At 36.5% G+C, this 61964-nt stretch overlaps 1 protein-coding gene across 1 annotated transcript; it reads right to left on the bottom strand.

Moving 5' to 3' along the window:
* Nucleotides 1-17064: 17064 nt before the first annotated feature.
* LOC112638034 (dynein heavy chain 12, axonemal-like) lies at nt 17065-34915 on the bottom strand. Its single transcript, XM_025408868.1, has 2 exons — nt 34623-34915; nt 17065-17170 (listed from the first exon to the last, which is right to left on the bottom strand). The coding sequence occupies exons 1-2, from the start codon at nt 34913-34915 to the stop codon at nt 17065-17067; spliced, it is 399 nt and encodes a 132-aa protein (XP_025264653.1).
* Nucleotides 34916-61964: the final 27049 nt, after the last annotated feature.

Below are 61964 nucleotides of genomic sequence, written 5' to 3'. Positions count from 1 at the left end.
GTATCTTGCTTGCCGCACGCCACGTCATCGAAGACAAAAATCGAGTTTGGACGTGCCTCGCACGGTGGAATGACGTCACTGTTATTCGAGAACGTAAAATAGCCGATTTCGTCGATCGGCGTCAATAAATTCTCCAGATATCGATATTTCGGCTGTTGCAGCGACTTGAGTACACGTACACGTTCTCGAAACGTACACCGTGTGGACTTTCCAGTAGACTTATCAAAACGTTGGTTTTACCACAATTCGAGGGACCGCAAACGATCGCGCGTATAGTAGTCGGTAACATCGTACCGTGTCTGCGCATCTCCGCGTTGTCCCCCATCGAGCGTAATCTGTCGTCGCAATTCATCACGCGTATCGTCAAAGGCTGTCGTACGAACCGCATGTTTTCTGTTTTGAACCACTTTTGCGAATGATCGCGAGGGGAGGCCTATTTATAGAGGTGTCGCGACTCGAAACCGCTCAGTATCAAAAATGTTTCTCCTTCTGTCGGACGAGAGAGACATTCTCGGACTTACCACCAAACAATTGCAGTATATTCCGAAGATTCTTTTACTGGAAAATTTCGGTGATTACGTGGAACGATTGTGGGACAAGCTTCTTGAATATATAAAGGCTGATCCGGAGGTTCGACAATATCGTTCGTGCATGCGACATTACAACCAGCCGTGGCAGCGAACGCACATTGACGGTCCGCCTCCGTTGATAAAAGATTGCTACGTATGTCAGCGAGAATCGTAAGAGGCAGCGGTCTCTTAAATCGTGCGATAAACGCGCTTCCGATCGAATTCCATATTCCCGGCTATCAGTTTTGCGGCCCAGGCACGCGGTTGCGGAAGCGATTAGCCAGAGGCGATCGAGGTATAAATTTATTGGACGCGGCGTGTCGCGAGCACGATATAGCGTACTCTCGGAGCAACGATCTCACCGAGAGACACGCGGCGGATAAGATCGCCGAGAAAGCGCGAAATCGTATCGGTGCGAGAGATTCGACTCTCGCTGAGAGAGTCGCCGCCACAGATGTCTGGGCGGCGATGAAAGCCAAGACGAAGCTCGGTATGGGCCTGAAGAGGACGAAGACGAAGAAGAAAACTGCGAAGAAACGGATACTTCCGGTAGCGAAATGTGGCGGCGTATTGCCAATTCTACCAATGCTGGGTGCGCTCGGATCCCTGATCGGCGGAGCGGCGGGTGTAGCGAAGGTGGTGAACGACGGAAAAGCCGCGCAACGTCAGATGCAAGAGATGCTATGTCACAAGCGCGCCATGGAAGGTCGCGGATTATACCTCGCTCCTTACAAACACGGACGAGGAGTCTCAACGAGAAGAAGAAAAAAAAAACGTCAAAGAGACGTTAAAAATGCTACAGGGCGCAACTACCAACGTACAATTGCTACAACTGGTGAAACGTATGCGCATTCCATATTTTAGAGGCGTTTTCATGCGCGACTCTTTACCGATCGGTGGTATTTATCAAAACGAGAACGGCATCGTAAATTTAGATAGCGTCGAAGGACCGGGTACTCATTGGGTAGCGTACGCAAAGAGGGATGATCGCGTCGTATATTTCGACAGTTTCGGCAATCTTCGACCTCCCAAGGAACTTGTGCGATATTTCGGACGAAACGTAACGAAGATACAGTACAATCACACGCCTGTTCAAACTTACGATCAGAGCATCTGCGGACAATTGTGCTTGCAATTTCTTCGAACGGTCGATGCGTGCGAATTTAAAGACGGATATCGCGCTATTTAACTCAGTATTCGTTCAACAGTTTTGTCGACATGTCTATGACATTCACGTTGACTGGGAAGAGTAGCGTTCTCGCGGCAAATTTCTTTCCCACTGTAGACTTGAGCGACGATGAATACGAACTCGGTCTAACGGATTTTGAGACTTATCACACGATACCGAACGTGAATTCCTCGAATAATAAATTTTACTTTGGCAAAGACGACGCGGAAATTACGATTCCCGAAAGATCGTACGAGTTGCGAGATATACATGAATTTTTGAAACGTGCAATTTTACGGAAACATCGCGATAAGAAACACATTGACGGCGATGACTACGAAGATGGCGAATATCCGATAGTGCTCCGCGCTAATTACAATACAATGAGAAGCGAAATCAAATGCGCATACAGATTAAACTTTAGCAAACCCGACAACATTGGATCGCTGCTAGGATTCTCGAATCGTATTCTCGAGCCGGGAAAATGGTACGAATCGAACATGCCGATTAACATTATCAACGTTAATATTATCCGCGTAGAATGTAACGTGACCGCGGGCGCGTACAACAACGGAAAACTCGTTCATACGATACACGAATTTTCACCGAGGGTACCGCCGGGATATAAGATATCGGAAACGCCGGCGCAGATCATTTACCTTCCGATCATCGCGCGGAGCATTACGGATTTAACGTTACGCGTTGTTGACCAGAACGGACGATTGCTCGATTTTCGAGGAGAAGAGATCACCGTAAGATTGCACGTACGACGGCTGCAGCGATAACGTACGTACGTATGCGACGTATGAGATGCTCGTGTTGAACGGATCGAAAGACGCGAGAGATAACGCAATCTTTACGAAATCAGCGACACCAACAACATCAACGTCGACGTTCGCTAATATCCAATCATCCGAGAAAAAGAAACTCAGCGCATCGAACGTTGCGTTTTTGCAATCTTTGGGATTCGCGGTGCGAAACAGCTGAACGATGACTGACATTCTCAACATCGGTGACGAACCTATCTTTGACGATCGTATCGTCAAGGTCGAGACTCACACGTACAACCCGTTCGCCAATACAACGTTCGGACACAATGACGAGATAAGAATACCTATACAACAACAGGATCTGTATACGCTGCCGCACGAGAGTTTCCTATACATCGAGGAACGACTAACGAAACACAAACCAGCAGCTGAAGGAGAAAGTGAATTGGTACTGGGAAATAATTGCGTCGCATTCATGTTCGACGAGATTCGATACGAACTCGACGGCGTTGAGATTGATCGCAATAGAAACGTACGAATAACTACTACGCTCAAAAACTATGTAACGGTATCATCCGATAGAAGCGTGATTATGAAAAACGCCGGCTGGGAGCCGTCGACCAACGCGAATGGATATTTCAATTTTTGCGTACCGCTCTACATGTTGCTGGGATTTTGCGAGGATTACAGACGCGTGGTGATTAACGCTCGTCACGAATTGATCTTGATACGATCGCGCAACGACGACAATTGTCTGCATGGAAATTCGGCGCAGGAGCCTGAGCTCGACATATTCAAGATACAATGGCGAATGCCTCACGTGCTGTTGAGCGAAATCAAAAAGTTGTCGATGCTCCGTGCTCTGGAAAGCGATATCTCAGCATGGCTTTTCGCTCGTGGGATGTACGAGTATCCGCTATTGCAGCTTACAACCAAGCATTCGTGGGCCATTAAGACCGCGACTCAGCTGGAGAAACCACGATACGTCGTTTTCGCTTTGCAGGCAGGTCGGAAGAATGTCATGTCTAAGGATGTGAGTGAATTCGACCACTGCAAATTGGTCAACGTTAAACTTTATCTGAATTCGGAATATTATCCGTACGATGATATGAATCTGGATTTCGATAAAAACAGATATTCCATTCTGTACGACACGTATATGCGCTTCTGCAAAAATTATTACGGATACGAGTATCTCGAGCCGAGTCTCTCCGTCGGGATGTTTCAACTTTACGGTCCGTTCGTGATTATCGATTGTTCTCGACAAAACGAATCGGTCAAGAGCGCGACCGTGGATGTGAGATTGGAATTCGAGTGTAAGGAGAACGTGCCGTCGAATACCACTGCGTACTGTCTCATCATACACGATCGCGTGATCCAGTACAATCCGTTGACCAACGTTGTACGCAAAATTACCTAAGTGTTTGCGATAACATCGACGCAAGAGAGAGGGGGAAGAGGAGCATGATATAAATCAAAGTCTTGCGAGATGGTTTTAGAGTTTTACCGTTCCTCTCGACTGGCGTATCGAAGAGAGAGAGATCTCGTCATGTCCGTACCAACGTTTGTGGATCTGCAAGGATTTATCGTTGGGAAAAATTTTGTCGTGAAGGAAGCGGCAATCTTGAGAAAGGGATACGTTCTATCGCATTACTTTTTCGCAAGTCCCGTACCGTGGCACACGCTTACAAAATCTGAGCGATGTCAAGTCTCATGGTTGATTAGAAATCATCACGGATTACAATGGGAAGACGGAAACGTTCCGTATGGCTTGGCTCAGCGTGCGATTACAACAGCTGTCGTTGGTACGATACACGAAGAAGAAGAAGAAGAAGAATCGTCCGTCGTGTACGTCAAAGGACTTGAAAAGCGAAAATGGTTGGCCGATATACTAGACGATGCGGGGAACGGCTGTATTATTGAAACCTTGGATGCGGATTACGAAGATATCGATGCTCTAAATAAATTAGACGATACGAATAGTATGCGATGTGGAAAACATGTTAAGAATTGGTTTACAAAATGTATTCAAAATATTTAACTGGTGGTCGCGACGCCAGAAAGAATTGCGATAAAAATAAAATATGTAAACATTCATATGCGTTATCTCTTATTTACCCCACCCTAATCTTTTGCATGCGTTTCTAAGAATTCTTTTGTTCGAGCACCGCCTCCCCCTTCTCCTAAATTCCAATGCATTAGAAACATTGATCCCCCACCACTACATTATATTTTTAATAAATGAGCGTCGGATATAACCGATTAATTCCTGTACGATCAGTGTCGCGTTAACCGCTCGTGGATTCACTTTTCATAACCTCCCAGAGAAATGTACTACGTTGAAAGAAGCAGCAGCGGTAGCAGCAGTGGCGGTATCGGAAGACACATGAATAATTACGTGCCGAGTCGTGATAAAACTCCATCGTTTGAGAACAAATACGACGAGTAAGTTTCGTTTAACATTTTTCTATTTTTTACAAATTGTATTATTAGTATTACTTAATTTTAATTTTTCCCGTAGCATTTCGTCGGAGCGTCGTGCGGTTCGTATACTAGGCAGACGATACGCATTGACAGCTACGGAATTCAAATTCCTCGAAATCTGTATCAACGTGGGTCCGCCGAGTTACGTGGAGATTATCATAGGAGATCATCGGGGAAAGGGACTGATATTATCTCTCGAAACATGGAAGGGACTCTGCGAGCAACGTCGCGATATTCTAAATCTCCTTCGGAACGACTCTCACGACATGTATAATTTTATAAGCGTTGGACCGCTAAAAGTGCGAGTTCGTACGATTAACGACGCTAAACTCATAAGTCTCGAATCTTCGAACGTATGCATGATGATGGTAGAATTGACGTTACATCGTATGTTCGATCTCGATCAATGCATAGATGTAACTTTTGATCGATTAGATAAAATCCAAACAATCTATGTCAAATTTACGCAATTCTCCAATATCGCGTCCGCTGTAACGGATCCTAAAGAAGTATCGAATGTAATACGCGCGAGTGACGCTTTCAACAAGCATCAACTCGTCGATTGCGAGCTGGCGGCTTTAGCTTTTAGTCCATATAATACGTAAGACAAAAAATATGTAAAAACATGAATAAAGAGTTTTAAGTTTACTATATCGTGGTGTACTTTTTTTTGCGTTTGCTTGCGTTTATAAAACGGTTGAACATCGGCGCTGATAGGTTAAAAATTCTTCCGAGAAAAAATTACGGAGGACGATTCTAGGAGGTGCCATTTGTTTATATTGTTTATAAATTCGCATGATGTATAATTCAATGAGAGAGAGATAAGGATATGTCGAACGAAAAAAAATCTAGAATTACTTATATCGGGGATGAGGGGTGTACCACGAAAGCAAGGGTGCAAAGCAGCCGAACATCGGCGCTCATACGCGTTGCATTCCTTCCGAGAAAAAATTACGGAGGACGATTCTGGGAGGTGTCATTTGTTTATATTGTTTACAAATTCTCATGCTGCGTAATTCAGTGAGAGAGATAAGCATACGTCGAACGGGAAAAAATCTAGAATTACTTATATCAAGGGTGAGGGATGTACCGCGAAAACGCAAAGCAGCCGAACATCGGCGCTGATATACCAGCGGTGGAAGCAAGGATACAAAGCAGCCGAACATCTGCGCTGATATGCATTGCATTCCTTCCGAGAAAAAATTGCGGAAGACGATTCAGGGAGGTACCATTTGTTTATATTGTTTATAAATGTGCATGCTGCGTAATTCAATGAGAGAGAGACAAGGATACGTCGAACGGAAAAAAATCTAGAGTTACTTATATCAAGGGCGAGGGAGTGGGGGGTGGGGGTGGGTACCTATATTGTAGGCGAGGGGGTGGGGTGGGGGTGGGGTGTACCGCGAGAGCCATTTTGTTTTGCAAAAACATGTTCCAACGCGTTAAGATATATAATACAATATTGCTTAAGGAATACCGCTGTTTATATTGTTTATAAATATTTTATCAATCGGGCATGTAATACAATATTGCGATAAAACATCTAACACGCGCCGCTGCCGAAATCCCCTCCGTCCCGCGTGACGTCATTCCCCCGCGCCACCGTAATCCCCCGCGCGCCTAACCCCCCCTAAGAGGACCTGGGTTAGAACTCCCCCTATATACCTACTCACTTGACCACCAAGTTCATTATAATCATTCTTCTCCTCATCACAATAACAAAATCACTATTGACATTGAGCCTTCTTTATTTTCCGATTTTAAATATGACGTATCTAATAGCAAGATAAGTGGTTTATCAACATGTCATCAACCCAAGTTCCTGATAATGTCAAAAGTTTTCTTCAACTGGATGGAAATTTTAGTTTACCTGTAACTAATAAGACTCAATTAACAACTGATTTCATCATCAATTTTGAAAATAACCTTAGAAAACTTTCACCTGAGAAACGCATTGCATTCCGGAACAAGTCTACTGGTATTATTAATTCTATAACATCTTACCAGTATCCACTTACTAAAACTCATTATTTGCTACTACATCTCTACAAGATTACAAAAAATTTTCTCAATGATAACCAGAATCTCATCATTACACGAGCAGACCAAGGCAATATCACGGTTTCACTGGATAAAGATAAATATATCCAGAAAATTGAAGAACTACTTAGTGATGATGAAACTTATATCGTCGTCGATAGAAATCCTATCAACAAATTAATTTCTAATTTACGAGCATTACTTACGAGATGGAAGAATAATAGTTATATCACACTAGCTACATACCGCGCATTACCATATAGTGAAGGTTCCCTTCCGCGAGCCTACGGCTTACCGAAAGTAGCATAAACCTGAATGCCCGCTTAGACTTACTGTTTCATCGGTTGATAGCCCTCTTTATCAATTGGCTACTTTCTTACATAAAATTATGATAAAGGGTTTCCCTACAGCGCACAGCTCTATAGATAATAGTTTTGAGTTATTAAAAAAACTGAATAACGTACAATTAGATAGTGATTTCAAACTTATCTCCCTTGACGTGGTTTCACTCTTCACTAATATTCCCATTGACTTCGCTATTGATAGCGTTTCAAACAGATGGAAATATATTAAAGACGACACTGATCTTCCAAAATCGGAATTTTTAATAGGAGTGAAAATGGTATTGAATTTCACATTTTTTGTTTTTCACAACACTTTTTATCGACAACTATATGGCACTCCAATGGGTTCACCTCTTTCACCAATTATAGCTGATATCGTAATGCAAGATATTGAGAACAGGGCTCTAAATACAATTAATTTCATACTCCATTTTATTTTAGATATGTGGATGATATAATTACCGCGTGTTCTTCCAATCTTACTGACTATACACTAACTATTTTTAACTCGTTCAGTTCTCGATTACAATTTACAATGGAAGTTGAAAAGAATAAATCACTTAATTTTCTGGAGGTTACTATTATATCAGGTCATAGTAAACTACATTTTGATTGGTACCATAAACCAACCTATTCAAGTAGATATTTGAATTTCCTATCACAACATCCGTACTGCCAAAAAAGAGGCACAATAATTAGCCTTATTGATAGAGCCTTTATGTTGTCGCATCCGATATATCATTGAAAGAACATTATGCTCATTATTGAGATCCTACTTAACAATGGTTACCCACTAAAATTTATATTCGACACGATCAATCATAGAATTCACTTTCTGACACGTACATCTACATTTGATTCCATGATCAAAAAAGAAGCTTCTTCTTATTTCACGGTTCCATTTCTACCTTCATTAACGGACAATTTAAGATACATCCTGAAAGACACGAATACAACGTTGTCATATTACAGCCTTAATAAACTTAACACGATTATTAAGGCTTATACATCCTGAAAGACACGAATACAACGTTGTCATATTACAGCCTTAATAAACTTAACACGATTATTAAGGCTTATAAAGACGTAATCCCGAAAGATTCGAACAAGAATGTTGTTTACAAAATTGAATGCGGGAATTGCGATGCATCCTATGTCGGACAGACAAGCAGAAGGTTAATCACAAGAATAAACGAACATAGGAAACATATGAATAGAGTTGCAACTAATAAGTCTGTCATTACCGAACATAGGTTGAATTTTGATCATGAATTCAAGTGGGACGAGATCAAGATACTAGATAAAGAATCCTTTTATAATAAAAGGCTGATTTCCGAAATGATATGCATTAAAAGACAACAAAACGATTTAAATTTACAAACGGACACAGAGTGTTTTCCTGACATTTACAACGATTTAATAAATAAACTTCCGAATATCTAAGGGTCATACACAGAAATCTACACGACCATATGTACGTTATTTTTCGTCATTTATATTCCTACCTTCGTATAAGAAAGTGCTACAGAGGTTTTTACAAGGAAATGTTAACATACTTGTTCACTTGATGATTCTTTTAACGTTTAATCATGTTCAACTTTGTTCCGCATAGCAATGTAAGTTATTTCTATCTTTCTTATCTTATTGATTTTTATGGCCTGATAAATTGTTAAATTCCGCTCATGTTTTATTATATAAAAATTATTTTTTATTATTTTTTATTATCATTTTCTTACTTTAATCATCTAATATTATTGAACCGCATATATATTTTTTCGTTTTTTTTCGATTTTTGTGCTAATGACTAACATTGTTTTATACTTGTGTCTTACTTGGTTCTTATTCTTTATTTATTTATTTCCCAGCTAGGTTTTTTTTGTTTTCTTTTTAAATCAATTATTATTTTTTAATAGTTTTTTGACTCTCTATTAATACTTACATTGCTAAATAATTTTCCTATTGTTTATTTACTTTTATTTTTATTTTGACACGGTCTTACAGATTCTCTGATGAACCATACTCAACTTTGGGTCAATTAACCCAAATGAGAGTTGTTTCACTCATTGAAAATATTTGGAAGCCGTTCAAAACAAACCATGAACTACCGTTGCGTCTGGAGTTGCATTTCCTCTAAGATTTGTAAGCTGTCTACGATTTATTATGCACAACCGTTGGCATTCGGAGTTGATCTTCTTTCTGATTAATGTTTGTTTATATATATTTTTTCTACTTTTAATTTCCGTTTTCTACCTCTGCGAACCGTTTTATAGATGCTCTAACTTCTTTTCAATATTTGCGCTGAAGATGACTTAAAAGTAAGTCGAAACGTCCGCACTCAACTTCAATTTTCTTATAATTTTGTTATATATATTACATCGATTTTGATTTTGATATTGTATTTTAAATTATGAATATATATTTTGACTAATTAACCTACACCATTATTTTGATCTCTAGCTCTCTACGCCTAATTGACCACTTTTATAATAAAATTGTATTTAAACAGTTTATATTAAAAACGGCAGCACCTGATAACATTTGTTGTTTAACAGACGGAACTATTAAAATTGTTCAAAATTTTATTTCAACTAATGAAAGTACTTCTGTAATTGGCAATAAATATCACTCACTTACTGATTTTTACTCGGAACCATGTGAATCATCAAAGTTAGGAATTTATGTCGTCGATCGTATCCGAGATTTGCAGAAGTGGGATATAAAACAAATCGCATATAAATGCCTGAAATTAAAATTTAAAAACCAAAGTATCGTTTTCCCTCTTTTGCATTCAAAATAGTTAACATTAAATTGTATGCTATATTTGTGATACAAATTAAAAATTTGCTAAATTAACAAAACTTGCGTTTTCACGCTTTTATACAATAAAATATAGACATAGGGTTTTAATTTTACAATTTGTTGATAAAAAATGTTTCCAATTTTGTTGTTGATGCAAATTTTCGTTTCAAACTTGACTATATCTGTATCAAGCTACTTTGTGTTATGCCTTGTGCAGAAGTTTTCTTTAAAAAATGTACATAAAAATTATTATGGAAGTATATATAAGTGCGATATATATATATATATATATATATATATATATATATATATAGTGCGATATATATATATATATGTATATATATAGTGCGATATATATATATATATATATATATATATATAAATATAGAAATTTAGTAAATGGTTCGTTTTTGTGAGGTCAAAAGTGAAGGCTGCGTTTTATTATTTATATTGCAGCAGTAGGAATGTCAGATCAGTCATGGACTGTCGTCAGATTTATTGACGAAGATACAGTCGAGGCAGTACCATCTAGTTGGATTGTACAAGACCGATGTTACTGGCCGCCGTTTAAAAATGAGAAAATTAGGACTATTATTCGCAAAAATAAACTGCCGAATACATGTTGGCCTTCCTACGAAATCAGTATATTTCGAAACAGCACTTTTGGTAAGCATATGAAGCGTTTGTTTTTATATATCTGTGGTAATCTGTGCATAAGTCACAAATAAAGTCAGACTAAATATTTCATTTAAAAACCGCATGTGTTAACATTATAACATTTAAGAAATTATTAAAATTTCTTCGTTTGATTATTATTTAAGCATAAGTAAATTTCTTCTATACAGTAAATTAATTTTTAAGTGTTTTAGTTTATATTGCGTTTTTATAGCTACGAAGCGTGTCGCGCGTAATTCTTGGGCTAGGTTCTGATATAATCTGAATATCTATTTTCATATTTCTAGCTGATTACAAAACTGCCAGGGAAAAGTACAAAAAGTCAGAGTGCACCTCCGACTTGAATTCTGAAGTAGATGATGTACGGCGAACACGATCCAATAAGCCGCTATTATCTTCTTCTGAAGACGAGGATAATAGGACCCTGCCAACGCTTCCGCTTTTGAAACGTTTGTTTAAAAATTTGTTTAAATATATTCTAACTATATGTACTATGGCAAAGTATATATTCTATATAATACAATTTTAGAAGTAACGGACGCTCAAAACAAAAATAAGAATAAATATCGGCTCCCCTTTTCGGCAAGTAAAAGTGATGATGAGTCTGCAGAAGACACTTTATGTATACAAGGTTCGTTTAAATACAATATTTTATTTAAAATATATTCTTGAACCAAATTATTATATAATGGTCAATTTTTCAATTAATTATAAATTTTAAACGCAGGCCATATTGGCGTTTAATTCAGGAAATATTATTATATTAAAAAAAATTTTTTTAAATGGTTTAGGTAATACGGAAAAACATTTCAATAACTTGCAAAGATGAGCAAGCATAATACATATTAATACACGAGAGTAATAAAAACATACATTTTATTTTATAGCAATGCCGAAAATTTCAAGTAAAGAACTTCCGAAAACAAAAGAATTTTATCCGGAATTGTTCAGTACGTTACATGACCAAAATGATGAGCCATAAAACATTTTGGGAAACGGGATTTCCAACGGTGCATTCAATAATTCGATTTGCACTTGCAAACGCTGTCCAATCCACAAAAATTTGCAAAATAATAACAGTTTGTATATATTGGTGTTGCAGATATTAATAAATATTTTTGGTGTATACTTTAAATTTCACATAGTCATTTATTCAGCTAATTAAATAATTAAATAATTGTGTATTCAATATAATTTATTATTAGTTTCGTTAATCGTATTATTTAGTTCAAAAGTTTTAGTAGATGCTGATAAATAAAACGTTATGCTACATTCCAATACATGTATACTATTAAATATACAAGAAAATGTAATCAATGTCACCACCAGTTACTGAAATCAAGAACAAGACTTATAATCCGTAGTAATACTTGGCTGATATCAAATTCAGTATTTGAAAATATAAAATACTTTAATAATTTATGTTTCAGATTATGTGACATATTTTAAAGAAATTATACGGCAATAGCATCTCTTTAAAGCGGAGATTTGGCAACAAAGTGATAACATAAGAGTCATTAAAAATGCATTAGAGAATCTGCGAATCGTGATACAAATGGTAATAATACAGTAGGCAATATCAGACAGCAATCCATTTTTTATTCCTGCAATATTCCTATACAAAATGAAAGGCAGTTGGAGAAGCAGGTGGAGGACTTCTTGAAAATTGATGAAAATTTTGATACATCGGTAAATAATATATATAGCTATCACATTTATTTCATAATTCCGTAATTCCATACTGCTGTTTTATAATGACGAAAATTTTTCAGGTTTTAGAAGCTTCAAAAATTAGAGGAAAGAGTGCTTACGAATTCGTGAAACGTAACTTGAGCCAAATTCTCACCAATGAACTAGCTGCTAAATATAGTTGGCTGGGAAAAAAGAATAAATGTGTATTTCGGACATTAAAGCTATCACAGTTATTACTCGGTACGTTTTTATAATCCTTGTATACTTCTTTTTTAAAACTGTGCTGTTTTAAATGGATATTAAGTGGGTAAATATATACCTTTCTAATATAGCTGCAGGCGAAAAGGTCAACGCTACCTTCACAAAAAAGGATATCGAAGAGGCAATACAAAAATGGCTGAAAAGGGCGAAAGAGAGGTGTGATGCGGAACAAAAAAGATTGAATGTTCGAAGGCAACCGGAAGATCTATGAGATTTTTTACGCCTCTGTTTTATGTTATGTTTTATTTTATGTTATATTATGTTCCAGTTCCTATTTGGTTTAGTTTGTTTGTGATTCGACTTTTCAATTAGTTAATAAATAAATAAATATATATATATATATATATATATATATATTAATTAATAAATATATATTAAATTTTATGAATTAACTTACGTCTTTAAATATTTTTAATAAACACCAAGCATATTAAAACCTATAATTAATTCAAATTTCAAACACGGGACATGTTTCGGACATTTCTGTGGACGGTCGTTTGTGGAAATTTGAACGTCCGATGGACGTCCAATTAAGGTCCATCGAACGTTCATTGGATGTCCAGCATGGACATTCTGTGGACGTCGTGCGGAGTTGCAAACGTACCTCGAATAGATGTCCATCGAAAATCCGGCGGACTTTAATCGGACGTCCATCGGACGTTCCAATGTCCACAAACGGACGTTCGATGGACGTTCAGTGGACGTCCATGTGCTATCTGGGTTTCAATTCAAGGAAAAATTGATAGGGAAAGCACTCGCTCGCGTTAGTATTGAAGGAAGATCCATTACTAGATATTTCAATCAAATATGGAACCGTCCAAAAGGACTGGAAAGGAAAATTCAATATGGTTAATGAAGATTTACTACCCTCAGGAAAAGAATTAGCACGGATTCAATATTTGGCACTTTGCTAAGAGAAAGAGAGGAGACAGAATCTCAATAACAGGGCTACACAACCCCTCGAATTCATCTCCTCGTTGTTCTAAACGTCTTTCACATTGAACTTACATATATCGAACTGGACTTGATTACAAGGCGCTAGGAGGAACTTGCTCTTAATGAAAATAGCATTCTTAAGAAGAAGAGGAATGTTGAATAAATTGCGCTTTTGACAGGCGCTAAGCATTACGCTATTGACGAACTGCATAACTAAGAGCGACCATTTGCTCGACAACGCGTAAAGACGTGACAGTGATGTAGCGCGAATACGCGATAGTGCACAGTGACACAGTATATATAGTAGCGCAACTCTCTGTCGGCATCTTTGATGTTAGCGTGAAAAAATAAACTGCATATGCGCGGATTTGGTAGGTAACCAATCACGGCAGTGATCTTCTGTTTCACTTGCTCTCTCCTTTTCTTTCGTTCTAACCTATTATACACACTATACAGGGCGAGACATCTGACATCGAAACATAGACTATACTTGTTCAACTTTTTAATAAACAATAAGTAACGAAGAATCACTCATGGGGGAGAGGGAGGGTAAAACTTTTTAGGAGTCAGTTATAATGTTATATATGTTAAGGTCAAAGTCATTGGTGGAGGATAAATTAACACATTCGCGGATATTTGGAAGGGTTTGCAAAAACGAACCAAATTTTTTTGTAAGCACATTGGTATAAGTGATATACGAATAAGCATTATTAGCTGACGGAGTATCATGCCCTGCGTTTACAAAAGCACTAGAACTTAGACGGCAGATGCCGCTTTGACCTTAGACCTAGAGCGGCATATGCCGTCCTATCCGCGAACGTGTTAAATATTTATTACATCTTCTTCCCCGCTTATGTATTTACTTAAAAAAAATTGAAGATTTTGTGAAAAAAATAGATGGTTTGAAAAAATTATGAGGAATCAAAGTGAAGAAGAATAGAAGAGAAAATGGCGACGCAGAAACAGAAAGGAACGAGAAAGACATAGAAGAGATATGATTTATAAGGAAAGGAATGGAGAGATAACGGTATATACAAGGCTTACGATAAAGAATGCAGATGGAAAGAATTGGTGGCAGCACAAGAGGAGCAAGTAATTGGTGAGAGGAGTTGCATTCATGGTTGAGGAGAATCAAAAAGGAAAATGTAAAGTTGTCTAAATTCTAAATAAAAGAGGCGAGTGATAAAGATAGGTGTGAGATAAAAGAACAAGAAGAGGAACAGTGTAAGAGAATTAAAATAGTAAAGGGCAAAAACAACAAGAAAGAGAGCTGAAGGATATAGGTTGAAAATTAAAATAGAAGAAAGACTACAATTAGCAACCGCGGGCGAAGGAAATATAGAGGACAGAAAGAAAATTACTGAAAGAAATTAAGAGGGAATTGAGAGTGCTGAAGATGAAATTAAAATTGCTAAGAAAGAAAGGAATTGATAAGAGTTAAGGAAAATGGGATAAAGATAAAGGAAGAGGATGTAGAGAGCGGAGAAAAGACAGAAACAGAGGTAGGGCGTGAAGAGGACATCGACGAAAGGAATGAGTTATGTGGAAAAGAGAAGAGGAAAAAAGGAATATAGTAGATGGGGATTAGAGACAGGGAGAAGGTTGTAGAAGAAGTGTAATTAAATGGAAAAGTGGGAAGAAAAAAAATGGTTGGAAAGGATGTATAGGAAGGAGAGAAAAAGGAAGAGATGAGAAATGGAAGAAATATGGAAAAAAGAAGGGAGGCGGAAAGGGAGTTGGAAGAGAATGAAAAAAAGCAAGGAAAAAGAAAGGAGGAAAAGAAAAAAAAGAGAAAAAGGGAAGAGAGAAAAGGAAAAGAGGAAGAAAAACGAAAAAGAGGGATAAAAGGAAAAGGAATTTGGAGAGAAGTGAAAGGAAGGGAGAAGATTAGAGGAGATTATGGAGGATGCGTTAGAGAGAAAGATAGAGATGTTAGGAGTATGGGAAGAATGACAGAGAAAGGAGAAAAGGTGTTGTGTTAATAGAGCTGAGGGATGAGAAGAACAAGGAGGAGATATTTGAAAAGAGGAGAAAGTTAAAGAGGACGGGTGTAAGAGTGGAATGTAAGAGGGATGTAAGAGTGAAAGATTTAACGATGGAAGAGAAAAGAAATACATGGAGGACGTGAAAAGAGAGCGAGAATAGAAAGGGAGACGAATTCTCTTTAATTCAACTTTAATTCAACAAGAAGTTTATAGACGAACATTACTAATATGCCAATAAAAAGCATTATGTAGTGTAACAGAGTGTTTGTTAGCTATTCGGAAAGTCCTAGGATTGAGCCTGTATGGACATTTATCTTATTTATTTTTTTCCTGTGTTCGTATAAAGCTCTCAAATTTTTTAAAATTTTCAGATTTTTAACTCCAAGAAGAAAGCGTACGAGGCAATACGGATCAATATCATTTTGTACATTACACCATTGCATTTTTATAGTATCGTTCATTGAGCTTTTAAGAATACAGACAAATCGACACGTCCAACGCCAAGATATATTTAACCAAAATATGCCTTACACTTTTAAAAATATACGAAATTACCTTTATTCTCATTACGTTTGGAATCATAGAAAATATCGTTTCACACGACAGTTACTCGCAAGAATCGCATGAACTTGTTTTTTCTACGCCGCGAAAGAGAATATTGCACTCGCAGCTCTAAACAGCTTGCTGTATGAGTATTTACCTTTTCTCACGATTATATCTGTTATCCAGGAGTGATTTAAAACTATTACACGTAAAAGTTTTTCATAATAGTAATGCCATAAACAAATCGACCAATCATAGTCAAACATTTGTACTAGCTTGTGAGAATGCATGACTATAATTTGTTTACGACTTTACAGTTATGATAAAAATTTCTGTATGTGCAATAGCTTTTAGCATGTGAAATAGTGCAAGAAAGGGATGTAATATATCTCTTTTGCAATGTATTCTTTAAGAGATTTCAGTATATTAATGATGCATATATAATACACAAATAGGCAAATCTAATTGTATTCTGTGATTGAAAACTTACATTCCTTGATTTCAAAAATTATTATTTAAGATAAAGAAATCACAAATATCTTTATTTCTTAACTTTATGAGAACTCTACGATAATATTTTAATTTGTGAATTTTGTATATATAAAAATTATATAATTATATAAAATCTAAATTAACTTTTTTAATATATAGGACATAGATTAAAATTAAAAATGTAACTTACTTTAAAGTTGGATACATATTTTGAAAATGTTAAAAAACTTATTTTGTAAAAATTTTAAATTTTATTTTCAAATATAATAAAAACATTTTTGCACTATTTTAATATTAGGAGCAAAATTAGAAGATTACCTTAAACCATTTCACATCTTCTGCCAGTTGATGGCATAATTTTAAAGGTACTGGTTGTTGGTATGGATCTGAATCATCTACTAATCCTGTAAAGCTAATAAGAAATGCTAGATTAATGCATTTATCATTTTTTTAAATTATCATAAGAGGAAAGATCAGTTAAAACTTAATAAGTGCATCAGAAAGGAGTTTAGGATAATTATACATAAAGTGCGTAACTTCATTTTATCTTAATATGTCATTAAGATTATCATCTTAAGTTACTATAATTCAAAATTGCAATCTTTCTTAAGAGGATGCTGGACTTTATTGTTTCATCGATCTTAATCGATCCGACTAACAAGGAGAGGTCGCGGTTAACTTTTCACCGATTTTGATCTCCTTTGGTATGGTGAATCTACATAGAAAAAAAGTTGATCCGTGTTCGAGCTTTTTGTTCAATGCGCCTTGTAAAAAAAATTTTTTTTCCCGAAGTTTAGAGAAATTGCCAGGTAAAACAAAAAGTGCATTGCAAATTACACATTTTTTATTATAAACAATCATACGTTTTCTTTGCACCAATAGTTTTGTCTCATTATCCTGTGCATAAAAGTATTAGGGTAAGACTACCGAAAACTAAATATTTTACGAGATATTTTGCATTTTATATCGAAGTACTGCAAACTTTGAAGCCTTATAACTCAAAAAGTACTTAATGAAAAAACATTTGTCTGTAGTGTTTTGGAAAGCTCTTGAGATAAGCTACAAGAATATGTAATGAAAAATAGTGGGTTCAATTTAAGAAATTGAAGGTGACTTTTATGTGACCTTCAAATGACTTTCCAAAGTCAAACCAATGCTACCATCTTATGTCCCCCTTCACACCCTACAATTTTTGTTTGAAACATTTCTTTCTGAAGAGTGCTGTTTTCGAGATATTCGAGTGTATTGATTAAAATGACTCATCCTGTATATATATATATATATATATATATATATATATTGCGACGTTTATTTCAATTAGATTCAAAATGAATCGCGACACTCTTCGAGATGTTGGATGGGAGCGTGCGCGGGGGAGCGAAAACGCCGTCAAAAAAACAATAACGAAATTATTATACTCGCGTTCTGAGGAACAGGGATGGAGGACGTTCTCGCGCGAGCCGCGGCGGAGCGGAGACCGTATCGATATATCGAAAAGCTGGGCGCCAGATGCGGTCTTTCACGCATCAGTTTTCGCGAAAAGCTGAAAGACGTTAAAAGAAAACGATAGCCTGCTTCGCCACGGGCCGACTAGCTCGCCTAACGGTAGAGGGGAGGGGTTATTAGAGAAAATTAATTGATTATGCGAGTCTTCGCGGAATTAACGGACGACAGACAAAACGACAGTCGACAACCAAGCGAGACGAACACTTGAATAAATTACGCGATTTGAACAAAAAAAAGATAACAAGTTTATTACTAGAAAAATAAAGTAACACTACGAGTGAATAATTAACAAATCAATAATAAGAATTGGATCGGTTTCGAACAATGACTCAGTAAACAATAATAAGCGATAATTGAACTGAGATTAACAATTCCTTACAAAGATATTAGTTCGCTATTAATTCCCCGAAACGCGAGAACGAATCATACAAATCGAGAAACGACGGTCCACAATAAATTCGAACGAAATACGAAAGCGAAAAAGACAATATAATTAATCCTGGCACGAAAATTGCGACGGTATTCTGAGCAAGTATCTGCTCGAATCGACAACGAAAATGAGAGCGCTAATACAATCCGGTTAGTTATCCGAGCCCGTTTTTATGACCGGAGTTCGCAGGACTGAGCGAGACTTTACGGAATACTAAGGATTTTCGGTACAAAAATATACGCGGATATTATTCAAACGATAGCATAATTTCGGTAGCCAGATCGATGACTTATTGCAACGGATCTTTCCCCGCAATTTCCTAGTTCGCGAAACAAATCGACAGCTTACTAATTCGACAACATAAGTAACCGAAAATACTGAATACTTTTGCGAAGACGGATCATGTATGCGATAGGCGAACTGTATTCTCAAATTTCGATAGCCGACGGCAGACGGAGAATTTTCTCCGCCGATGTCTCGCCTCTTTCTTCCGCGCAAACCGCTCAAATTTTACTCTCAATATTCGGGCGATTATTTCGCACCGCGACCAACTGGGCAGATACAAATTAACGTTTATCACGCGCTCTTCGACGGCGCAATAAACGTGGCGAAGACGCAGATATTCTATGATCCTTTATTACGCTCGATGCAACGGCGTAATAGACAACGACAATGACGCAAATACTTTCACGCTCACCCTACAATAACATATTAAAAACGCTCATACGCACTCTTGACAATTAACGACGACACACACGCAATTCGACATCAAAAATCGCCCTGAGATACGTCACGGAATATTCTACGTGGCGACAACAGCGGTACGACAACACGGGCGGTATTCGCTTTCGCGATCCTTCGCGCACGCGGCCGATATTCGCTGGTCGATAGCTACGCGTACAGAACACTCGAAACCCGGAGAGAGACGAACGTTGCCTTATTAGTTTAACGCCTACGTTGCGAGGGTCCTTCCTCGGTCGCTTGCCTCCGGTTGCCCGACAAATTCACGAAATATCACCGTCTCGGCAAACGGCTCGAGCGGTCGCGAAACACGAAAAAGATGGCGACGGCGGCAGAACGGCCGGCACGCGGACGAAGTCGCGTACGTGGCTTACACAAAAGATGGGCAACCTCACCGATAACGCGTCCTCCTGCAGGGGATGGTCCTCGGCCTCGTCCTCGATTCGGTCTCTCGGCAGCGGCGACAGACACGGAAAATTCTCACACGATAATGATACTTTGACTATGTGTCACGAGCGTCCGCACCAGAATGATCCTGGGATCTCGCGGCCCGGGGTCGATAGCGGCGTCAATGACCGCTTAGTGGGGTGCGCAGCCCCGCGGTCAATCAGGATACGGCACGCGAGAGATCCTAGCGCCTCGTGAGATCCGCGGCGCTTTAGCGCTTCGCGCGCAATTAATTCGATTTGAATTGTTAAATTGCTGTCGCGGGCCCCGGTACAAGAGCCCGTTGGAGGCTCCGCTGTCGTTGGTCCTCCTCGGAGGGTAGCGTTAATCGGACTTCCGTCCTCCTCCCTGGGACGCGGGCGAATTCCCCTGGTATCGTCCTTTCAAGTGCTATTATCTCCTCCGTTCGCTGTCGTTAAGCGTCTTGCTACCATCTTCCTTGATGTGCTTCCGGTCCTCCGGATCTTCTCCGGCGAGGTGCCCGTTGTCGTTTTTGACAAACAAAAATTCGATACAATTAATAAAAATCTTAACAAACTAACGATAGCGCTCGTCTCTCCGGGGATTTTTGGATAACGCTCTCTCGAGGTTGATTCTGGCGCGGCCGCTCGGCCTGCGCCCCGTAAAATCTCGGGGCGGATGGACGCTCTAAAGGACGGCAACGTCACAATATATATATATATATATATATATATATATATATATATTGCAACGTTTCTTCAATTCAAATTAATCGACACACTCCTCGAGGTGTTCGAGGGGAGCGTGCGCGGGGGAGTAAAAACGCCGTCAAAAAAATAGCGAAATTAATGTACTCGCGCTCTGAGGAACAGGGATGGAGGGCGTTCTTGCACGAGCCGCGGCGGAGCGGAGGCCGTTTCGATAACTCGATAGGTTGAGCGCCAGATGCGATCTTTCACGCATCAGTTTTCCACAAAACGTCAAAGAGCGCGAAAAATAATAGCCTGCTTCGCCACGGGCCGACTAGCTCGCCTAACGGTAGAGGGGAGGGGTTTTGGAAGAAAGTCAATTGATTATGCGAGACTCCACTAATTCGGCGACAGACGCAACGACAGATATCGACAATCACGAGAGACTTACACTTAAATAAATTACGCGATTTTAACAAAGAAATATAACAGATTTATTAGTAGAGAAATAATATAAAAGAAAAATGTAAAAATAAACTTGAATAACAGATCAGTTTGAAAACGGCGGTTCACAATAAATTCAGAAAAAGAAAAATGAGCAAACGAAATATATAATCAAATCAATAATGGCACGGATAATAAGACGTTATTCAGAGCAAATGTTCGCTTGAAATCGACAACCGAAAAGAGAGCGCTAAGACATTCCTGTTGTTTATCCGAACCCGTTTTTATAGCCGGAGTTCGCGGGACTGAACGATACTTTTCAGAATACAAAAGATTTTTGACACGGAAATATTCGCGGATGATATTCACCCAAAATTCATCGTAATTTCGACAACCAAATCGACGACCTATCGCTACGAACTTTTCCTCACGATTTCCCAGTTCGCGATTCTAAACGACAACTTAATAAATCGACAGCCTAATTAACCAGAGATCAAAAATAATTAATAGTTTTGCGAAGACGGGTCTCGCATACGACAGGCGAGCGACATGTTCGAAATTCGATAGCCGACGGCGGCCGGAAATTTTTCTCAGCCAGCGTTTCGCCTCTTTCTTCTGCGCAAGCAGCTCAAATTTCACTCTCGGTCGTACTTTTACAATTATTTCGCACCGCGACACATTCGACAGACACTAATTATTACTTACTACGCTCTATTCGTCGGCGTAATAAGCGCGACAAAGACACAAATACTCTAACGTACACAACGCGATATAATACAATAGATGCTCACACGTACACTTAACAATCGACGACGAGATCCACGCAATCAGACACAAAATCGCCCTGAGATAATTTACGGGAATATTCCACGCGGCAACGACACGACACGACAACACGGGCGGCGTACGCTTTTCGCGATCCTTCGCGCACGCGGTCGATATTCGGCGGTCGATAGCTACGCGTAATGAATACCCCGAGACCCGGAGAGAGACGAACGTTACCTTATCAATTAATGCCTACAATACGATTGTCCGCTCTTCCTCGGTCACTTGCCTCCGATCGCTCGAAAATTCACCAAAATCTCGCTGGCTCGATCCTGAGCCTGAGCGGTCGCGAAACACGAAAATGGCGACGGCGGCAGAACGGCCGGCCGGCGGATCAAATCGCGTATGTGGCTCACAATAAAAAGATGGGCAACCTCACCGATACTACGTTCTCCCTGCAGGGGATGGTCCTCGGCCTCGTCCTCTCGGGATGTCTCAACACGGCGACAAATAAAACTCACAAAACGATAACAACTATAATAAAGCGATTAATTAGGTCGAGCTCCCGCACCAGAATGATCCCTGGATCTTTCCATCCCGGGTCGATAGCGACGTCAATGACCGCGTAGAGGGGTGCGCAGCCCCGCGGCCAATCATATCGCGGCACGCGGGAGATCCTGGCGCCTCGCGAAATGTGAGGTATTTCGACGCCTGGCGCGCAACGGTTTCAAATTAAAATTTCGCTGTCGCGGGCCCATTTTCAATGGCGGTGGAGGCTCAACTGTCGTTCTCGCCTCTGCGGGGGAGGTAGCGCCGATCTGTCTTCCCTCGCTCTGCCTTCTCGAAAAGGGGTAATGTTGCCTCTTTGGCGTCTGGTCACTAGACCTTTCAGGCGCTATTTCGTTCCCCCGCTGGCTGTCGAGAAGCGCCGTGTCGTCAGGCGTGACGTAGGATCCCTCGATGCGCTCCTCGCCCTCCGGATCTTCTTCGGCGGGTTGCCCGCAACTCGCTCGATACAATAAAAGAAATGACAACTATAATTAATAAACGCAACAAAAATAATAATATTGCTCGTCTCTCCGGGAAGCTCGATAGTATTCTCTCGTGGTGGATTCTGGCGCGGCCGCTCGGCCCGCGCCCCGTTAAAATTATCGGGTGCGGATGGACGCGCGACAAGACGGCAACGTCACAATATATATATATATATATATATATATATATATATATATTGTTACGCCCGCGGCGAGGACTTCGATAGGTATCGAAGTCGCGCACGAAGAGATCGGCCGCTCGCGAGTCGCGCGGAATAAATAAACACTCTTTAAGGGAACTAAGAACTTTAATACACAGAACACTGAAGCGTAATCACAGAACGTTTATACATAATATTAGTTATACGGATTGGCTCGATGTAAATACGCGTCCGCACAGCTTGACAGCTGGGATTCGACTCAAATGACAGACGCTGCTGTCAACAACCTCTTAACAACGCGCTTCTTCTCGTTAATCGGCGCCGTCCCGATGAACACAGACATCAAGGCCGTAACAATATATATTATATATTATATTTTATATTAATTATCACCATCGTTACAAAAAAATATTGTAATATATAATTTGATTAGTATGCATGAAATATGTTTCTCTAATGGAACATTGACACGACTTTGAAAATAATGGTTTAAGGCGTGTTTCTTGCGAAAAATGATTTATATTCAACTATAATCATATTCTCTATGCATTTGAATTGGAATTATGGGCGATATGATAATTTCTTCCTAGAATTACACGCCTTATATTTTTTAAAGAACTTTCAAGTTCTCTTGTTTGTTCTATGTCAAAATATTTTTGAAAACGCAGACCTCGGACACTAAAGTTGCATTTCGAATGCCACAAACCGTTAGTCGATCATTTATTGTTATTGTGCTGGGAATGGCACGGCATGTGGGGTACCGGGAAGAACCAATGAAAAGCATGGGGACCGTCATATTTGTTTATTAAAACTTTATTATAAAAAAATAATTAATTTTTTCCATGTAATATTTTATCATATTTTCATATTCCATGGAATATAGCTGTTATTTAATTAGGCAAGTTTCGTGTTTTCTCTTTCAACCTCTTCCTTAATTCCGTTAGATTTTGAGCACTAACAGATTTTTTTTTATTAATTGACGCGCTAAGTAGCAACTAGCTCTAATTTCGCACTATTTATTGATCAATTTTTTTTTTAACGAATGTTCGCCGCGCACTTACGGTGGGCGGTTCTTAACATCTCGTTTTTGAGGGTATTTTGGAGAGGATCGCCTAGCGACATACCATATACGGTTATGGAAGATTCTTCGTGGCGATCAAAAGTCTAAGTGTAAGCGAAGGGAGTTCAAAGTCGAAACTCTTTGTTGGCACTTTTCGCGTTTCCGGCGAACTCGCGCATGGTTCGCAAAAGTGAGATAACGATTTTATGCGGTTCGCAAACGTTCCATCGTGTTAATAATAAAATTTATATTAACGGTAAAATAAAGTTATAATTCTTCAGATTATAACATTATATTCGAAAGCATAAAGAATTTTCTACGTATTATATAAGTATAAATTTATTTAATATAAGAATTTTCTGCGTACTATATAAGTATAAATTTATTTTTCATGAGAAGTACGCTTTAAATTCTTATTTTGAAAATCGCCAATGTTTTATCGGAAAAATATATTTCATGCACAATATTTAAATTATAACAATAAATATTCTTCTTTTTCATAACAATAATAATAATTAATATATTGTATATAATATATAATAATATAGAAGAATATATATAAGAAGAGAGAGTAAGATAAAAAAAAAATTATGAAAAAATTGGACGCGAATCAGCAACTTATAATCTGATGCCTGATTCTCTAGGCAACGCTAAAATTTAAAAAACATTTTATTGCAGTGGTACTAAAAAAGCGCGCTAAAATTCACATGATTTCTCATCAACGATTGAAAGGCATATCGTATCCAAATAACATTCTTTATTTATATACGAATACTACATTTCTGCAAAAATTCGGTAAAATTGGTGACCCAAAGTTTGCACTTTTCTTGTAAGTAGAAATTTCTGATTTTAATAATTTTAGAATATCAAAGTCATCAGCTTAAGTAATGTTGTAAACGAAATAACCGGAATTCGTTATTTATTAAAAAATTATTAATAAAGAAAGTAATATGTAACACTGGTCAACAACAAAAAAATAATTTTAACTTTTTCCTCTTATAATTTTGCAGTTTTGGATTTATTTAAGTGTGCTGATTTCGAGTACGACAGTAGTTTTTTTTAACAGCTCTTATTTTTTAATATTTTTAGACTACCTTTAGACATCACGTGCAGTTTTTTGAGTTTTACTCGACTTAAAATTATTATTTTTTTAACTTTTGATATGTCTTCGACTCGGAGACGTAGTTTACATAATCCAGATAGTTTTTGTTATATTTGTGGCGAATACATCTTTCAAAAATATCGATAATCGATATAATTGTAATATCTTATAAATAAAAAAAGTAGAGCTGATACAACTAAACTAGTATTTTTTTCGTAATCAGTGCCTTAGATATAACCTATAATACATGTTAAATGTCAGGAAAAAATTTGAGTGTTGACTAGTGTAATTTTCTAACTTAATGATTACGTATTATACAATAAAGATTGTATAGTTTTAGAATAATAGATTGTATAGTTTTGAAAACAGACAGCAGTATAAAGTAAACCTCGTTTCATGTACAAAATTGAAAACCCATGCGGGCCCATTGAATTTTGGATAAATCTGCGTAAACTGTACTTTCAGCAAGAGATAAGATGTAGAGTGAACGTTTCTTTATTTTACAAAGTATATACAATGGTCTCTCCTTGATTTAAAATAAATCTGCTTTAAAATAGAAATAAGTTATATTATATCTTCTGGAAATGGAACTCTCCCGTAAGTGGGGAGGCGAAACTCACTATATCCATGCATGTAAAATAAAGAAAAGTTCATTCTACATGTTATCTCTTGCCAGAGTTATGATCTGTACGATAATTATCATATATGTACAATAATTTTAGCTATTGTACGATGTACGATAGCACTTTGGTATCATACGTAAATTTACGATAATTTGAGAAAATTAGAAAATTTTTCAAGCTAACGACACAAATTGAAATAAAACATAGGGCTTCTGCACACAGGATGCGAAAACGCTTACCACGTGACAAGAAGTGATACGGTAGCCAATAAACTTTACAGCTCTTACTAAAAAGCGGTTGATTGCCGCTGTTGCTTCTTGCCGCGCGGCAAGCGTTTCCGCGTCGTGTGCAGAAGCCAATTAGAAGAGATTATAGTTGAGACATGAGTACTTATTATTTCATTTTCCTCTAGATACATGCTAGAATATGTGAGGGAGAACTAAATTATTCCAATCGGAAGTCTTTCTAAATACAATTTCCAAACAATTTCATAATTAAATATCATATGGATAACGACACGTGCAACAGTTCGCTCTGTATATGTTCTGTGTTCTTTCACTATTATTTTGAGGTTAAGAATCATGATATAATCAAAGAATTTGATTAATAGGTGTAATTGATATTAAAGTAAGTACGATTTAAGTTTCTTTTTCACAAATTATTTTCTTCCGTGTATGAAGTATCATAAAATCTTCTTTATTCAACAATTTGTATAATAAAAATAAAATGAATACAGGTACTCGGTCTTTTTATCTAGAATAGAAAATATGGAAGACGACGTTTTTATTGATGAAGACAATATATAGATAGTGATTGTACACCACCTAAAAAAGCAAAACAATCACATCGAATGTAAAAATTTAGAAATATTTGGCTTACACAAGAAGAGTATAAATTGTGGCTTGCAAAAGTTTCTGATGACCCTTACAAAGCAAAATGTAAACTGTATAATACAATATTCACGGCAGAGATGACAGTAATTAAAAATCATTTAAAAGCACAAAGTTACCAACGTAGATCCATTCAGGCCTCACAACTAAAAATAAAAAATTTTCTGACTGATTCAAGTAATACTACTTATCTATCTGTTAAATTGAAGGAAGCGACAAGAAGATTTGAAATAAAATTATGTACATTTATAGCAAAACATAATATTTCATTGAAAGTATTGGATCACTTAATACCTTTAATCCAAAATAGTGTGACTGATTCTGCTATAGTCAAAAATATGCAATTAAAGTCCACCAAAAGCATAGCAATAATAAAAAACGTACTTGATAGTACGGAAAAAAAGTTTACAAATTAAGTTGAAATATAGTTTATTCAGCATTCTGATCGATGAGTGTACCGATATTGCTGCAACGAAATCAATATGTATTGTTGTCAGGTAATTTGGAAACTTTACATAACTTTATAGATATTAGTTATAGATATTAATTATATAATATATCGTATAATTATCTATATGTATAATACATGTAATCGTGGATTGCTTATAGATTTTTCGATGATAAAGAAGGTCGAGTCGTTAGTCGCCTTTGGGATATTTGCCAAATTTTTAACGAAAATACACATGAACCATCCGCAGATCATCTTTTCAATGTTGTCTTTTAACTATGTCTTTTAAGAAATATCAAATTCTATTCAACAATGTCATTGGTTTTGCATCAGATGGATGCAATACTATGATGGGAGACCATAATAGTATCAAGAATGCGTACGGAGTGCCCTGAAATATACATTTTTAAATATATATGTCACTCTTTACATCTTTGTGCTAGCAAAGCTTGTAAAATTTTGCCACAAGTGTGTGAAGATTTAGCGTAATGTACTAGGACTGTGAATTAATTTTGAAGGATTTACAATAGATGGCGTAACTTATGTTATATCACATTGGACACTTCTGTAATTATATTCATGTCAAAGCTCTGTCATTAGGCTTTACTTTTTATTATGTGTCATTTTGCTGAAGTGTAAACAACATATTTTTTCTCAGCTCCGAAGATGTCGAATTACGAGCTAACAAAACACCATTTGCGGGAAGTTTTACTTTTCCTGTTTAATTCAAAGAAAAGTGCTGCTGAAACTCATCGAGTGCTGTTGGAAACTTACGGTGAACATACTCATCGATAAAAATGTGTGAGTATTGGTTTCGACGTTTTAGAAGTGGTGATTTTGATACAGTTGACAAAGAACGCCCTGGTCAATCGAAAAAGTTCGAACATGAGGAATTGGAAGTATTACTCGACCAAGATTCATGTCAAACTAGAGCACTAAATATACAGGTATTCTATACTCCGCCATTTTTAATCCATTCCCCCTCCTTGTTTCTCGTGTCACTCGCCTCGTCGCTAAGCTGAGATTATAGTAGATAGGTTAGTGAGATTATATGGGGTGGGGGGATGGATTAAAAATGGCGGAGTATAGAATACTCATATATTTAGTGCCTTAGTCAAACGTAAGATGAACTTGCTGAATCGTTGAATGTTGATCACACAACAGTTTCCAAACGTTTAAATGCATTCGGTATGATTCAAAAGCAAGGAAATTGAGTGCCATACGAATTGAAGCCGAGAGATGTTGAACGGCGATTTTTCACGTGCGAACAATTGCTTCAACGGCAAAAAAGAAAGGGTTTTTTGCATCGTATCATCGTATCACTGACGATGAAAAATGGATACGCTACGATAATCCTAAGCGTAGAAAATCGTGGGGTTTGCCTGGTCATGCATCAACATCGACGACAAGGCCGAATATTCATGGTTCGAAGCTCATGCTCTGTATTTGGTGGGACCAGCTTGGTGTTGTGCACTATGAGCTGCTTCAACCGAATGAAACCATCACTGGCGAACACAATTGATGCGTTTGATCCGTGCATTGAAGGAAAAACGGCCGCAATTCGAGCAAAGGTACGATAAAGTAATTTTTCAACATGACAACGCTTGACCACATGTTGCTCGTGTAGTCAAAAAATACTTAGAAACGCTGAAATGGGATGTTTTACCCCACCCGCCATATTCACCAGATATTGCTCCATCGGATTACTACTTGTTCCGATCCATGGAACACAGCTTGACTAAGCAGCGCTTCCAATCTTACGAAGATACGAAAAATTGGATCGATTGGTGGATAGTATCAAAAGATGAGTTGTTCTTTCGACGCGGAATCCGTATGCTGCCAGAAAGATGGGAAAAAGTATTGGCTAGTGATGGACAATATTTTGAAAAATAATAATGTACACAATTTTTCACAATAAAGCCTTGAATTTACAAAAAAATCCCTCCAAATTAATTCACAGTCCTAGTATATAATGAATTTAAAAATAGTGCAAAAAGGATACATCAGTTTCCAGAATTTTAGACTTTTCTCGATATTAAAATTCATAAAATTTTACGACCATCACAAACTCGATGGCTATCATTAAATGCTGTTGTTACACGAATGATTGAGTAATGGGAATTGCGTTTATACTTTTGGGATCAAAGATTTACTGCGCGATTATTTGCTGTAGAACAAATTTTACAAGCTCTTGAGAATCCTTTAATTAATCTTTTTTATTTATTTCTAGAATAGATTTTGTCAAAATTTAACAATTTAACAATTTCTTCTCTTTCAACCGGAGACAGTTGTACTCACGACTTTATGATAAAATGGATGTTGTTTATCAAGAACTTTTAGAAATTTACATGGATAAATATGTAAGTAAAAACAAATTAAATGATATTGATCCATGTAAAAAACACCGTTTACCTCTCGAGCAAATTTATCTTGGAATTAAAATTATATTAAGAAATATTTCAATAAGCCTGAAATAAATCGAAACAATAACTTAAAAAATGATTTTTGTTTGGCATGCATCGAGTTTGTGACCGTTGCTTGTAGTCAGATAAAAAAACGATTTGATTTTGGTAATCAAACTCTTCAATATTTATCGTATTTCAATTCACCCAAAGCTGTAACGGAGCACCTTTCCCGACGCCGCGGATCGGCTCGCCCGAGTCAGAGTTCGAGAGATGGGGAGGCTCAGGCTCGCAAAACTACACGTGTCAGGCGTTAAACGGGTTTAGCGTCCCGCGTCATGCGTCGCTTTTGTTGCCTGCTTGGTAAGAGGAGAGACAGAAAACTGTATTCTGTCCTCTTCTTTTATCCGAAGCTCGCCGAAACGCCGAGCTCACACGTACGCTTACGCTCACATTTCCGTTACCCTCTCCACTACGCGTGGCATGTTGCTTGCGGAGACAATCTTGCATTCATGACAGGAATAGGTACCGATCTGCCGGAGCATTCGCCTTTTATACCCGGCTGGTTTCCCCCACGCGATACCTCCACACGGTCGTGCGTTGCGGTAGGCCGCGATTCTCATTCCGCGACTCGGTCGAGGTGCTCAATCGACGGCGCTTAGCGCCAAATTGGCGCAAGCGAGTGTTTGCAAATCTTCTAAGTAACGGCCTTGCCGTTACAAAGCTATGCTTCGAAACAATAGAAATGCCAAGTCTATTACCATTGATGAAAATTTTACCACGTATCGTGAAAGATCAACAATATCAATTAATTGATGATGAATGGAGACAACTACCATACTTCAAATGAAATATGGTATCCTTCCTGATTATATAAATATTAAAGATCAAGTAGATGTTTTCTGTTCTAAATTATTAGTATGCGATGAAGATGATCAAGGTATAACTTTCAAAAATTTGTCAAGATTTGTTTTGAACGTTATTTCGATTCCACATTGAAACGCAGATTGCGAAAGAATTTTTAGTAAAGTTAATTTAATTGAAACTAAAACACGAAATAAACTAGTTACACCTACCATGAGTGGTATCCTTTTAGCAAAACAACGAATTCAAGGAGATTGTGTTAATTTTGAATCATCAGAAGATGAGTATGACTGCATGACAAACCGTGTTTTATACGCAAAAGATGCAAATGAATTGAATGTAGATGACATCATCATATCAGATGAATGAAAGTCGTGATATTTTTATTTAACTTTTCGCAATATTTCAATGTAATAGAAGAACATATATACACATGTATGTATACCTGACATAAACATATATGTAACATGTATGTACCTGACTTTAAATATTATAGTACTTACTAATATAATGAGTAAAATATAATGAGTAATATTATAGTAATTACTAATTAATAACAAGTATTTTTTAAACAATAAAAAATGTATATCTCTATAAATATAATATTTATATGTAACACAATACTTTTAATTATTAATTAATAACATGTTACAATTGTGATAAAAAAATATATACATATATATATATACATATATATATATATATACATATATATATATATATATGTGTGTGTGTATGTATGTATTTATATATAAAAATATATATATTCTATATTTATACATATATATATTATAAATTTAAATAAAAATAATATAAATAAATTTTTAAAAATAAAGATTTATTTCCAGTGTTTTCCTGACCGCAGCTTATTAGTATTTTTTAGTAACGGATTTAAATCGACTTAAGAGCAATTAATATTGATTGCGAACTTATTTGCGATTATCTCTAATATAAGAAAGAATATATAAATGATTATTTTATTAATATTTCTAAATATACGATAATTTTAAATCAAATACGATAATTTGACGCCACGTATACGATAAGCGCCCTCTCGACACCTGGGAACGCTGTCTTTTGCTGAAAGTGCAGTTTATGCAGATTTATCCAAAATAAATTTATGTGAAAATTGAACTTATTTTGTAAATAACTTTGTAATAAATAACGAGTTAAAATTTTTTACAAATTAATTAGGGACATGTATTTGACAATATATACAGGGTGAGGCATCTAAAACAGGCCACCTGAATAACTCCGTTGGTAAGCCGAATATAAAAAAATTGTTCAGACAAAAGTTGTATGGTTTCAAGGGGGACATATGATGGTGTCATTAGTTTAATCTTGAAGAGCCACCCGAAGGTCACGTGAAGGTCAGCTCCAACTTTTTAAATGGGACACCTTATATGCTTTTGCATATTCTTGTAGCTCATCTCAAGAGCTTTCCAAAACACTACAATTATGTTAGTTTTCATTAAATACTTTCCAAGTTATGAGGCTTGAAATCATTTTTTAATTTTACATAAACCGTAAAATATCTTGTAAAATATTCATTTTTCGATTATTTTACCTTAATACTTTTATGTACAAAATAATGAGAAGAATCAATTGGTGTAAAGAAAACACATAATTGCTTTGAACAAAAAAATGTAATTTGCAATTAACAATTACATTTTTTTGTTCGAAGCAATTATGTGTTTTCTTTACACCAATTGATTCTTCTCATTATTTTGTACATAAAAGTATTAAGGTAAAATAATCGAAAAATGAATATTTTACAAGATATTTTACGGTTTATGTAAAATTAAAAAATGATTTCAAGCCTCATAACTTGGAAAGTATTTAATGAAAACTAACATAATTGTAGTGTTTTGGAAAGCTCTTGAGATGAGCTACAAGAATATGCAAAAACATATAAGGTGTCCCATTTAAAAAGTTGGAGCTGATCTTCACGTGACCTTCGGGTGGCTCTTCAAGATTAAACTAATGACACCATCATATGTCCCCCTTGAAACCATACAACTTTTGTCTGAACAATTTTTTTGTATTCGGCTTACCAACAGAGTTATTCAGGTGGCCTGTTTTAGATGCCTCATCCTGTATATCAAGGTCATCGAAATTGATGAGGTCGTCGCTAATATACAGTTTTATCAAATTTTTTAAGTTTTCAAACTATCCCTACCACTAAATAATTTTGAAATTTCTTTATCATTAATTGAAAGGTTATTTTTTTACTAATTCAACCGTATACGATTAAGTTAAGTTTTTTTTACTAATTCAGTTAAATTTTTTACTAATTCAATCGTATATGATTAAGTTAAGTTTGGAAAAATCATTTTCCAGAATTACATATGTCTTGTTGATACAATCGAACGATTTTTCTCAGTGCAATGTCAAAATTACATATTCATTATATTAGTGGAAATATATAAATATTATTGTTATATATCTATTGAAAATTTTGTAACTATTTTTCTCATATTCTAAAATAAAAATACTATTGAAATTTACTTTCATATTATGACGTCAAAGATATGGGAATCTAATCAAAATATGACTTTCCATGTTAGTTATCTTCTATTACGTATATAAAAACAAAATATGTTACGTAAAGAATCGAGCGCATGAACGGATGCGAATAGTATATTTATACACACAGAGAAGTTTATAATTAATCCTGGAAAATGATTTTTCGAAACATAACTTAATATCATATATATGATTGTATTCACATAAAAAAATAATCTTCCAATTGGTGATAAAAAAATTTCAAAATTATAGAAAAAATGTTTAGTAGGGTATTTTGAAAAATTAAAAAAATAAAAAAATTTTTTTGCCATTGTAAAGCACTCTTGAAACTAATTATTAATTTTTAATTTGTAAATTTTTCTTATCTCATAATTTTAGAGATATTAATCTCGAAAGAACAAACTAATTTTTCTCAAAAGGGTGTTTTACCCCCTCACGCGTATGAGCACGTTCAGATTAGTCAATTCACTGACTCGCAACTCAATCACCACTAAAGTCTTTTATTGTAAAACTATAATCTGATCTTTAAATTATTTCTTTTCCCTTTTCTTTGTTTATAATTTTTATATTTTATTTCTTTCTTTTTATATTTTATTTCTTTCTTTTAAATTATTTCTTTTCCCTTTTCTTTGTTTATATTTTTATTTTTAAAATCTGACGTTGATTCTTAATGGAATCCTCCTTTTCCCCTTCATCTTATACACACACCCACAATTAATTTTGATTTGTTATTTAAAAGAGAAAAAAATCATTGTAATCTCCAGTTGAAAATAAAAATGAAAATAGCGTCAGCCTTATTCTGTTTGACAGATGACCTCCGAACTTATGTAATACCCGCAAGAAAACACACACACTCACACACTCTCATTATACTTTATACAGCGCTATTAATTATAAAAAAATAATACTATTAACCTTTTATGTTTATACTTAATCAAATTATTTTTATAAATAAATTAAAATTTTTGTGATTAATTTTCTCTATTGATTAATTACTCTACTCTCATTCCTAATTGGGGATCGCACTTGGTCCTGCCCCGCGTAAAAAGGATTAAATTCTTTTATCGAAAAGGGGATCGCCGAACGAGCGTTTGAAACAGAGTAATAGCGACTCAAAGAGAATCGTTTACCTCTTTTCGAACCTTAAAGTTCGTTCGATCCGAATTGTTTATCTCCTACCTGCGAATTATCTCCTACCTCGGGAAATTATCCGTGTTACGCCTTTCCTTCGACCCATCCTTCTCTGAACGTAACATATAATTACAACTTTATTATGATAAATATTATAATAATTTATATCTGTAATTAATGTATACGAAAAATAAGACGACGCATGCGACAAACATTCGAAAGAATCTTGCGGCAGATATGTGCCCTGCAAAAAAAGTATAACAACACTACGAGTTGAGCGTGTGTTCGTGTATATTTAGAAAAAATATATGTATATTTAAAACAATAAACTCCAAGCTCATATTTTAAATATATCGATATTTTCAGCTTTTTATGGCTGCCATTTTGAATTTAAATTTTGATAATAAATTTAGAATCAGCATCCCAACAAATCTATAAAATTGTTTTCATATAAAACGCATCTCTTTTAGGAAAGTCAGAAATACAAAAAGGTTAAGCAAAAATATTTAATTAAAAATTTTAAATGTACAAAAAGCAATGAGTATAATCAGTATTTTATTAGTATGAGAAAAAATTAATTTTAAATTATTTAAGAATTTATGCGTAAAAAAAGATTTTTAAATTTTTGTTATATTATAACAACCTGTAAGGATAATTGATTGCAATTTGCATCTTGATTCTTGTCTTGTACTGTTTATTGATTTTGGTGAAATCGATTAAATATTGATTGATCTTGTCCTCAATATCCTGTACATTAAGATACTCAAATGGACCATCTAGCCAAACTCCACGATTTCGTTGCCATTGATAACCTCGATAAATCAAAGCGTAAAATGGTAAAATATTTTCCTTCAATTCTCTAATACGTGGATATGTGGATAACGGAAATTGAAATAATGCTTCCTCAGCATTTATCCATTCGGCTTTTTGCTCCATATGTTTCAATTGGCGCACCATCTTTCGCATGTCCTCAATATATTCTTTTATTCGTTCAGCATGATCCATATTGTTTATTATAGTTAATCTAAAAATTATAATTAAATAATTGTGTAATTTAAATCCTCTAGACCAGTAAAAAGTAATTGTAAGTTATGCATAAATTTGTAAGGTGTAAAATTTGAAAGTTATAAGTTAAAGTTGCGCAAGTTTAAAAAAAAATTAATTTTTGAAATAAATAATTGTAAATTAAAATAAAATAAATAATTATAAATTAATTAAAAGATTAAATAATTATGAACAAATTTTTCTTAATATGATATTAAGGGATTAAATAAATCTTACTTCAAAATTTAATTGTACAATAATTCTCCCATTCTCTCGTAAAAAAAATCCGAAAGTAAAATATTAGAGTAAAGATATCTGAATATCTTAATAATAAAAACAATCATTCGTGACAAACAAAAAATTATTCTTATCATTAAACTTTAAATTATCTTGTTTTACCTATATATGTATTTAATAATGAAGTAAAGAAATTGACATAATATATAAATTTAAATAGTGTTTTTTATAAAAAAACACTATTTAAATTCCAATAAGAATATCTCTGCTTACAATCCTGATTTTCGTTTGTCTATATCGTTTTGTAACAGCTTTATTAATAACAATATTGATCGTTTATAAATATTATTGTATATATGCAATAATTAAAAATATGAATATATGTTTGCGTATATAACATTATAGCTCATATTATAACACACAATATGGCAACATTATTGTGCACATACATGTTACACACATAACTTTATTGCACATATACATCTCGCACACATATTAAAAGTTAATTGTTTTTTATATAGTAAATTATTTAGTAAATTAGTAAAAATATAAATTTATAATCATATAATTTCATATAGATTTGCAACTGTTTATAAAAGCGAGGTTCATCCTATATTATCACACTCGGTGTTGATAATATGACAAAATTTATAATTATACATAGTTTGCAACTTTTTCGACACAAAAATCATATTCACTTCATACTGTTTCAATTTGACAAGATTTATAATTCTACAATTCCATGTTTTAAATTTTATGTGTGAAACGAGATTCATTTCATAATGTCGACAATCCACTGATTCTTTCAGCAATAAGATCTATTCCAGCAAACATGATGACATCTAAAAATGTCTTAATAACGTTTTAACGACATGTAATACGTCTTTAATACATCATTAAGATGTCATGTTTGCTAGGATAATTGTATGATTTCATATAGGTTGGCAACTATTCACAAAAAGTGAATAGAAATCAATTTTATATCGCCTAATGTTTTCAATGTAAAACTAGATTCATAATTATATGAGAGATTTATAATTATAATTATATTCCACATATTTTACATGTACACTTTTCTTTATGTTAATAATTTTCTTATGATTAAGTGAGAGTTATAAGCACCGGCTAAAATTTCTTGAAGATTATGGAAGTCTAATCGGAAGCCTTAGAATTGTAATTTAAACAAAATTTTTGTCAAAATCAAGATCATTAATGATACTACAATCAAAATATTATATAATTATCTTTTATAATATATTAGTCTTATATTAAGTGTGCAATATAATCATGTGTACTATCTGCACGTAATAATGTATTCGTAAAATATTAATATGACTTTTTTATTTTGTTTGTGAAATATGCATATGTGTGCATTAAAATTATATATACAATATATATACAGGGTGTACCAACTAGAAGTGGCCACCCCCTTTTATCTTTTAAACTAAAAGAGATAGACCATAACAAATATATATGAAATTAAATGGCTTTAACTGAACTTTATTGTGAGCATAGTGGTTGATTACAAAATTTATCTGTATTAAAGAACGGAGAGATATGTATAATTTTTTTATAATAACGTAGATATTTTGATATAATAAAAGTTGTAGCGCTGTTTGAAACGAATATAACGATGCATGATTTAATGTAAATATTTTACATATTATACGAGATTTTCCGGCTTGAAATATCGCGGGTAACGTCCACCATTTCATTTTCGGCCCTGCGATATAGCCAACTTCTGACTGAGTATCATGATTAAATGACAACATGACATATGTCAACTCTAATGCACGAGTCAGAAGTTGGCTATATCGCAGGGCCGAATATGAAATGGTGGACGTCGCCCGCGATATTTCAAGCCGGAAAATCTCGTATAATATGTAAAATATTTACATTAATCATGCATCGTTATATTCGTTTCAAACAGCGCTACAATTTTTATTATATCAAAATACCTACAAAATATCTACATTATTATAAAAAAATTATACATATCTCTCCGTTCTTTAATACAGATAAATTTTGTAATCAACCACTATGCTCACAATAAAGTTCAGCCAAGTAAAGCCATTTAATTTCATATATATTTGTTATGGTCCATCTCTTTTAATTTAAAAAATAAAAGGGGATGGCCACATACACTTCTAGGTGGTACACTCTGTATATAATATATTATATATATATATATATATATATATATATATATATTGTTACGACCCCGTGTTCCTTCCCTGTGAATAATTGGTCACCCGTGACGTTCGGCGGAGGATCGTCTTCTATCTCGTTGTCAAGAGGAATATTGACAAGACAAAACAAGACAGAGAGTCGACTCCCAGCTATCAGGCTGAACGGACGTACCGCGGTTTTATCGTTCTTAACGTTCTGTTCTCTGTGTTGTGCATTTCTATGTGTTGTTCATTAAAGTTCTCATGTTCTTTTAAACCGTGTTGTCATTTACGAGTGCGCGGAAACCGCGAGGTTTGCGAGCGCTGATCGGTTGTGTCACGCGCGCGTACGATCTTTCTCAAAATCGCCGCCGCGGACGCGACATTTTGGGGGCTCGTCCGGGATCTGAACGTGCCGACTAGCAACGAGCTGATACGGCGAGCTACGGAGGACCGGGGAAAATGACTACACAACATTCGCCGAGAGTTACCCGCTCGCAGACTCCGCGTCAACCATCAACGAATCCGGAGGCTCCGTTGGAAGAAAATGTTCTGCAAACCGCGCTGCGGGAGATCCGGGAGCTGCGAGAACAACGGGAGCAGGAGCGGGCACGACTCGAAGCTCTGCTGCAGCAGCGCGATGAGGAACTTCGTCGGCTTGAGCAGAGAATCGCTTCGCGGGAGGAAAACGAGCTAAGTCCTTCCAATAACAGAGCTTGCAGAGATATTTGCGCGGGGATGGGTTTAAAATTAAAACCGGACACGTATGACGGGAAAGTTCCGCTGCGGGAGTTCCTCTCCCAGTTTCTCTTGATCACGCGCGCGAACAATTGGGATGAATCCACAAGGACCGTTGCCTTGGCTGCGAATCTAAGGGGAAAGGCGCGGACGGTTTTGGAGAACATTGAAAATTTCAATAACCTCACTTTTGCCGAATTAAAATCAAAATTGGAATTGCTTTTCGGGGAAGGAAATCTTACACAAAATTACTACTCTTTATTTACTAATCGGAAACAAAAATTCGGGGAGGATCTCGCTTCTTTTGGCGCCGAGTTGGAAAGGTTATCGCGACTTGCTTATCCCGAATGCTCCTACGCGGTAAGGGACAAAATCGCGTGCGCGCAATTCATTTCCGCACTCCACGACGGTTTCTTGAGGAGGATCCTCCAATTAGAAGGGATAACCTCTTTGAATTTGGCCGTTGGGAGAGCGAAAACCGTAAAAATTATACAGGGAGAAAATTTTGAAAAAAAAAGGGAAAATTTCGGGAAAACGGGCGCGACTTCTTATCAAAAGGGGGAGAGGAACGGCGCGCGGAAAGATATTGAGGGAAAAAGCGAAATTAGAGAAAAAACGACACGCGGAAAAGGCACGATGAGAAAAATTCTTCGAGGGGGAGATGGCGGGGAAACTCCTCAAAGAATAGAGAATGCTGGACGTGTGGGAAGACAGGGCATTTCCGTTCGGAATGCCCGGAGGAAAAGGGAAACGCGGTTTAGTTGAGCTACGCGGGGGGAGCTCAACTTTCTCCCAAAAAGCCCCGACGGTGAATCGTTTCGTCGATTTTGGTGTCGCTAGGGTTAGGCAAAGTAATTTCTATTATAATGGTAGAATAAACGGAAGAGATTGTTCTTTGAAAATAGACACGGGCTCCGATGTTTCTATTTTAAGTAAAAACTTAGTAGATAAGTATACTGAAAGGACTAAAATCGAGAATTGTAATTTAAGGTATCCGACGGGAGAAAAAGTTTCGATTGAATTCCAAGTAGAGGTAAAAATAGAGATTGGGAAGCATTTAATTATATTTCCTCTGTTCGTTGCCGCCATAAATGACGATTGTATTTTGGGAGTAGATTTTCTTACAAAAATTAATTTGCAAGATATTTTTGATCATGAATTTAATGAACTAAACCCGAATGAAAATAGAATTGTTGGTTGTTCTCGAATTGAAAATTCTTATAGAGTTCCGACTATTTTGAAGAATCTTTTTAGAAATGATTCCCTAGATTTGAAGGAACTGGAAAAAGAAATTTTTGCAAACTTTTTAAATAATTTCTCTGATGTGTTTTCCGAAAGAATTGTGGCTGGCAATTGTAGTGTTGTAGAACATGTTATTAACATAAAAGACTCTCCCCCCATTAAACAGGTACCTCGTCGAATTTCTATTTATTTAAGGAAGGAAGTAGATAAAATTATTGAGGATATGAAGGAACAAGGAGTCATAGAGGAATCGCAAAGCCCATGGATTTCTCCAGCCGTCATGGTCAAAAAGAAGGACGGCGGTATAAGATTTTGCGTCGATTATCGGAAACTAAATAATGTGACGGTAAAGGATTCATACCCTCTTCCTAGAATCGACGATATTTTAGATCAACTCTCAGGTAACTCATGGTTTTCTACATTGGATTTAAAGAGCGGATACTGGCAACTTAAGGTCCGTTCTGAGGACAAGGAAAAGACGGCTTTCTCAATCGGCAGGGGTCTTTGGCAATTTACCGTAATGCCGTTCGGTTTATGTAATGCTCCCGCGACTTTTGAACGATTAATGGAAAAAGTTTTACACGGTCTTTTATCAAAGAAGTGTTTAGTATATTTGGATGACATAATCATTTTCGGGAAAACTTTTGATGAAATGTTAGAAAATTTGAATTTGGTATTTTCGCGATTAAAAGAGGCTAATTTGAGAATGAATCCTAAGAAATGTGTTTTCTTTCAAAGGAATATTAAGTATCTGGGAATATTATTTCAGAAAAAGGCATTGCTGCAGATCCCGAAAAGATTATTGCCGTGAGGGAATGGCCGATCCCCCATACTAAAAAACAGTTACGGAGCTTTCTCGGTTTTTGTTCTTACTATCGCAGATTTGTGAAAGGATTTTCTTCTTTAGCGAAACCCCTTTTCGTGTTAACGGAAAAACAAGTTAAATTCGTTTGGGGAAAAAAATGCCAAGATGCTTTTGAAAAATTAAAATCAATGTTATCGTCTTCTCCAATATTGTCTTTTTCTAAGGGGGAGGAGGAATTCATTTTGGATACAGACGCGTCAAACATCGGCATCGGTGCGGTGTTATCTCAGAGTCAAATGGGAAAAGAGAGAGTGATCGCTTATTTTAGTAAAGTACTTAGCAAGACTGAACGGAATTATTGTGTGACTAGAAGAGAGTTATTAGCGATTGTAGATTCTTTAAAATTTTTCCGTCACTATCTTTTAGGAAGAAAATTTGTCATTCGTACAGATCATAGATCGTTAAAATGGTTGATGTCTTTTAAGGAACTAGAAGGACAATTGGCTCGATGGCTTGAGAGACTGTAAGAATTTGAGTTCGAGATTATTTATCGAAAGGGACAATCCCACGGGAATGCCGATGGACTATCAAGACGATTATGTGAGGCCTCCGGATGCGAATACTGCTCTAAAATCGAGAGGAAAAACGCGGAAAGAACGGTCGCTCGTATTGTGCTAACGGGAGAAAATCTTGAAGAATGGCGTCAAGCACAGCGGACTGACCCAAATATTTCTTTCATAATACGAGGAAAAGAAGCGGGGGAAAGACCGTTGCATTCGGAAATTCCTGCTGGGAAAATTTCAGCTCAAATTTATTGGTCTTATTGGGATTCTCTTGTTTTGAAAAATGGAATTCTCTATAAGAAGTGGGAGGCCCCAAATCTTCATACAAGTTTCCTCTAATTAGTAGTTCCTCAAGATCGGATCAGGGAAATTTTACAGGAGGCTCACGATTCTCCATCCGGAGGACATTTTGGAGTCAACAAGACTTTGGAGAAGATCCGAAAAAGATTCTATTGGGCAAATTGCAAGCTTGACGTTGAAAAATGGTGCAAGACTTGCAAAATCTGTATATCGAAGAAAGGTCCCTCTGGAAAGGGAAAGTCTCCTTTACAAATATATAACGCCAAAGCCCCGTTAGAAAGAGTGCAAATGGATATCCTTGGTCCCCTTCCGTTGACTAAATCTGGGAATAAATATCTCCTCGGTAAATTGTTTCACGAAATGGGTAGAAGCCTTCCCTGTCAGGAACATTAGAGCCAAAACGGTGGCCGAAATTTTCGTAAATCAATTCGTCTCGAGACATGGAGTACCTCTGGAGGTTCACACAGACCAAGGGAAGAACTTTGAATCTCGATTATTTAAGGAGTTGACACAACTCCTTGGGATCAAAAAGACGAGGACTACAGCTCTTCACCTTCAGTCAGACGGCCAGGTGGAACGCCAACATCAGACAATTATTAATTACTTGGCGAAGTACATCTCCGAGAATCAAAAAGATTGGGACGAGTGGGTCCCTATGTTTCTTTTGGCTTATAGATCTTCGAAGCATGAAACCACAGGAGTGACCCCTGCAGAATTGTACTTCGCTCGAGAACTAAGACTACCGGTCGATTTGTTTCAAGAAACTCCCAGTTTTGACGAAGAAAGGTTACCCCCGGAAAATTTTGTCGAAAATTTAAGAGCAAAATTAGAAGAAATTCGTTCTTGTGTTAGGGAACGTATGGTTTTAAAGTCCTCTCTAATGAAAGCCAGATATGATCGGAAAGCTAGAGCAATACTTTTTAAGGAGGGAGAGAGAGTCTGGTTATTTAATTCTCGAAGAAGTAAAGGGAAAGCCCAAAAATTGCAGAACAATTGGGAAGGTCCTTACTTAGTAGTGAAGAAATTGAATGATGTGGTTTACTGCATTCAGAAGACTGCTAGGCAAAGGAAGAAAGTAGTCCATGCAGACAGGATAGCTCCTTTTTTTGAAAGGAATTAAAATTATGGTTGGGAACTGGGATAGGTTAGATTGGAGCCCGGGAACGTCTATTAATTAGGAAGATTGGAAGGGAAGTTCTGCAAAATAAACTAGTTACTGCGTAATTTTAATTTTCTTTTTCAGGGCCTTCGATTTGAGGAAGGTTCTGCTTAAAAGAGGGAGTTTCCTATCGTCTTCGTCTGATTCTACTGATCCTTAGAAGACTGCCTCTCCCACGGTTTTTGATCCGTGGTTTTCCCGTGTGGACTTAGGGCAAATGCCGAGGCAGGGATTTGGGGAGTCCATGAAGGACGAAGGGTCCACGGAAGTTCCCCCCCCCCTTTTCCGAAGAACTCACAGGGAAACCGGAATATAACGGGACGAACATCAAAGGTCACTTGGGCACAAAGCGGCAATCGCTCGGTAACCTGAGGCAGCAGCCCAGGGAGAGCAAGAAGACTTGTCGGGGCCCTGGAAACGACATTTGCCTCTCAGTCGATTGGGACCGGAATGACGATGTCGCTCGGTAACCTGTGACAGAAGTCCAGGGAGGGCAGGAAGACTCGTCGGTACCCTGGAATCGACGTCGATGGATGTGCAATAGGATCCGGGATGGCTCCTATTGCACATCCATCGACGTCGATTCCGACGGGAATCCTAGAGCACGATTTTGAAGCAGCGCTGAAAAACCCCCTGTTTCTGATTGTCGGAACGACAATCCTGGAGGAAAGGGGGGTAGTGTTACGACCCCGTGTTCCTTTCCTGTGAATAATTGGTCACCCGTGACGTTCGGCGGAGGATCGTCTTCTATCTCGTTGTCAAGAGGAATATTGACAAGACAAAAAAAGACAGAGAGTCGACTCCCAGCTATCAGGCTGAGCGGACGTACCACGGTTTTATCGTTCTTAACGTTCTGTTCTCTGTGTTGTGCATTTCTATGTGTTGTTCATTAAAGTTCTCGTGTTCTTTTAAACCGTGTTGTCATTTACGAGTGCGCGGAAACCGCGAGGTTTGCGAGCGCCGATCGGTTGTGTCACGCGCGCGTACGATCTTTCTCGAAATCGCCGCCGCGGACGCGACAATATATATATATATATATATTATATATATATATATATATATATATATGTATATATACACATACATATACTGTATATATACAATAATGCTATAAGAACTCGATCTATAGAAAATCGAAAATGTCGATAATTAAAACTGCCAAAAAATTGTTGAGATATATTGTTAATTAAATATAATTAAATATTGTTAATTAAATATATTGTTAATTAAATATATTTAAGTTATAAAATATATTTAGTTAATTAAAATATAAAACTTGAATTTAAATTAAGCGATTTTATTTATTGTTGTTCCCTTGTTGTTGTTGCTGCTGTTGTAAACCAAATTCTAAAAGAATAAATAAATATAATAAATAAAGTAAATTCTTTGCTATTTTAAAAATTAGAATTCTTACTAGTATATTTTTAAACAATTTTAGTCTCCTTCAAGTCGAATGTCAATATACTGAAATTCATGTTTTCGAAGAAGTATGTGAATCTTTTCTTTATTCGTTTATTTATTCGTTAATCATTGAAAGATATATGAACCGTAATTAAAAAGAATGTCTCATTCGCGATTATCACAGAAGGATACGTGGTGCATGTTATATTCCACTATGGAGATTTAAAAAGTCACAGTTTTCAATAAGAAAGAAAGACGCATACGTTTAAAGGAAAAATCGTCGACAGAAAACATCATATCATGGCACTCGTACATTAGAATATGGAGGAGTTTTAATAAGTATTGTTGGAAAAGACATTGAAGTGTCTTCGCTCCTGTCGCGAATAAACAGAATATTATTGAAAAAAATATAATGATATGGATTACATAGAGAAAACTGTAAATATTATTGTCAGAGATTTGCACAGTTATGGGATAAGAATTTACTATTCTTCTGTAGAAAGTATTTATTCGAAAAGACGTCTATACTCTGCCACTGTCGGACTCGCACTGAGCGTGTTAAGGAACAAAAATTGATTGAATCATACAACAGTCGGTAAAGGCGCATTACATCATGTATCGAGAATTAGTGAACATATAAATCTAAACAAAACTGCAAGTCTATTCTGTAATTCCTTAACAACGTTGTAGTTATCGTTAAGTGAGTTTATTGACAATTTTAACGAAAGTTATATTCTGTAATTCAAATCAAAATGATAATGTCGTTAAAATTGTCGGTAAGAAACTAAATTCTGTCGTTATGCTATCGAGGAGTCTCGGCCCTCACGCTTTAGCTTTATCGACTCACTTTGACACGTATATGTCAGTATATGTGTATATTGTTCTTAACCTCACTAAGAAAGTGCGACAAAAATTAAAAATATAAGGTAAGAAATAAAAATTATGACTGTTATTATTATTTAATACATATTATTATCTCAAATTTTTTAAGAAAAAAAATATTTATAATGTTTGTTATATAAATTATATATATGTAAGTATCAATACTAACAAGAAATGCAATATAAACATTGATAGTAATTGTATAAATAGTAACAAAATAAATATATTTTTAGCATATATTTTTATATATGCTAAAAATATATTTATTTTGTTACTATTTATACAATTACTATCTATGTTTATATTGCAAATCTATAAAAATAGATTTATTATTTTCATTGCATTTATAATTTTAGGAATATGGCTGAAGGATATTTAGCATGGAATTTACTTCTTTTGGAAGAAAGAGTCAGAATTATGGAAAGAAAGATTGAAAGAAGATTGCTTCGTGATGCACAAAATCCTTTTGAACTTCCTAATAGAGAATTTTTGGCAGCTTACAGACTTAATAAAGAATTACTTATGGATCTAACAGATATGTTAAGACCACATTTACAACCACTACGTAGAAATGAATTTTAGCTCCAGAAATTGCAGTATTAGTAGCAGTTGAATTCTTCGCTAATGGAAGTTACCAAAGACCAGCAGGAAATCAATGTGAGTTTGCTTTAAGTCAACCATCCACCAGTCGTTGTGTACGAAAAGTAGCATAGAATGCTCCTGGTACCGCCGCACGCGGGAAGGGGTCCAGAATGACCCCGCCGCGTATCCCGATTACCGCATCCAGGATGGACAACTACACCGCCTCATATACCACAGCCTGGACTTCAAGGAGAGCCACCCGGACGAGCAGTGGAAACGCTGCATACCCAAGGAGGACCGGAGGAAGGTATTACAGCAATACCACGACGCCCCCACCGCCGGGCACCTGGGCATCGCGAAAACCATCGCCCGGATTGCCAAGAGATATTACTGGCCGGGGATGTTGCGCGAGATTGCCGGTTACGTACGAGCCTGCCAGAACTGCCAGGCCCACAAGGTCGCTCAGCAACGACCGGCCGGGGCACTGCACTCTACGTACGTCGGCCGACCCTGGGAACAAGTGACGCTGGATCTCGTCGGTCCGTTGCCATGTTCGCACCAAGGACATACGTGGCTTTTCGTCCTCCAAGACCGTTTCACGAAATGGGTAGAGCTTGTGCCGTTGCGCCGAGCTACCGCCGCCGCCGTCACCAAGGCACTGACCGAGCGCATTCTTCTGCGACACGGCCGACCCGAATCCGTGCTATCGGACAACGGGACACAGTTGAGATCCACCCAGTTGGAGGAGCGCCTACGAGCATATGGGATATCCGGCGCCTACGAGCATATGGGATATCCGGCATATCACCGTACCGGCTTACTCGCCTCATTGCAATCCGGTCGAGAGAACGAACCGCACCGTCAAGACGATGATCACCGTACATCGACGATGATCACAGTACATCGACAAAGATCATCGAGCCTGGGACGAACACATATCGGCCTTGCAATTCGCCTACAACACGGCACTCCACGACACGACCGGATACACGCCGGCTTTCCTAAATTACGGGCGCGAAATGCAAGCCCCGGAAGACACCGATCCGCAGACCACAGTACCGGACGCGCCTGACGTCACCCGGAACAAGCTCACCGAGGCGTACGAAGTGGTGAAGCTCTATTTGCCGCAAGCCTTCCAGCGCCAGAAACGCCATTACGACCTCCGGCGTCGGCCTTGGAAACCGAACGTCGGGGAGTGGGTGTGGAAGCGCGACCACCCTCTGTTTAAGAAAAGCGAAGCGTACAACGCCAAATTGGCGCCCAAGTTCAGCGGGCCATACGAGATCCAAAAAATCGTCTCATCCGTTATAGTGGATCTCAAGAGCAAGAGGGGAAAATGGATAAGGCATGTACATATCCAGGATTTAAAAACGGCTCATCAAAACAACAACAATGTTATCCCCCCCAACGAGGACATCGATCACGAGCCTGACACCTCGTTTGTCGATAACGCTCACAACTGAGCCAGACTTCTTGGAAGATGGATCAAAATTCGGAAATCCTGGACGAGATCACCGCTCTGCTTCGAGAATACGAGGCGAGCAATCTCGCAACGCGGACCGAGGAACCCGCGCCGCCCCGCATTGCCGCACCACCACCGCCGCGGCCACCTCAAGTCGGCACCACCATCCAGCGGTCCGACCGAGTCAACCGGCAGAAGCAGGAGGCTCTCCTGACGCCGCCACCACCACCACCGCAGCGAAGGGCCCAGCGGCCATACGAGAGGCCACCCCGGCCAGTCAACCGAGGGGACGCGCCAGCCAAGCCGCCGACCATCTTGCGACCAATGGGTCCATTGCCGCCGCCACCGATCCTCGTTGAGGTCGAGCCAGGGATCACCGTGAAGGTCCCTCATTTCGCGGTATATGTATCGCACCGATACAAGGCGCGAACGCCTGCCGGACGGTGGATCATTAGATTCACAAGTGATGGCAGGGTGCGATACTGCCGCCGCATTCCACCACGCGCGGCTTAATACATGATGAGAACCATTGGTTTATTTTCGTAAACACAGCCGACGACCAGGCATCCACCCGCCGAACCGACCGACCGACCGAAGCGGATGCCCGATTCGGGCATAACATGGGGGGGTGATGTAACGGTGCACTCCGATGCACCGTTCCGAATTCCCGGCAACAACATCGCCAGAAGCTGCCGCCCGGTAGAACACCCGCCGGGCAAAGGCAGGGGCGCGGTGCGCCCACATTTTTAATACTCTTCAAAAACCGGGGCCGTTGTAAATCCAAAACGGCCGAGAATTGCCGACGCGGCCCGATCGACCGACCGGCGAAAACCCACGCTCGGCGCAAACCCGAATCCCTCCGAAGAGAGTTGCCGACGGGCCCGACCGTACCGTACCGCAATTAACCCGTTCGAAAGGGGTAACACTGCCGCGCGCCGACGCGGGTAATTAGCCGGTATAAAAAGGCCGTATTTCGGCTAAAAGAGACATTCTCCTGTTCCGCTCTTAAGCTGTATGCTCGAGAGAAATTACCAAGCACCTAAAATCGGCACTACCGTCCCGATCGAACCGGTTGAGAGTACTCAGCCTAAGCCGAGAGTTCTCGCTATCGCGTGGGGTACTGCCTCCATCCGCTCCTCCACATCCCGGCTGGCAAAACCCACGGAAGGTGAAGTTCAGAGCCGCCCCGATCGAGAGTTCTCGAGGCCAGCTGTTCTGAAAGCGCGATCCCGATTTATTAGCGCGATATTTCCGTTCACGGAAATAGCGTATCATTTCGCGGAATCCACCGGCTTTTTCTTCGTACACGGGATTCCCGGAACGACGGGATTCCCCGTGCAAGAAACGCGGCAAAAACACCGACACAACAACGCGAGGTCTTCGACCGATTCTGAGCGCATATCCGCACGCGTCAAAACAACGTTTTTATACACGCGTATTATACCAGCGAATTTATCGAATTTACGAATCACAGTTATACTGGCGCATTGAACCACCTGCATTTTGCTCGCGCATTCAGACGTTTATACACGCGAATACGCTCACATTTATAACTCGCAACGCAGACATTTATACACTCGAACACGCTCACATTTATAATCGCAACAAGATACACACTACTTGTACACACGCATTCGATTTGAATAAATACATTCTTTCTTTTACATCACAATTCGCTCACCATTCATTACCCCGAATCCGACGAGTTTATCCGCAATCTAATCTCCGGGAAAAACGGAACGTTACAAACTAATGACATTCATAATAAAATAATCGTCACTTCATGTTTGAAAAATGACGTCAAAATAATGATATATCAAGACGTCAATATAAAGTCATGTAACAATAATCAGTCATTTTGACGACATATGACCAAAAATGACTAGTTTTGAACGTCAAAATGACGTGTGCTTGCTACCTGGGCAGTAATCCCTCGCATAAAAAAATTGTTACACGAAATAAAACTCATCCTATATGCAGTCTCCTGCACTATCACACTATCTAGTAACATTAATAACAGATTTCTAAAGTTATTTAGAGACGATTTTTCTTCATTGAAAATGTCGAAGGTTTGTAACTAAACCTAAAATTAAAATTTTATTAAAGTGAATTTCACCTGGAATTAATTGAAGAATGTAGCTTTGTGAATATTTTAACTTTACGAAGTTTGTAAAAAGTATATGTAGTATATTAAGTAGTGAAGATCGTCATATTTTAATGAAATGACGGGACTGGTGGCAGATTCTTTGCTTATTTATTTGGATATTTAACATATTCTCAAAAATTACTTTTTTAAAAAGTATAAAAAAGTTAATCATGTGTCAGTATTAAATTGTAAAAAATTTTATGTTATTGTAAAAAACTATTTTATGCACAAGATATGGTATTATTTAAACTGCAAAGATGTTACATTAAACAAAGTTAATGTGCAAAATAGTTATTTCTTAATTGTCTACAAAAATTAGCGAAAAAATTATTCTAAAAAAATTACCTTTTCAAAAAAAGGTAAAAAAAAGAAGTCGAGTCATCTCAGTAGTAAAACATTATTGTATAAAACTATTTTACAAAAAATTATTTTAATAAAAAATTGCTGTATTAAAAAAAATTGTGTAAAATAGTTGTCATAACTATCTACAAAAATTAATGATATATTTAAATAAAAAATTACGTCGAGAATAAAAGAGTGCGATTTTATTTTATGTTTATCAACAGTGTGTGTGTGTGTGTGTGTGTGTGTGTGTGTGTGTGTGTGTGTGTGTGTGTGTGTGTGTGTGTGTGTGTGTGTGTTAGATATGATTGACTGCTGATAAATAATTAAACGAAAAAAAAGTATGTTTATATTTTCGTCGAAAGTTATTACATCTTTGTTGTAAAAGTCAGAATTCCGATTTCTTCAACGATGAACAGTTGATTCATGTAGCTCGTAATTTAAAAAATTTTAATTATTAAAAAACTCGACGCTGCTGAATAATATACAAATAAATTTGGCAACGTCGAGTTTTTTAATAATTAAAATTTTTTAAATTACGAGCTACATGAATCAACTGTTCATCGTTGAAGAAATCGGGATTCTGACTTTTACGACAAAGATGTAACAACTTTCGACGAAAATATAAACATAATTTTTCTTCATCTAATTATTTATCAGCAGTCAATCACATCTAACACACACACACACACACACACACACTGTTGATAAACATAAAATAAAATCGCACTTTTTTATTCTCGACGTAATTTTTTATTTAAATATATCATTAATTTTTGTAGATAGTTATGACAACTATTTTACACAATTTTTTTTAATACAGCAAATTTTTATTAAAATAATTTTTTGTAAAATAGTTTTATACAATAATGTTTTACTACTGAGATGACTCGACTTCTTTTTTTTACTTTTTTTTGAAAAGGTAATTTTTTTAGATAACGATAACGACAAAAGATACAGAATAGACCTCCTGATATATATAAAATGACGATACTTCTACACTCCCTCTATCGGAATACATACAGGGTGAATCATAATGGTTGGTCACAACCTTTTACCATTAGAGATCAATTACCGACTGCACTGTAATCAATTGAATGATTCATAGATGACAGCTGCTTGGATCGACTGTGTCTGCAGTAACGTACAAGCGAGTTAAATACTGTGAATCAAATAATATACATATTCTATGCATACTTTTCTAATATATTTAACTCTTTTATGTACATATTTTTCTTTCTACACGATTTTTTTCTAATAACGCGATTTCTTATTATTGAAACGTATCTGCCGCGTAAAAAGAGATATCTTTTGCATTCGTGTATTTTTTAATACGATTTTTTTTTTAAATAATGATTTTTTAATATATAGAATTTGATTTTTTTCATTCTTACGCAGAACATTTTAACGGGTAAAAAAAGTTAGATTGGTAAAGATACAAAAGTATTCTTTTTTTATAAAGAAATGCGTAATTCTACTTTCTACAAGAAATATTCTGCTGTAGATATTAAGAATGTAAAAGTTATAACTTAGAAAATTAATAATAATAACAGTGGACTTCCACACCACCTTTGAGGTACCACCAATGGCGCGTTAAGTTTTTTAAAGTGGACTTTCGCCTGGAGCCATATTGTACCATATATATTTTAAGACCTATTTTTTATGTACAGCTCAAACAGATATATTAATGTCAAATTGCGTAAGAGCACATGCAGATGAAGACTTATATCAACATATGGCCGTGCGCAATATGCATTAATTTATCATAGTTTTATTTCAGCACATGCTCAAAGTGATCCCCTTCCATCCTCTCACAAAATATTGCCCTTTTCAAGATTGCGTAATGCACCCGGCGCAAGACCTGTGGACTTATTGCACGGCAAGCGCGTACAATTCGATCCTTCAGATCTTCAGCGCTAGCAGGTCGCGTTGCATAAACTTGCTGCTTAAGATGACCCCACAGAATAAAGTCTAGTGGTGTGAGGTCTGGTGAACGCGGTGGCCATTCTTGGGGACCATAAAGTCCGATCCAACGGTTACCGAATTTCTCATTTAATAATTTTCTTGTTGCCATGGCAGTATGTGCAGGATGGCCATCCTGCTGAAACCACATGTTGGCACGTAATTCCAATGACACATTATTCAACAAGTCAACAAGTTCATTGTTGAGAAATTTTCGGTATCCGTCACCATCAACCTTACCATCAATGAAATGTGGCCCAATGATGCGGTCTCCAAGAATACCCGCCCAAACGTTCACTGACCACCTGACTTGCGTATGCGCTTGCTGCATCCAGTGAGGATTCTCGGTGGCCCAATAATGTGAATTATGGCGATTGACGTTGCCATTATTATGGAAAATACATTCGTCCGAAAACAGAATGTGTATTTAGAAAAATAATAATTTTCCTCACTCACATTAAGAAGCCATCGACAATACCTCAATCTGCGAGGTTCATCATTTACATGCAACTCTTGAGTCAGGGTGACTTTGTAGGGATGAAAGTGAGCCGATTTTAAGGCTCTACATACCGATGCTTGGCTGACTCCTCCATACCACGCGACGGCTCGTGTACTAATTGTTGGGTCATTAGTAACTATTTCTTGTATCTGTGCGGTATTTATGCGCGGTAGTCGTCCTGTGCGAAATAATGAAAATAATGATAAAAGAACATAATATTTAAATTTGCATTATCAGAACAACTTATACATGAATATGTACCCGCAGGCTTAATAGGTCTGTATTGTCCATATTTTCGTAGTCGCGATTCCAGCCTCATAAAAAAATTGTGATGTGGCTGTCTTCGCTCTGGGTATCTACGTGCATAAATTTTTGCAGTTCTCTGTGTTTTTCGACCGCACATGACATAGAGAAAAACCATGTGGCATATCTCAAAATTTTGAGCCATATCGACTGCACGTTTTATAATGTTTTACGAAACACACGAGATCAAAGTGAGACACGGAATAAACAATTTGCTAAGATGAAGCTATAGAAACAATTGAAAAAAATAGCAAAAAGGCAATTGATAAAACCTAGCAGAAAACTTTTCTATTTCCGCGATAGACTGTAAAAATGTATGTTTTAAAAAATACCCAGAGCAGAAGAAACCAAATTACATATTTTCAACAAAGTTAGAATTGTAGTTATGAAAAAAATGGTTAATTTATGATATGTTCAAATAAATATTTATTTATAAGATCTTATAGTAATTATAATTTTAAATGTGTTCTTTTATCATTACTATTACATATCTATTACTTTTTTTCGTACAAAATAAGCACCGCGCAAAAAAATGGTGCAATTAAAAGAAATGGTTACGGACGACCCAATAACTGACACAAACCATCGTGCGGTAATTGCGGTATCAAAGAATCAACCACAAAATTATGTTTAAAACTTCGATATAAGTTTATTTTCATTTTTATGAAATCATCTTAAGCAGTAATTAAGTTAACGCAACGTGATTTGTCAGCGTTGAAGTTTCTAAGAATCAAATTATATGAGATTGTCATGCAATAAGTCTTCGAATCATGCGCCGGGCATACAATCTTGAAAAGGACAATATTTTGTAAGAATGGAAAAAGAGTCACTTCAAGTATATACTGAAGTAAAACTATAATAAATTAATGACATGTTGCGCATGGCCACACGTTGTAATGTAATTTTTCATCTGCGTATGCTTTTACGCAATATGACTTTAATATATTTGTTTGAGCCTTACATACTAAACAATAAATTTTAAAATATGTGATATAATATAGCTCCATCAGACGAAGGTTCACTTTAAAAATCTAACGCGCCAATAATAATACATAAAGTGGTGTAAAGAAGTCTACTATTATTATTGTTCATTTTGTAAGTTATAACTTTTACATTCTTAATGTTTAGCAGAATAATTCTTGTAAAAAGTAGAATTACGCATTTCTTTATAAAAAAAGAATACTTTTGTATCTTTACCAATCCAACTCTTTTTACCCGTTAAAATGTTCTGCGTAAGAATGAAAAAAATCAAATTCTATATATTAAAAAATCATTATTTAAAAAAAAATCATATTAAAAAATACACGAATGCAAAAGATATCTCTTTTTACGCGACAGATACGTTTCACAATAATAAGAAATCGCGTTATTAGAAAAAAACCGTGTAGAAAGAAAAATATGTACATAAAAGAGTTAAACATATTAGAAAAGTATGCATGGAATATGTATATTATTTGATTCACAGTATTTAACTCGCTTGTACGTTATTGTAGACACGGTCGATCCAAGCAGTTGTCATCTATGAATCATTCAATTGATTACAGTTGCAGTCGGTAATTGATCTCTAATGATAAAAGGTTGTTACAACCATTATGATTCACCCTGTGTGTATATATATATAATTAATTGAACATTAACAAAACCAAAGGTTTAGTTAACACGTCAGCTATATTTTTATTAGTAGAGACAAATTTCATACAAATTAAACCTTTATTTTGAGCGTCTCTTGAAAAATAATATCTTATATCTACAGGGTGCCCCTGAGCATGTGCACTCACTCATTTGTAAAAAGGTAGAGCGCAGTAATTTAAATAAAGAAATCCTATTATATGTAACGATTTTTGTAATAACAATCAAAATATTAATTATTGAAATCGGACGAATGAGAGAAGCGCTCGAGCGCTCGAGCTATAGCACAGCCCACCGTGTCAGACATTGCCTGCCGGCACGCGGCGGGAGGAGGGACAGCGCGTCGCTACCCGTGGTTACCGCTATCGCCATTCTCACGTTTCATTGCATCGCGTCAAGACTCGCATCTCGCGTCTCATTTCTGGCATTGTTTGCGATTATAATTAATTTATGTATGATAAGAGATATGTACGAGGGTAGTTCGAAAAGTTCTCGGCCTGGCAAAGAAAACACATGATTTCCAGCAAAAATCTTTTTTATTTTTCAACATAGTCCCCTTTCAACTCAATACATTTAGACCAACGATGTTCTAATTTTTTTATACCCTCAGTATAATACGATTTGCTTAAGCCTCCAAAATAAGCATCCGTCTCAGCGATGACCTCCGCATTTGACGTGAATTTTTTTCCAGCAAGCCATTTTTTCATATTCGGAAACAAAAAGAAGTCACTGGGAGCTAAATCTGGCGAGTACGGTGCGTGTGGTAACAATTCGAAACGCAATTCATGGAGCTTTGCAACTGCAATTGAAGACGTGTGAGCGGGTGCATTGTCGTGATGGAAAAGCACTTTTTTCTTTGCCAAATGAGGACGTTTGGTTTTAATAGCATCGTTCAATTGCTCCAGCAATGCTGCATAATATTCCCCATTGATGGTTTTACCTTTTTCTAGATAATCTATGAACATCACACCTTGCGAATCCCAAAAAGCAGTCGCCATGACTTTTCCGGCTGATGGAACTGTTTTTGCCTTCTTTGGAGCACTTCCACCCGCTTCCACCCATTGTTTTGATTGTTGTTTCGTCTCTGGCGTGTAATGGTGAATCCATGTTTCATCGACAGTGATAAATCGTCGCAGAAATTCGGTTGAATTGCGTTTAAACAAGTCCAAGCACTCTTGAGAAATGTTCGTTCGAATGCGTTTCTGATCGACCGTTAACAAACGCGGCACCCATCGCGATGAGAGCTTTCTCATATGCAAATGTTCATGTAAGATATTGTGAACACGATCTATTGAGATGTTTGCAATGTTAGAAAGCTCACGCACTTTTACTCGTCGATCATTTAACACGCTATCGTGGATTTTTTGAATGATTTCCTCATTCGTGGCGGTTTTCGGGCGACCCGAACGTTCATCGTCAAAGATGGATGAACGGCCACGTTTAAATTCAGCAGCCCATTTCTTCACTGTTGAAAATGATGGAGAAGAGTCTCCCAAAGTGGAATCCAGCTCGTTTTTTATTTCTGTTGCCGTTAATCCTTTTAAAACGAAATATTTTATGACTGCGCGATATTCAATTTTATCCATTTTTGGAGAAGTATAAAATCTTGTCTGTTTTACTCGAGCACAGTAAACAAACTAGCGAACGAATCTGTCTGAAACTGTGCGGTACGCCCTCTGAGGGATTAAACTTGAGAAAAATCATAGCCATTTGATATTCTTAGCGACATTTCTATATTAGGCCGAGAACTTTTCGAACTACCCTCGTATAATACAATAAAAAGACGAAGCTGAATTAGATTTAGATGCTATAAATAAGATAGGAAAAGGAAAGAAATGTAAGGAATCTGAATCGTGAATTTATGATAAGTTTTTGATTAATGTATTATTTACAATTAATAGATAACAGCTTTTTCTATCGATTTCTTTTGCTTCTTTTGTCAGGGCTACAACAAATATTCGTATAAAAATATTCGAACATCATATCATATCAAAATAAACCATCCATTAATATAAAAATGATACAAGAAGCATTTTCCGTAATATACTTTTCGATATATGACATAACAAATATAATTTGCAATTGTGTGAAAAAAGAATCGTGCTTCGTATCATTTCTCAAATAAAATTATTTCGTAGCAAGGAAACATACTATCGTTTCCACACCACCTTGAGGTAGATAGCTTGGCGCGTTTTTTTCTTAATGGTTTCCCCAATAGGCCTAATCCACTCTCATCATTTAATGCAATAAATGCTCAAAGTGCTTTCCTCGTACTTGTAAGCAGAGATCAGCTCTTCTAACTATTTGTTGCATCGCTCGGTATGCCATATCTGGCGTGATATTATTAAAGGCCGCTATAATCGCTTCGCGTGCCTCATTTTCATTTCTATCACGCGTGTGTTCGACTAATGTTTTTATGTAGCCCCAAACAAAATAATCTAATACGTTTAAATCTGAGGACCGTGCCGGCCAAATGATTGGACCACCTCGATCTATCCATCTATCCGGAAAGCGTGCGTTTAAAATTTCCCGTACTTGTCGGCGATAATGTGCAGGAGCTCCATCGTGCTGAAACATCATTGTTTCTCGATCGCGGAGTCGAACGTCTTCTAACAGATTTGGCAATTCATTTTCAATAAATTCCGCATACGTTTGTCCATCGAGACGTGGCGGAAAAAAATATGGGCCGATCTAAAAATCGGCAATGACTATTATGAGAGTAGTGCGGGAGGAAAGAGATTTTTTAATATACAAGATTATTTATCACTTACCTTATTATCACCACTCTGTTTACCATTACTCCTGCCCATACATTTATCGACCGGGATCGAGCAATGATTAATTGAGATACTTTATTATGAGGATACCACGGGCAGAATTTCCGATTTTCAATTGTTTTCTCGTTTGTTGCACTCATTGTCTTGTACGTTTTCTTTACGTATTAGTAAGGTGCAAAATGAATTTTACGGCTCAAGAGTATATGGATATGATTGTTTGTTACGGGGTAGTCGGGGAAAATGCTTATGGTGCGGCGCGTTTATATGCGGAACGATTTCCCAATCGGCGGCATCCATCCAGATTCACCATACTGAGATGTATGCAACGAGGAAGAGAAAGCGGATACCTTCTTCCACAACATCGTGTTAACGCAGCAGTACGTCGTCATATTAATGTCGACGAAGAAGTTCTGCATGCATTTGAAGAAAATCCGGGAAATAGTATACGCCATGTAGCTAATACACTCGGTGTACCACGATCCACAGTGCATCGGATTTTAAAAGAAAATGGATTACATCCATTTCATTATCAACGCGTGCAGCAACTTCTTGCGCGAGATGAACAACAGCGTATTAATTTCTGTGAAGGTATTTTCATTATTTTAGTTTTCTTCGAGTCTCAGCTTTCACACAATAATCATCATAAAATACACGCAGGGTTCCTCGCTCAGTGTCGGCAAAATATTTCATTTCCCGATCGTATTTTGTGGACGGATGAGGCTACATTCACACCGAATGGCATATTTAATTCTCGAAATTTTGTGCTCTGGCAAAATGAGAATCCCCATGCTATTCGACAGTGTACTTTTCAATATCGTTGGTCGATAAATGTATGAAGGAGTAATGGCAAACAGAGTGGTAAATAATCTTGTATATTAAGAAATCTTTTTTCTCCCGCACTACTCTCATAATAGTTATTGCCGATTTTTAGATCGGCCCATATTTTTTTCCGCCACGTCTCGATGGACAAACGTATGCGGAATTTATTGAAAATGAATTGCCAAATCTGCTAGAAGACGTTCCACTCCGCGATCGAGAAACAATGATGTTTCAGCACGATGGAGCTCCTGCACATTATTGCCGACAAGTACGGGAAATTTTAAACGCGCGCTTTCCGGATAGATGGATAGGTCGAGGTGGTCCAATCATTTGGCCGGCACGGTCCCCAGATTTCAATGTATTGGATTATTTTGTTTGGGGCTACATAAAAACATTAGTCGAACACACGCGTGATAGGAATGAAAATGAGGCACGCGAAGCGATTATAGCGGCCTTTAATAATATCACGCAGATATGGCATACGGAGCGACGCAACAAATAGTTAGAAGAGCTGAACTCTGCTTACAAGTACGAGGAAAGCACTTTGAGCATTTGTTGCATTAAATGAGAGTGGATTAGGCCTATTGGGGAAACCATTAAGAAAAAAACGCGCCAAGCTATCTACCTCAAGGTGGTGTGGAAACGATAGTATGTTTCCTTGCTACGAAATAATTTTATTTGAGAAATGATACGAAGCACGATTCTTTTTTCACACAATTGCAAATTATATTTGTTATGTCATATATCGAAAAGTATATTACGGAAAATGCTTCTTGTATCATTTTTATATTAATGGATGGTTTATTTTGATATGATATGATGTTCGAATATTTTTATACGAATATTTGTTGTAGCCCTGACAAAAGAAGCAAAAGAAATCGATAGAAAAAGCTGTTATCTATTAATTGTAAATAATACATTAATCAAAAACTTATCATAAATTCACGATTCAGATTCCTTACATTTCTTTCCTTTTCCTATCTTATTTATAGCATCTAAATCTAATTCAGCTTCGTCTTTTTATTGTATTATACATATCTCTTATCATACATAAATTAATTATAATCGCAAACAATGCCAGAAATGAGACGCGAGATTCGAGTCTTGACGCGATGCAATGAAACGTGAGAATGGCGATAGCGGTAACCACGGGTAGCGGCGCGCTGTCCCTCCTCCTGCCGCGTGCCGGCAGGCAATGTCTGACACGGTGGGCCGTGCTATAGCTCGAGCGCTCGAGCGCTTCTCTCATTCGTCCGATTTCAATAATTAATATTTCGATTGTTATTACAAAAATCATTACATACAGGGTGTTTCATTTTAATCCGACCACCTAAATTTCTCGGAACCTAAGCAAGATAGAGAAAAATGTTTTAGACAAAAGTTGTATGGTTTCAAGGGGGACATAAGATGGTGTCATTAGTTTGATCTTGAAGAGCCACCTGAAGGACACGCGAAGGTCAGCTCTAACTTTTTAAATGGGACACCTTATATGCTTTTGCATATTCTTGTAGCTCATCTCAAGAGCTTTCCAAAACACTATAATTAAGTTAGTTTTCATTAAGTACTTTCCAAGTTATGAGGCTTGAAATCATTTTTTAATTTTACATAAACCGTAAAATACCTAGTAAACCATTCATTTTTCGATTATTACCTTGATACTTTTATGTACAAAATAATGAGAGGAATCAATTGGTGTAAAGAAAACACATAGTTGTTTCTAAGAAAAAATATGTAATTTGCAATTAACAATTCCATATTTTTTCTTAAAAACAACTATATGTTTTCTTTACACCAATTGATTCCTCTCATTATTTTGTACATAAAAGTATTAAGGTAAAATAATCGAAAAATGAATATTTTACAAGATATTTTACGGTTTATGTAAAATTAAAAAATGATTTCAAGCCTCATAACTTGAAAAGTACTTAATGAAAACTAACTTAATTATAGTGTTTTGGAAAGCTCTTGAGATGAGCTACAAGAATATGCAAAAGCATGTAGGGTGTCCCATTTAAAAAGTTGGAGCTGACCTTCGCGTGTCCTTCAGGTGGCTCTTCAAGATCAAACTAATGACACCATCTTATGTCCCCCTTGAAACCATACAACTTTTGTTTAAAATATTTTTCTCTATCTTGCTTAGGTTCCGAGAAATTTAGGTGGTCGGATTAAAATGAAATACCCTGTATAATAGGATTTCTTTATTTAATTTACTGCGCTCTACCTTTTTACAAATGAGTGAGCACATGCTCAGGGACACCCTGTATACGTAAACTATAGATTTCAATACTGACAGTGAATACCAGAACGTAGCCATAATAAATAAAATAATTTTTAGAAAAGTATAGTAAATAATAATATATATAATTTTATAATAAAAACATTGTATAACTAAAACCAGGAAAAAAAACATCAATTGCATTTACTCTACTTTTTTATTTGTACAACAGGTATTAAAATATAATCAAGTAATAAACTAAAATAAACTTTTGACTAGTAGACTATAAAATCAAGTAAAATATAATAAACTTTTGACTTGCATACAGTTGTAGTAATACTGATCACAGCGCTTATATTTGTAATTTTAAATGAAAGAAATATATAATCTTAACAAAAATATATGTAATATATATCTTTGATATTAACATGCAAAATAAAAATTACAAAATAATTTACTTTTTATTTACTTTTTAGTTTTGAATTAACACAAACACAATATTTTTTCCTTAACCTTTATAACTCAGATAGCAAAAATAATCATTTTAAAGTAATTTGATTTGCTTTCAAAATTATTTTTGTTACTTGAGACTATTTTTAAAAGATTGCTTCTTTAAGAAAATCTATATATTGTTTTTCATAAACATAAAATAAATGTCGCATGTGTAACGTAAATAGTCAAATAAAAAGTAAACAGACAATATATATTACTTTTATGTCTCTCTAATACTGGGATTTGCACCTCTCTTGTATATTTCTGCGACACGTAAAAAATTAGAAATATATAATAATTTTTTATCATCTGGCACCTGTTTTATTAAATATTGCAAATATTGGAATTCTTCAATACTGGCAATATTTTCAGTAGGACGAGATATTCTTGCTGCAACTTCAGATGCACTTTTTGAAAGTTGCTCTATACAACCTTTAATAACATCAAGATATCTTCATACTTCTCTTTCTTCGTCACATCTGATATTGGTTTTTTATATTGTTGGTTCTGTTTTATTAATGTTACAGCTTTTTCTCGAATGGTAAGAGGTTTTTTAGTCAATGGTGCTTCAGATTGAAAATTGGACATTTTCTTTGGTATTTGTACTTCAATAATAGGCGCTGATGATGTTAATACACTTGGAGATGTACAAGAAGTAATGTTTGACTTTCTGTTGAGTACTGCAAAAATAATACACATATACAATAGACGAACAAACAAACATATACAGCACAAACAAAATTCCTACATGACTTATTTTCATTCTGAAGACTTGTATTGCACAGAGGCTGGAAAAATATCATCCACATAAACAATGTCTTCGGTAGTTACACTTTCTTCTTCTTGTGCCACTTCGATAAGCGACTGATTTATTTTTCTTTTTAAAACATTTGTACAGGAATCTGCTTCATCTATCAAAAACTAGCTGTCATCTGATTATGTTTCAAAAGCAGAGTTGCAATTAGAGTGTCCTGTATAATTACTTGTTGTCCTAACAAGGGAACACCGCGAACCCGAACTCTTCGATTTGGATCAAACTTTGGGAATATGTAGAGGCACTTAATACATGAATAACGATATAAAAAATTCGTGCTCGTTTTCACTTTAAAAGTATAATTCTCGACCTCAAGGGTAAAAGAGCACTTACACTTTTTTGCGTATATCTCTTAAAATACAAGAGATACAAAAAAATGTTTGAAATAAAAGTTTAACGGCAAGTAAATTGTTACAAAGTGGCATAAACAGAAATAAAAAAAAAGTTTTGTTTATTAAAAAAAAAATTTTTTTTTGTGTTGTTTAAAAATATTTCTTGTAATTTGGTAATAATGAAAGAAAGAGAGTATTTTTCTGAATTCAACCATATATATGTTTTTTATGATACACTGTTTCATAATGCATTTACATGTCAAAAACCCTTCATCTAGTACGCGCATTTGCGTATTTGACATTTAAATATTCTTGCCTGCCCTGTATATTGATACATAAAAATATGGGATTAAGCAGATGAAATAATAAATGTTAATAATGTGAAAATAAAGAGATATAATGAAAGTGAGACATATAATATCAAAATAGTGAGTTGTAAGTTTATTATAAATATATATTTCACTTTTCTTTATTATTATTCACAGTAATATCTTTTGTCGTTATTTTTAGATACAATCTTTACAATATCTCATTAGTATTTTTGATTCTATGTGCGTATGCGTGTGTATGTAATATTATATATTCTATTCTTCATAATTTTCACAAAAATGATACTCATCGAAAAAATGTTTTATACATAAATATTGTTTACACCATGCACATCGAACTATAGCAGGTTCTCCACATATGTGGCACCGAGGTAAACTTTGTATCGCATGATAAATCAAACAATAATCTATCTCTGGATTTGGAAATTGCTCTCTCTGGATTTGGAAATTGCCTTGGTTTTTCTTCTACATAACCACTTTTGTACCAAGCATATTTAAATAATTCTCTGAATCGTGGGGAAGACAACTGATTATGTGTAAGAGATTGCAGTTTGATAATATTGTTACGTAAATGCAAGTTAATATCATAATTGTATAGTAATACGCGATCTGAAAAAGTTCTTATAAAATTTTTCCAAACACGGAACCCAAATACATCAAGTGGTTGTATGAAAGCAGTTGTTCCTTTAGGTATCATAAATATTGATACCTCTTTGCTGGCCGGTATTACTTCTTGAAAGGTC

The sequence above is a fragment of the Camponotus floridanus genome, unplaced genomic scaffold (genome assembly GCF_003227725.1).
Source record: "Camponotus floridanus strain SB8 unplaced genomic scaffold, Cflo_v7.5 scaffold239, whole genome shotgun sequence".
NCBI classification, from domain to species: Eukaryota; Metazoa; Arthropoda; class Insecta; order Hymenoptera; family Formicidae; genus Camponotus; species Camponotus floridanus.
The sequence above is the reverse complement of the archived record's forward strand: the minus strand, read 5'-3'. Positions and strand labels throughout refer to the sequence as shown.

Excerpts from the sequence above, each read along its gene's own strand:
- LOC112638034 (XM_025408868.1), bottom strand. The coding sequence starts at position 34,915 with ATGGAGCAAAAAGCCGAATGGATAAATGCTGAGGAAGCATTATTTCAA. Across the intron at positions 17,171-34,622 it reads GCAATCAATTATCCTTACAG|CTTTACAGGATTAGTAGATG; the intron begins GTTGTTATAATA and ends ATTTCTTATTAG.